The following is a 72,089-nucleotide window of genomic DNA, read 5'->3' as shown; positions in this document are numbered from 1 at the left end:
TTTTTTGTATAATACGTATAATTTTTATCTATAAATTTACGAATAAAATATCGATCTCTTTAATATAAAATAAAAAGATGATAAGAGCACCTCATTGCAAATTATACATTAGACATATTTTTTTAGTAAAAGAAAGAGAAATGTTATTATTAGAAGAGATTGATTGCTTATCTATTTTGGATAAATTGTGTATTAATACTAAAAAACTAAATCTTAATTATAACAAAGTTAAAGCAAGTTGACTTAGTTTATTTCTTTTTAAAATCTTAATAAAATGTTAGTCAAAAATTGTCAAAAGGAAGCATCAAATAAAAATGTAAAACACTAGACATAGCGACAAACAGCTTAATAATAAGTTTGAAACGCAAGATTTAATGACAGTAAAACTGAATATCTAAAGAACAAAAAAGCATAAAAAAAATATTTTTCTTAATGGATTAATAATATATGATAAAACGAAAATTTACTCAAATTAAAATAGAAGATACAAATAGTTTCCAAGTTTAGATACATATTTTAAATTGATCATTATCATACTAACTTTAAATTTACAAAAATTAATGTTTATTTGTAACAACAATTTTAGGTCTCTTTATAAAATAAGTAATTTTTCACAGACTTAAATTAAGAGTTTTGTTAATCAATTAGACAAAATTCTTGATACGCACTTTGTGCTAGCCTAAAAAGTGTAGTTAAGTGAAAGGTGATTTTTATATTCGTTTTTTGAATAGGTTTAAGTAAAATGATAAAACTTTACAGCAAGTTTTGCATACCGCAGCCAGAAAACGAATCTTTTGACGTATTTTTTACACATACTTACAAATATATATTAACACTATGAACAATGTATTTATAAAAGCATCATAATGACGTAAGAAAAAGCTAACGACATGAATTTCATAAAATTAAATACTTTCTAATAGGGAACAGATGTTGAGTGGCTGTAGAACTAAATGTTTACAATAAGCAATAAATAATTTAATTTATATAACTACATTTGACATTTATTTTAAACATAAAATTATAATAGTTTATTTTAAAGTTTAAACTTTTTACTTTTAATTTTTTTTCAGAGTTTTGTTGTTTGGTTTCGAATCCAGTTGGTTAAAAGTGAATTTAATAAATTAAACTATAGTTGTTTTTTGATTAGGTTTCATTATGAAAGGCTTAAACTTATTAGTTATTTTAAAACTTAATTTTTAAAATTTCAAGAAAATTTTCTGTAATTTGCAGAAACTGTTTGCTCATGGTCGTTAATACGACTTAAGATTTGAAGAAGTTTGATTTATGTCAATTTGAGAAACTCCTTTATTAATTTATTTTGTATTTAAAATCCATCGTTTGCTGTTAGATTTATATGACGTCATTACCGTTACATGATCAGGTATTCAACTTGTCCAATCTGAAATTTTAAACTACAAATAGATTGTACTTTTTCATTTATTTTGATTGAAATTATTTTTTCTATGTATTTAATAATACTTAACTGACTTCCTGCAGCTTTACAGTTTTCACTTCTTAATGTTTTAAATATATAATTTGTTTGATTATTAATGTATTTAAATTATTTTTTTTTGATTTAAAACTTTTAAGAATTAGTATCATATACTATATATCAAAATACTTGAAGTTTAATGAAACTTTTTAAAACTTTAAATAGTTATATTGGAATTATATAAACAAATTTTTTACCTTATCTTGTTTTTATAATAACCCATTTAATTGATATAACACCTAAAAACGTCATATTGTCAATAATGCTTACAACAACTAACAATTCATTAGTTAAACTGACATTCCTTTGTTAATATGATTTGTCTTAAACTTGCAACATTTGCTGTTGGATTTATATGAGGTTACTATCTTTAATCGTTCAGATTTTCAGTTTGATTAATCTGAAATAATAAATTACAGTTTAATTGTACGTTTTCATTAATCTAAATTAAAAAAAAAACGTCAATGTATTTCAAAAAATTGTATGATAGGTCTATATTGATTTGTTTTACAGTTTTACAGTCTACAATGCTTAAGGTTTTACTTATTCTTCTTTGCCGAGACATTTTAAAACTAAATAAAATTAATTTTTTATTTGTTTTAAACTTTTATTTCAGCATTTTTTGGTGTCATAATCATTCTTAGTAAAGTTTTTTTTATGTTTTATTTAATTGATATATAATTGTAGTTTGGTTTCTTAAGTCTGATTACTAATTTTTTAATATTAGAGTTTTTAAAAAGTTTTAAAAAATTGATTAAAATGCTATCACATGTTATAAAAATAACGGTTAATAGTAATTCGTTATAAATAAAGCAATGAGTAAAACTCAAAAGCAATAAGAATATAAAAATAAATTGTAATAATAAAGTATATACTTTTTTATTTATACACTATTAATTAAAAACAAAAGTTAGAGCGTAAAGTAGTTGAAATGACCTATAAAAAAAAACCGTAAATCTTAATATATATTACAAGCAAATGCATTATTAATTTTTATCAATAATGTTTGGCGTATGGCTCGATTTCTAAGCCATACAGATAACTATAGCAACAAAACTTTTAAAACAATTGAAGTATTTCAAAAAATAAATTAATAAATAAAAACAAATAAACTATGCACTAACTTATTTTTTAGTTTGAATTTAAATTTTATTGTTATCTGTATTGTAAATCCACATAGTATCTTATTTTACTAACAAGTTGTATTTTAGTTTTAAAGTGGTTTTCTTTAAGATAAACATAAGTATGTAGGTTAATCAAATAGCTTTTAAATAGTACTATAAATTTTCAATTGATATAATTTGAAAAGTTTGTACACTTATTTTTTTTGTTCATACTCTTTGTTTAAGATAATATTTTTTGTAACGACTTTTAAACATTTTTTAAAGCTAAATTAGATTAAGGAAAGAGTTAAAGATTTAAAAGGTAACTAGATTAAAAAAATTAGAAATTAATCAAGTAATTAATTAAATAAAAAAGCGTAAAAACTTGAACTTTAATTTTTTTAAATTTTTACCTTTTAGCATTAATGTTATAAAACCATAACAACACTTTTTAATAACGCGCAGTTGTGTTCGTCTAAAGCAGTAACTGGTGCTGATGAGCATTACGAAGAATTGAAGGCAACGTGTGAAAAATTTCAACGCTTGCTGTGTTACAGAAGATAAAGTTAAATTAAAAAAAAGCGTCAAATGAAAATTAGTGATATGTTTACTTAAAAAAGCAATTGTGATTTGTGTTAATTGTTAGCTCTATATTTATTAAGTATCACAGCTACTTTTTGCTTGGAAGTTTTATATATTTCTTTTAAGTTGTTTATTCATATATTGAGCAAGAATGCTGTATTATTTATTAGTGTTAAAAACTCTCATTATTTCATTATATTTTCATTATTTAACACAATCATATTTATTTCAGAATCTTAATTTAATCTCTTATAGTTAACAAAGTTTATGATATACTGAGGTATAACTAAATGTTTATTATTTAGCCAAGGAACATAAGTTTACAAAGTCTAAAGATATAGAGAGGTGAGTTGGTATTAAAAAACATATTTTAAATTAAGAGTATACAATAAACATAATTAGATTTTATATTTTTTTGAGTTTTTTAGACTTCTAAATTGCGTAACTAAACGAGAGTGCGTAACGTCACGAGTGCGTAAAGATGCAAGATGTTACTGTAATAAAAAATAGTTTTTATTTTAAAATAGATTTTTGTGGAAGTAAGTAGGAAAAAATTAACAAAGCTATTAATATTATGTAAAAATGTATATATATAAAACAGGTAAACAACGTTTTAAAATATATAGCAAAATAAAAATATAGTTTAGTCTGACTTAGCAAAACAACGAGTTTAAACTTTTATGTGGAGTTGTAATTAATTTTTTTGCAAATGTTATAATAATAAAAAAATAGTTTGAAATATTACTTTAACTAAAATTGAAGTAATAAATTGATACAAACAAATAGTTGCTGTACAATTAAGATTATAATTGTATTTGTTTGACCATACCAGTATATTTTCATGTAAAAAATTTGTAAGCAACCTTGAATTATGTGCTATTCAGTTTTTATTTGTCAATAAGTCAGAGTTTCAATAAAAAATAGTTTTGTTCCTATACTTTGACTAGATTAAACAAAATAGTCGAGTAAGACTTTTAGTACTTTTAGTAAATATAACAAATGTTTAGAAGCTACGAATTTTCTTAAAACTAAAACATAAAACATGTATTTTAATTTACTTATTAATCTATTACGATATGTTGTAATGCTACTGGCATTTTCGCAGTCGAAAGTGGCTTCTTTCCTTAATTTTCTATTTATCGACTTCTATATATGTAGTTTAGGCATTCTAAAAATTTTTCTACTTAAATAGGCTAAGTTTAAACAAAATGACAACCTGACTTAGCTAAGTTATTTAGCTAGGTCAATTGTAAACACTAGCTTAAGTAACCGTCATGATTATAGTTATAATGCGTTAAGTCAGTTAATTGCCAGGTCCGCTTATTAAAGTAAGTAATAAGACTCATTGACCAATGTTGTAATAGCATTAGATACTTGTTTAAAAAACATCTGTTTTTATTTTTTGTTAAACAAATACACAAGTGCTCATTTAGAGTTTTTGTTTTCTATTGTTGAGTAAGTTTATCATAATAGTTTAAAAATAATAAAGACACAAACTTTTGTTCGCAACTAAAACTTTTTTGATAGAATATGTTAATAACGTTCCAAAGAATTTTCAATCACTAAATTTCTACTGTAATTGAAATATAAACAATTCCTTTTTCATGTAATTGCCTTAAAATGTTGTTAAAATTTTTAGCAAAATTAATGGCTGTAAATAGTTTCATAAAATCAATAGTATAGCGGTTTACTTGAGTTTTACTTAAAGAAACTAAAAAAAAACTTTATTCATATATTGTTTTTTGGTTTCATTCATTAGTTTAGCTCTTTTAATATACTTAGACAAACTATAGTTTAATGATATAGTATTTTATGTTTAAAAACTATGTTTATAAGACTATATCTTAAATTATAAATAATAAATTTATTTCTTTTTTTCATTTAGTTGAAGCTTTCTTAAAATATAATTTGCACTTATTACATTACGTGTTTATCTATCATTAACCATACTTCTTGGTAATGGCAAGTAAAATAACTCAAAAAAACGCAAGTTAATGAAAAATTAAAAGTTTGAATAAAACTAAGAACATTTAAGTTTAACATTAGTACCATGTTATTAAAGTTATAGATTTACAACACAAGTTAGTTTATAGAAAACTAATGTATAATCAAAAATAAAGTAGTATTTGTTTTACATATCATTTGTATCATTAAAAATTTTACTAGTAAACAAAATTTTTTTCAAAGATTTTTTTCGTTTCTAATAACTATAACTATTTGTTACTATAAATAATTCGTTTCTCTAAAAGACATAAAACATTTTTAAATTTTTTTTTTGTTTTTAAAATACTTTTCAGTTAATTTTAGAATGTAGTTAATCCTCCATTATTTAAAAAAATTGTGAATTTAAGTAGAACTCTGTAGTTTTCAAATTGTTTGAACTCTATTGAATTAAGTGAATTTTATTATAAATGATAACAAAAAAAGTGAGTATACATGTCTTTTATTAAAATTTAGCCTAAAGATTAGAAAACAGTAGTAACACTTCTTTTCTGTTCATGTTTAGGGTGAATTAAAAAAAAAAATATTTCATAAATATGGTTTAAAACCTAGTAGTAATTAATTAACATATTATTGAGTATTAAAAACCGTACGTAAATTTTTTTTAATCTTATATACGTGGTATAACACAATTTATCCCGCATAAACACTATAGAGTGTATAAACATAATTGGTTTTAGATCGATTAAAAAAGTGTTAGTATAATCAAAAGTAAGGTTAAAATGTAAGAAATATGTTTAACTTAGTCTCACAAAAAATCGTAACGACTTGTTTAATTAAATATTAGTTGTAACATTTAATGACGTCTAGTAGGTTAATCTCCCGAATTTTAGTACCATATTAATATGCTAGTTCATTTACAGTTTGATATTTTAATTTAGATTCAAAGTCACTAAAATTTAACTTTATTAAAAAAATACTATAGAAAATAACTGTACTTCAATAACTTTATAAAGAATAATCAAAACTTAATTGTTTCGGAAAAGGTTAGTTACTTGTAACAGCTTCTATCAAAATCAAAACATTAAAGTAGTAAGCTTTTAAAATATTGTAATACCTTAAAAAACTATAAAAAATAAGTTGATATTTTTGAAATAATGAAACAATAAAAAGTTGTTTTAAAGTCTCAAAAAAACTACTAGTTCAGAAAAAAACTTGGTAAAAACGTATTGTATATAAAAGGGCAATATAAATTAAAGGTATTATTTTAACGTTACTTAACAATAAAATAATAGTAACTCTAAATTTACTTAATAGATAACAGCTGTTTTATATGGTTTATTGTTATAATTTTTTTTTGAATTATTTAAAGTTAAACCTTGTTACACAATTCGATTTAAGGATACAACGAATCCTACTTTAAGTTAACAAATTGAAAATTTTCCATTATCGTCATAAAATGTTGACACAAACGTTGTACAACAAAATGATTTTTTATGTTTTAGCACACCTACTTATTTCCATGAACCTACTAATGAAATTTTAAGACGTAAAGCGTCTACAAACAAAATTAAATTTTTATGAAACAAACAAATCGTTTTATAAGTTTTAAATTTATAAAAAGCTTTTGGGAAAAGATATTTATTTGTTTTATTAAATTAGTAGATTTGTTTAAACACCTTAACTACGACCATTGCTACGTTTTATTTAAGGTTCAGTTAGAAATTTTTTTTTTATGAATATTTCAAAAGGGAGTAAAAAACTTTAAAGTTTTACAATATCAGTTTTTCTTTAATTTTATTTTTTAAGCTAAGTGTGTTATTGCAAATTTAGAAATTATTTTAGTCTGTTTTATTTTGGTTCAACTCTTCTATTGCGCCACACCGTTGAAAATATTGTAACTTATTAGTTTAATCATAAAATAATGTTGACTTTCAGAAAAAAAAAAACTAAATAAAATAGTTCTTTTTTTTAGATTTATTTGCAAGCAAAGTTTTTTTAATTAGAAACTTTAGTTGAATTTAAAACACTAAATAACTAAACAAAAAAAATACTTTGATACATTTTAGTAAGACACATTTAAACATTAACACACACTTTTACTTGACAAAACTTTATTATTTACATCAATTCTAAAAGTAATAACATAAGCATAATTAAATAATAATTTTTAAATTTGAAGCTAAAAAATAATGTTTAAATAATAATTAATAAGACATTAGTCGCAAAATAATTACCATAATCTATAATTTAAACATAGAAAAAATAAACTTTTACTAAAGTTTCACGTCAAAAATTTTTTCGTTGACAAGTATTTAATGAAATCGATCATAGCCGTCGAAACGGCTTAAAATTAAGAATGAACCATCGAACATTGACAATATATTTCGTATTTATTTTTGACTTTCTACGTTAATAACAATTGTTGCCATAGTTTCATAACGTCACTTGAGAGTTTACACTATTTATTTGTTTAATTAGAAGAAGTAAGTATGTTTCAAGTTTAAAATTGTTTGTAACATAGTTAAGTTACTCATTTTTATATCATTGTTGAAATGCACTTCTACGGTTTACGTTTATCTAAATTAAGACATTTAATTTTATTAACTGTTCTTTCTTTAGTTTTACTGTTTGAAAACATAAAGTTTCAAAAAAAAATACTCAAAGAAAATTTAAAAATAAATAATCCTTAAATAGTTTAAAACCATAGCGACTTTTTTTTGTAAAACTACTTACATTGTTACCATTAAGCTAAGAAAAATTTTTTTTTGTGTTTGTAATGTATACTTTTTTGTAAATAAAATCGGTATAGTTTTTTTAAAGAAAAAATAAGTTGTAAAGCAGTATTTATCAATACGATGTAGTATATATATATATGAGTTTTATATATTTACTTAGTCTGATAACTTTTTCAGAAATGTTTAGTTGCAAACCCAGCTACAATATACATTGATAACAAAATTAAAATATTTATAGTTCTTAGAAATGTGAACATTTTATATTGAAAATGGTAACATGATAATTCAAACTCGGACAACTCAAATTTAAAAAAACTCAAGTTTAAAAAAGTAAATTAAAAGACTATATCTCAAAAAATTAATATAAATCTAAAGAAAAATAAAAAATACACATGTAGATTTTATAAGTATCTACAAGCCCCCTTTAATTTTTGCAAATTTTTGAATATTTTATAAGATATTTGAAAATTAATAAAAATAACTATGTTTTTACTTTATTGAAGCCATATCTCAAAAAAACTTATAAATGTTTTGCGAATAGAAAAAAAATGACTCGTAAATACTAAGAGGACCTACATATGTATTTTTTGTGTATGAAAAATACACATTACTTTTTTAGTTGTAGCCCTTTTAAAATTTTTTTACGAATTTGAACTATCGGAATTTAAATTGTCCGAGTTTGAGTTGTCGTGCACCCATTAAATATATTTTATAAAACATAACAATAATCTTTATTTTCATAAACCTACATTTAACTTTTAGAATGTTTTTTTTTTTAACTTATTAGAAAAACTTCAAAATGGACCAAACTAAAAAGTTTGGACAAAAGCTAAATACATTATGATAGTAATAATATACGCTACCTGGCATTTTTTTTCATAAGTTTTAAGTTGCAAAAGCAGCTGTAATTTTTTATTAATATTTAACTGCATTTAAAATACATAAAAGTGTGTTAATTTTTTATATTTAAAATAATTTTATAAAAAATTAAAAAAATCTTTATTTTTATAAACCTACATTTAGTTTTAAGTTAATAATCTTACATATTAAACGTTTTTGAACGTAATAATAAATTATTTAAACATGTTATGTATTTTTATTGAAACACAGCACAGCACAAAAAGCAGAAAGAAAAACAAAATAATTTTATGATAACACACAACCACCAATTAACTCATTAGGTTAAAACAACTTATGTTGGAAAATTTAAAAATGTAACAGTCAGATCGATTGTTCAAACAAATTAAATGATAGTTCAACAGGTTATAAACCTATTAACAGTAATAAAGAACTGGTAAAACTTCAAAGAGAAATTTCAACTTTACAATTAAAACAAGATGAGTTGATAAAAGAAGGTCTAGAAATTTAAAAAAAATGTTAAAAGTATTAAACTTAAGCTTCAAAACTAACAAACAAAATTTTAGAAAGGACAACGTAAACTAAGAATATTCTAGGGCTAAATTAGACATTGCAATTGGGTAGTTTTTTTTTGGGTTTTTTTTATTTTTTTATATACCACATATGTTTTGGTGTCAAAACTTTATTTCGACTAACGGCGTTTCACTGCTCTTGAATAATTTTAAGAACAGATCTACGGAGTCTCAAAAAAGCTCTAAGAATAATACTTGTTGTATATATTCCGATAATCTTAGCTTATCAGGATCTCAAGGATTTAACGCCTTTTTATTTTACATCTTATATTTTAATATATGCTTGATTTCTTCAACGTAATACTGCAAATTTATGTAGCTTTTTTGACTCAATTCTAAAATTGTTCACTTGAAAACCGTTTTGTTTTCATGCAAAATTAAGAATTTATTGCAATTACAACTTTTGCCTTGGCTAGTCTGAAGTAATAAAAAAGAAAAAGAGAATAAAAGAGAATGAGAGTACATTTCTCTTTTATGACGTATTACTAAAACTGAATGACCAAATGGTTTTATTTAATGTTTGTTCACAAGCTGATAAAGAGACAGTGTTGATACCCGCCAGAAGTTGCAGGGACTGTTTACAAGAAAGACACTTAAATATAATTGTAATTGTTAGAATTTAAGATTGTTATTAAAGTAAGTTTTGTAATTCTTTACTCTACATTTTTATAATTCTTTAAATTTTCAACAAGTACTTTATTCAAACCGTTTTTTAATGTGGTTTAATAAAGAGCGTTATTCACATGAGTCACATACTTTTATAGTTATGATCAAAATATGATCTATAAAAATACTAACACTTAAAAATATAAAATATTTTCAAATAAGAAATAATTAGTTTTATAAATTTAACCCAAGTATAAGCTTATTTCAAATTGTAGTAATGTTACACATGAATACATTATGATAGTTTTAAAGTTTGATATTATGTTCAGCAGACTTGTTTGTAGTATATAAATTTTATTTTGATGCTAGTTTTTGTTTTACATTTAAACGTCATTGGTATTGTTTTGTGTTAAGTACTTTTCAAACTATTTAAAAATAAAAAAGAAACGAAAATATTTTTATTTTTTATTAAATAGTTTTTAAATAGACTTGCCACTAATAAAATCAAATAAAAATTTCAAAGTTTGTTGATTACAAATGAAAAAGGTAGATTTTCTGAAAACGCTTAAGCTACTTAAGCTTGATTTAAAAACCAGTAAAGTTTAAATTTTTTGCATTTTCTATTAAAGTTTTAGACTGTTTAAATAACATTTTTAAAAAATAAGATAAACTCTCATATTTTAGAAGCATATAAAATGATTTTGGCACTGAGTCTTACACCTTGGTGTATTTTAAGACCATATAAATGGCTGTTTTATGGTATTTTTATTTATTCCTTAAACCCTGTTTCAAATTAAACATAGATATTTTAAATTTTAACTAGTTTTAAAAGTAACACTGGTGTTTTTAAAATAGACTGAAAACCCAATTAAACAAAATGTTACAGCTTGTATACATAAAAATATGAATAAAATAAAAAATAATAGTTAAAAGCATAGAAATAATCTGTTCAAAATTCTGAGTAATTATACTTTGAAACTTTTTTATTATATGGAAAGTTCATTATTAATTTCAATTGTCTATAAATTATGTAAAAACGACGGATTACTGAAAGAACTTCTTCAAAAAGTATTTTAAAAATCTAATGATAAAATATTGAATTTTATGAGTAAGAAAATACAGTAACCTGCCATCTAGGTACGCATTTTGTAGTCGAAAAAGCAGTGATCAAAATTTAATTTAAAAAAAAAATTATGCAAAAGGATGTTATTTATAAATAGGCTTAAAATCAATGATGCAGCAATTCATCAATGCAGCAATAATCAATGTTGCAACATCTGATCAAAACATAAAATTACAGTTTTATGTCGCAGTCAGTGTGTTGGTGTGGAGCTGATAGCAGGAGCTACTGAACTTAAGTTGCACTTATTTGTATTTATTTGTTCTAAGTATTGTTATACTAAGATTAATTATTTCAATTGCATGTTAATTGCTTTAAGTTATTTGAATTACATTTAAATGTTTTGTAGTTTATTAAGCTTTTAATACTTTATTGCCCACTAAATTATTATCTAATTTTTAGTTATTTGTTTTAAGTATTTCGAAATAAATTTAAATAACTGCTTGTTTTTAAATTATTTTACAGTTTATTGTACTAACCTTGATTTATTATCAAGTTTGCACTTTTGCCAAGTGATTTATAAAACTTCAAAAGTAATTTATGTTTTTGAAATATAGATTTTTTATTAGTTTTGCGTGGTTTTTTTTTCTTAATAGAAAAATTACTGAAGTTGCCTTATTTAATTTATTTAAAGTAATTTCAAATAGAATCTAGTATTTATTAGAGTAGGACTTAATTATGATGAGTAGTAGCAATAAAACAAGTGTTCGACAATTCACACCTTATAAATTATACTAAGAAACTATTTAATGGTTAAACTCTCTTATAAAACTATTTTCATGTGAATATGTACAAAACAATTACTGTAAGGTAGTTTTAAGTTAATGTAAGTTTAAAGTTTTTCTAAATGAAAATATGAACGATGCTTATATATAAACATATAAACTGTGATTAAAGTAAAAAACTATTTGTTATTTTGTCAATTTTTACAAATATAATCATGTTGTCTAAAATTTTAAGTTGTTTATACTAGTATCAAAATGGTTATCATAAGAATTACTAATTTTATGTTTTGCAAAAAAACTACTACCAGATTAATCTTATCGTTCGTAATAAAAAATTAACTTAATAAACAAAATAGTTCATATAAAAAACATTTTTTTTGTTACTTTTTACAGGATTACAAAATACTGCTTTTGTCGAAAACATCATTACGAAACATCAAGACTACGTTTTGTTTTAGTTTCATAAAAATATGAAAATTAATATCATATTTATTAGTCTTTAACTAAATTGTTAAAAAACATAAATATTAAATACACAACAATCTATGAATTAATTTAAGTAACAAGTTTCTTAAAAGTGTTTCAAATGGTTTGGAATATTAAGTCGAATAAGAATTTTATACAGGTTTATTAGAATACTGTTTTTTGGCTGTTAAAAACAATAGAAATTTTACTGCATAAGAACGTTCTTAAGACTTTTCAGTCGTTAAAATGCCACATATTTATTAATGTTAATCAACTAGTAATGGTATTTTTACGTACAGTCATAATTAAATAAGTTTTAAAATAATTTGCTCTGCACTAACTTGTATATATAGTTAAGTAATTAAAAAACTACAAATTAAAATGTATATGTTAACTTTAAAATTCAAAGTTTTTTTTACACAAGATGATAATGTTCGTGAGATTTTTGGTAACTTTCTAGTTTAAGATTTAGTTTATGAATAAACAAAAACGATTTTATGAGCCGTTGTAAAACATTTTAAACTAAAAAATAAAAGTAACATTTTGATAAGTTTATTAAATCTTTCTTAAACTAGACCAAAAAATATTTTTAAATAACACTTTAAAACCTTTTATGAAAATCAAACAAATGATCACATAAAAGAACAATAAAAACATTTTAAGTTGACGTAACATTAGACTTAAAGCATACATTTGTAAATTAAATAAAATTATTATTTGGAAGTCAAGCATTCACACATCTTTCAAAAAAACCTCGAATTTTAAGCCATGTAAATGGCTATAGGTAAATTGATTTCAAACTGGTAGTGACAATTTATTACTCTTTAAATGTTTCGGACCGCTTTAAAAACTTTTACTGCTTTTCTTGACTTTTTAAACAATACAATAAAAAAAGTTAATATATTTGAAAATAAAATTATTTACCTTAATAATATTCAATTGTTAAAAAACAATTTTAATGTTCAGTTTTGTTTTTAAATAAGTAAAAGTTGTTTAAGCAAATTTAACAAGTGTTGACTATTTACTTATTTTTTTAATATAAAATTTTGTAGATACAACAGTTTAAGTAAACTATAGCATTTTAATCACTTTCATGAAATTAATTAAAATTTATAGTCTTGCTAAGCAGTACTAAAACATCTTTATAGTTTATTTTATTTATTTTTGTTGGTCAGTCATCCGTCGATTACAATTTTAGCTTTACAGAAATACATTAACTGCGTTTCAAATTAATTTATTAACAGTACACTGCCAAATAGTAATAAAAAAAATGCTTTTTTCTCTTAATAAAAACATTAAAACATCCAGTACTCCGAAAATTAGTTTTGTATGGATAAGTAGCCAAAACCTTTGTGAATTAAAAACATTTAATATAATATAATAATGGTTGATTTACTACTTAATTTTTATCTGTTAAATAAACTCTACTAACTATACCTGCTCTAGATAAGAAAGTAAAATAATGATTCTATAAGCAATATAAAACGTTAAAATTCGTATTTTAAATTAGACTATAATTTATCGAAATGATCTAAATAGATTTACTATTTTCAGTAGTTAACATCATTATCAAAGTTAAGATGCCTTGTGCAACAATAATAATATAAAATATTGTAACATATTATATATATATATATATATATATATACGATGTTTATATATATTAGTAATGTAAAACATTAAGTATATAGTATATATAAATAAAACTACTATTAAGTTACAAGAGTTTTCAATAAACTACATATTCTACTAACGTTGATAAACACTCTTGTGATACGCAACAAAATATTTTACTGACATAGATTTAAAATTTACACAAAACGCTTTTAAGTTTTAATCTGAACGTTTTTTTTTTTGAATAATCTTTTTTTTAATACAAAAATTGTCTAAGCTTTATGTACTTGAAATGACTACAAGTAATATTAATGTTTTTTTTTCTATCTGCTACAAAATTAACAAGTAAACAAAATTTTATTCAAATTCTAACTTAAGTCGAAACGTATCAACTAGAAATGATGAATTGACAGTTTAAACTAATGCTAGAATAGCTTTAATTTTTTTTTTTTAATATTTAAAAAATAACTTAATAAACTCTATCACTAACTTTATTTACCTATTACTTTAAGTTTATTGTTTATTATTTTGCTTACGGTCATTAACATGGCTTGAAAACTTATTTAACATTTACCAAAAATTAATTAGAAATAAAAAATATTTTAAGAAAATTCGTGTTTAATGTGTTTGTTTTAAATTATTAACTTATTTTTGTGATTACGTTACTTGGTTTTTACTTTTTATTTAATGCATCTAACTTATGCACTACATAAATAATAACAATTATAATAAATCCAGAAAACTATTATTTACTATCCATTATATCTTAAATGTTTCTTAATTTTTAGATATTAATGCAGCTTTTGACAAACTTATTCGAAGAGAACGTTGAACTAGTTCTGAATATACAAAAAAATTGTTCTCAAATTTTGTCTTAATTTTAATTAGATTTTTGTTATTTTTAAATTTGTAAGTAGAACTATAACAACAAAAAAGCACTTAACTTATGAATTTGCTATTTAAATAGCTTGTAATAGATTTTTTAATGTCATTAAAAGTTGTAAACTGGTTTAAGACAAAGTAATTAATACAGTTTTTGAAATTAATTTAATTTATGTCCATGAAATTAATTAAAAAGTTTATTATTTAATTCATTTGTACAAATTTATGATATTGACTAGTTCTTTACAAGTGTTAATTTGGGCTACTAAATTGTAGACTGTAAGCAAACAAAAAATGTCTACATACAAATGAAATATAACGTATCAAAGTTACAGCATATAAAGTTAACAAAAATACTGTACGCTACTAATATATTATATTAAAAGATAAATTGAAGAAGTTTGCAGCTGCTTTTTCATAGATTTTTAGTCGTAAAATCGACATTTTAGTATAACAAAATACTATTTCCATAGTAAAACTTTGTAGTAAATGTTGAGAGTTGGAGTTAGTTGTTGTAATGCTTATGTTATTGTTGTATAGCTATAAATTAACAACATGTCATACAAAGCAATATGGTAATGTAATTTATTTATTTTTTTAAATTTTACACTTTCTCGCCATTTCTACTTGTTATGATATTTTTTTTCGTTCTATAACTGCTAAACGACTGTAAAATCATTCTTATCAGTTTTATTTTATTTTAGTTTAATTGTACAATTTAAGTTATTTTTAAACTTTTTACTATTTTCCATACAGCAGTTTATACCGCTAAAATTTACTTGAATACATAAAAGGAGACGTACAAAATAAACTAAAATACATTATGTTACAGGTTTACAACATTGAGTTTTAACTTTGTATGATAATACTATGAAAAATTTTAAGAATTGTTTTCTACAAAAAAATTTTCAAAATTTTTTATCTTTAAATCCAACTTGTACAGCTTAGTAATAGAAATTTAATGTTCGATTTAATTAATTATAATAAAAAACAAATTAGTTATTTCATCATGGTTAATTTTGAAATGATTTTATTTTGTTAAGTTACAAACGCGGATTATATATTAGAAATTTTACTAATGATTATATTAACACATAGCTACTGTAAGTCTATTCTTTAATTTTATTATTTAAAATTTAATTTTAAGATAAAATGGAGATGTGATCCGCAAAATTTAAACTTAATAAAACGCATTAAATTCTTTGGTATTATTTTAAATAAATAAACTACTTTAACAATAAAGAGTTATCATATCACGTTTATTTCAATTATATGATACAAAATATCACGTATATTTTGTTTAAATTCTATTAGAAAAATTTTAGGTTTTTATGTTTTACAGAGTATTTTGTTTTATTTAGAATTAAGTTAAAATGGTTTAGTTAAGAAATGATATTTCTTACTTTTGAATTTTCAAAAAGTTGTTTAGTATTGAAAGTTTTTCAGATTTTTGTTGTTTTAGTATTAAATACACTCGAAAACTAAATTTGATAATCTAAGATTATAACTGATAAAATACTACAATATATTAATTTTCTAATAGCTTAGTTTTATTTTTCTACCAAATCTATAAATTTTAAGATTTTGTTCACTAATTAATACTTTTATTTAGCCGCTGTTGCAAATTCATTAATAGCTTTTTTTTTTAGAAAATTTCTCAGAATGTTTTGTTTAAAAAACTTAACTTTTTTTTTGTATGGTAAACTATATGTATTAATTATGTTTTAGTTTTCAGTCCGATAACTTTTCTTACCTAACTTAAAAGCAAATTATTCGGTTAATTTTTTTTATTTTAGAGTATTACTTTTATACAATTAGTGTTTCTAGGTTTTTTAATAAGGTATTACATGAGTTTTTTTGCAGCAATTAATAAGGTTTTTGATGGACTTGTAATAATGAACTGAAATTGAAATAGATTGTTTTAAGTTTACAATTTTTGTTCATACACTGTTTATTGCCTTCTATAGTGTATTTTTAGCATTCTAAGAATTCTAATAGCAATAAAAGCTGATTGGTTTCATTAAAAGCTTAAATTTTTTATCTAATGCAACTTGAACGTGTTTGTTCTGACAAAATATATTAATTAGATCATTAGATTTTATTTAAAAATTATAATAAGATACAGAATAAAAAAAGGGCTTTAAAACTATTTTAAAGTGAGAAAGAATTATTTGAGATTATACTTAAAATTACACTGAATGAGATCTTTCGAAAAATTAAAAAACCAACATAAGCCGTTTAATGTTTTAACTTTGTTTGATGAAAAAACTAAATGATTTTAAAATATCAAATAAAAAGTGAGTTACAAAATATAAGCAATTAGTTAAACTGGTTTATAGCCATAAATATAACTTAAAATTTAAAAAAAAAGAATTGTGCAAATTATTATGTTAAGACAAAAATTTATGCCTTTAGTTGTAGTTAAACTGTTGTGAACTTTTTACGGGTATGTCTATGTTGGATTTGTAAAATTTATTTTTCAACAATTTTTTTAATGAGCTTTAACTAACTTAAGATTACTTTTAAGTGGTTGTTAGTATTTTAAATACAGAGTAGTTCTAAAAACTACTTCAAAAGTTTTTCAATCCAAATTTACGATTCTAAATTTAATTCTAAAAAGTGTTAGATATTCAAAACTATAATAAAATTTTAAAATTTTTTTTCTAAGAAATAGAAAACGTATAGCTTAACAAGTTTACAATTTAACTATTTCATTTTTTAATTTGTAGTTTTAAACAAATCTTACGAATTGAAATCAGTTTTATACTAATTTTTCTAAATATAAATTAAACACTTGGTAAAAAATTTTGGTATATAACTGATCTGTATCGCAAAAACGTATATAGTTTTACTTTTTACAGTTTTAAAAAGTTAACAAATTTAAAGAAAGCTTCTCAGCAGCTAAATTTTCAATAAATTTTTGCAATTTATTAACATGAAATTAAAGTACTTCTTCTAATTATAGTTACTTATTTGTTTAGTTGTTACTTATTGGTCTACCGAGTCCAAAATTTCGGATTTGGTCGAATCCGAATCCAAATCTTATTTTGAAGATAGGACTCGGCCGAGTCAGAATCCGAGTCTTATTTTGAAATTTAGTACTCGGCCGAATCCAAATCCGAGTCTTATTTTAAAACTAGAATTCGGCCGAATCCTAATTTCAAAAAGACCATATTCGTCCGAATCGGAGTCCGAATCTTGGATTCGGTAGATCACTAGTCATATCTACAAAACTATATATAAAAAAATTATATAAAGTCCGACAACACTTGTTTAATTTGTTTTAACAGCTTTTAATCACCTAACGAAAGAACTGAACCTTAAACTATTTTGAGGTAAAATAAATATTTTTTAATATTTTAGCTTGTTTTAAACTATTCTTAAAAATTTTAATAGAATTGATAAAAATTTTCGAAACAATTTAAAACCTTAAAAATTAATAATCCGTCACTACCAGTTTGAAATCAATGTTCCTATACCCATTTACATGTCATAAAGTTAGAGGTTCTTTTTCAAAAATGTGTAAACGTTATACTTTAAACTATCATTTTTATTTTACTCACAAATGTTTCCTTGTAGTTTAATATTAAGTCAATCTAAACTTTTTGAATTTTTTTTATACATATTAATTTGTTTGATTTTCATATAAGGTTTTAAAAAGGTGGTGTTATTTTTTTTTTTACCTTAACTGAAAACCAGATTTAAAACGTTAATAAATATTTTTAATTCAAATTGTTTCAGATGATAAAATACTCCAACAACTTATTTAGATTAAAACTATAAAATATCACAAATATACCAAATTAGTTATTATGCAATAAATGATAAATTTTATCAGGATTTTTTTAAATTGGTTTTATTTTATTAAGTTTAAAATACTGTTTTTATATTTGATATTATACTAACGATTATACTAACGCATGGGAACACTACATTTACTCTTGAGTGTTTATTATCAAAAGTGTAATTTTAAGACAATATAAAGATCTGATCCGAAAAGTTTAAATTTACAAAAACACAACTAAACTTTTTTTGATAGTTTTCTGAATTGATGAATTACGTGAACAAAAAAGATTTTCCCAAAAACATATTATCAAGTATTTTTTACCTATTACTATATGTTTTACAAAAGTATTGTAGGTAACGAATAAGAATTTTTGTCTTTTTTGAAGCAAACTAAGTTGGATGAATATTAAAATCAAAGTTACAATGGTATAATCTAGAATATATATATATATTTTACTTTAAAATTTTTAAAAAGTATTTTTCAGAGTTTTGTTGTTTTAGTACTGAATCGCAGATGGTTCAAAAAAAAATAAATAAATTTACAGCTTTTAAATTAGAGCTAGGTTTTATTAAAACTATAGGCTCAAACTTATTCATTTTCTTAAAACTACGTTTTTATAGTTTAACAACAGACTTTTTAATTTTAGAAAGAGTTCGCTTTTAGTCGTTGCTACGACTTAAAACTTCGCAGAAATGGCCATAATTAATTTGAGAAATTCTTTTGATAATTTATTTTATTTTAAGCTTGCATCGTTTGCTGTTAGATTTAGATAACATCATAACTTGTAAACGAACAGGTATTCAGTTTGATTAACCTGAAATAATGAAATAAAATTAAAACGTATTTTTTATGTAGCTAAATTAAGTAAAAAATAATATGTATTTAAAAATTTTTAATTGACTTGCTTGCAGCTTTACAGTTTAAACTGCTTAGCATTTTAGTTGTATAACTTTATGGTTGTTTATATACTCATATATAAATTTTCTTTTTTGATTTACTACTTTTAAGAATTATTATTTGTGCTATATTTTATAACACTTATTAAGTTAAATAAACTTTTCAAAAACTTAATAAGTTAAATTACATTATAAAACTAACTTGTTACGTTTACTTGTTTTTAAGATAACCTAATAAATTGATATAATACCTAAAAACTTATAATGTCATTACTACATGCTAACAACAAACAATTAGAACAATTTGTTTAAAAATAGAAGTTTCTTTGGTAATCTAGTTTGTTTTAAACTTGCAACACATTCAGTTAGTTTTCTATGAAGTCACTACCTTCAAATGTTTAGATTATCAGGTCGATTAATCTAAAACAATAAATTACAACCAGGTTGTACTTTTTCGTTTTTCTAATTTAGAAAAATCTGCTATGCATCTAAAAATTTTATAAGCTAAGTCTTAAATAACTTAGCTAACAGTTTAATACACTGCTAAGAGTTTTAGTTGTTTATCTTTACTTATAGATTTGAAAACCCTTTTAAAGTAATTTTGAAATTGAAAGAAAACTTTGACAATGTTAATGCTTGGTAAAAGTTTTTGACAATTTTAATGGACTGTATTTTATTTGTATTCTAAATTAATTGACCTATCATTTATTTAAAAAAAAATCTCTATGCTATACCTAAGATACTTGAAGTATCATAAAGTTTTTAAAACTTGATCAAAATTTGAACACAGTATATAAAAGTAACGGATAATAGTAATTAGTTAAAATAATAACACATCAATTTATTTCAACAATGTTATGTATTACTCGAACTATTAAATATAATTGTTTTGAGTTCGACTTTTAATCTAAAAAGATGATTGTAACAACAGGATTTAAAGACATTTGAGATATTTTAAATCAAAATAATATAATTTTAATTTAAGATATTTTAAAATTTTGTTATCTGAAACAAAATCTGAACACTATAAAAAAACAGTTAAACTTATGCATTAACTTTTTTGATTCATTTGCTGTTTTTAAATAATAAATAAGAAAAATTGATATAAACTTATTTAACTAAGGCTAATATTTTTAAGTATATACAAAGTAGCATAAGTAATAAAAAAAATTGAATAATAGTTACCAAGATAAAATGTACTCAAACTTTTTTGATTACTTTATTATTTAAAATAATATTTTAGAACCTGTAAATTAACAGTGTGTATTTAATAATTTTAAGATTAGTTGTAACTCTAAAGTTATTAAACAATATACTTACTTATTAGTAAAACAAGTTTTATTCAAAGTTTAAAAACTCATTTGTAGAAAAATGTTAATATATTAAATTCTGTTTTGTTTGTATACCTGTCATACAGTCCAAAATTAGTTTTAAAAAATGGTAAGTCATTAAAATATACATAAATATAAAAAAGAAGTAAACACCTCGATAAATATTTTAAACGAAATAAAGTTATTCAAAATAAGCAAGAAATATGTTAATTATTGTAAAAATTAGTAAGATATTTTGACAAATTGCTACATAGGAAGGAGTACTATAGTAAATGAAGCATAGATGAAATTAATTAGCAACAAACTTTTACTAAAAAGTAAAACTCATGATTGTTTTGCAATCGTTAGAAATAATATGAGATGTTAGTTTGTAGGCCAAGCCGATGCCTGTGGTTTATATAAAGCGCACTTGTTAGTTACTTGTAAAAGCAGTTTTATTAGGTCTTTATAGTTTTTAAATTTTTTCAGTTATGCAAGCGTTGTGTTTTAATTTCCAAACCAAGTTTAAAATATGAAAAAAATAAAAAATTAGCATTTGCAACTATTTTAACATTTTAAAGTTTTCTTTTATTGTATTCTACAATATAGTCTGAAATACATTTAACCTTAAGTGTTATAAAACTAAACAAAGTCGATTTCAAAATATTAATAGCAAAAAGTTGTGAATAAGTAAAACAAGTTATTGATACTTGATTAATCAGTTAATATATAAATATTGGAAAAAATTACCAATATACATATTTCAAGATATTTCCTGTTCATAATTACTAAACAAAAACTAAAATACAAAAATTACACTACTTACGTATAACTTCTGTAGTATAGTTTTGTATTAGTTATTTTTTTAAGCTACTTTAAATATACGATTAGTTCTTATAAAAAATTGTTGAGATAGTTTTGAACAACTAAAGCTAATTTATAATTTATTTAAACTAACCTTTTAGAGTAAACTAAATATTAAATGTCCTTTATGTTGACAAACTATCAGTTTTTTACAATACTTTAATTTACAAACAAAATTATTAAACAATTCGCGTTTAGAAAAATGTAATTTTGAATAAACATAAGTCCGTAAGCTAAAGTATTAGCTGTTAACTAATATAAAATAATTTATTAATTCAACTTATAAACATTGTAAACCTAGAAATTTTGCTTATAATTTTTTTTTTTTCTAATATAGTTTCAAACAATTTTATTTAAGTATTAGTAATAACTAAAATAATCCATTTTTAATGTATCTAAAAATTTAGATAATATACCGGAAGAACTTAAAATTTAACTTAAAAAATTTATAAGCAACTAAAATAAAAAATTTTAAAAGCAAATAAGTAAAAGAATAAATATTACAAACTTTTTTTTTTAATTTATACTTTTAAGAATCTAGTAAAAAAATAGTATTGAGTCATAATAAGCGTTTAACATTAACTTTTTCGAAAGTATAATATCTGCTACATTGAAAACATTATACATAAATTATGTTAACAATGACTAAAACTAAACATTTTTACTGAACTAAAACTTTTCAACAGTAAACATTTAAAATTGGCGCGAAATTTATACTGTGACGTAACAAAAGTAATCCTGGTGAAATTTGTTACAAAGCGTGAATATAAACTGACCGTTTATCTAGTATATTAATGTATCTCAAGTCTTCTTTATCATTAAACTTTTAAAGCTGTTGTAATTACAGCTGCTAAATACTATTTCAAAATTTTTTTTTGTGTTCACAAAACAGTACAACTAACACAATATACAAACCTACATAGGTAGGTGTCAAAGGTTACACGACAATTCAAGTTTTTCATAAAAAATTTAAAGGCCACATGTCAAAAAGTACTGTATTTATAAATATAATAAAAAATATCTATTTAGGTCCTATTATACCTACAAGCCATTTTTTTTTTTTTTTAAATTGAATATAGTTTTTATATGGCAAAAACAAGTTTTTTAATACAATAGTCTTCAGTAAATTTCTTTTATCTTTAAAATTGTTTAAAATTTTCCTTTATATAATAAAACCTCTTTAAAATATTAATAAAACTTAGAAGCATGTTTTTTTTTAATATATATAACTTTTTTAAAATGGTCTCTTAAACATCTTTTTAAGAACATGAATTGACGGAATTTGAATTGTCATGTAACCGGTGGAAAATGAGCACGTCCAGACACTTTTGCACATTCTAAAGTATTTGTTTAGTGCTTAAACAATTTTAATAGTTATAAAGGCTGATTTGTCTTTTTAAAAGCTTAATTTTTTAGTGATAATACAATTTTAAGAAGCTTTTACGGCTTTTAATTGTCTTATTACTTATTTTAATACATACATCTTACAAACAAATATGTAACTTCTACTATTTCAAAAAACTATAAACAACAACATTTTCTGAATAAATTAACTATTTTAACTTAATTCAACTTTTATTAATCATTTAAATCATTTTAATAAAATATAAAGTATTAACTATTGTATCAATATCTTCGACAAAAAGAAAATATTAATGTAATAACTTAACATAATTGTGTTACTAAATGTCATATTTAAGACTTTACATCATGTCATACGTTTTGTTTTAAATTTTGAAAAGAAAAAAACAATGATTATCCAGTATAAAAATTGTGACTTTAGTACTATTTAAAAACTCCTGATTAAATATGCAGTAAATTGATCATGTTTTTTTTTACTGTTTAAATATTTAAACAATTTAAATTTATACATTAATTAAATACCATGATGCCAACAGTGTTATCACTTTAATCTTCGATTATAACAATATCAATATAACATTGTTAAAAAAGGCGAAATTTAGTTAAACGATTAATTTCATTAATTTGTACTATAATATTATATAGCTAACACTTGTTTTATAGTATTTTATTTTCAAAGAAGGGATTGTACTACTAAAAATGTTAAGTATCACATACATAATATGGTGCACTTAAAAAAACTAAAACAGTTAAGTATTTCAAAAAATTAAACCCTTACCTTTTCGCTTTACATGTTTTTAAGTATTTATTTTAGAAAAATTATATATGATCAGTAATTTTGTTTGAAAGTATGGTTTCGTTTAAACTGTACTATAAACCTTTTAAATTTTCAACAAAACATTGATATTTCACCTCTATTTAATACAATGACGAAATTTGTTTATAGTTTTTTAAATTTTAATTTTTTCTATGTTAAGTATTTGTCATAAATAAATATATTTTCATAAATATATTCCAAATAAATTTTAAATAACATATTTTAAGACGTATAATTAATAAAACAGTGTAATGATAAAAAAACTAAATATTTTACATACTTTTCAGAATTTTTGTTAGAAAGTTTAGAGATCAAAAACTCTGTTAAAGTTAAACACATCTTATAAGTTTTTGTATAAGCTATAGTTAAAACTTATTAAACTTTACCTTAATCCTTTATAAGTCAAAACTAGGACTTATCTTGTATTACTAGTTTTTTAAATAGAAACTGCTTGGATCCAACAATTTAAACTATTTAAAATAGTTCAATTAATTAATTAAACTCCAATTAGATTTTTGTTATAAATAATTATGTTCTAGCTAGTTATTAAAAAATTAATATTCTGATGTGAAATTGTTAAGAAAGACTTGCTTAGTTTACGCTGTTCTTGCAATTTAAGCTAAACTGAATACCAATAAAATTAAAACGAGTACGGAAATTTAAGAAATGACTGTTGAATAAAAAAAAAAAACAATAGTATTATAATAATTATAATAGTTTATGAAAACATTTGTATAGCTGCAAACATACTATCAAAAAAAACTTGATAGGAATTTTATTTTCTTTATAAAAACGATCGATAAAATTTAAATAACTTTAACTTTAAGAAACATAACAACGTGTGACTGGTTGAATAGATTTAAAAGAGATATACATTCAATTTAAACAAACTTCATATTTGTAAATATTTGGTAATGTTTTTTTTTACAGCTAACTAACAAAAAATCGGGTCTTTTAATTGAAATAATCTATTTAATGTAAAGCTTTTGAATGTATTTTTTCTCACAAGAACATTAATTTTGTAAACAAGTTTAAACCTAACAAAATTTTTGTAAAGTAAAAATATGTTATTTTTTACAATTAACAGAGTGGATTTCATTGGTTTTAATGCTTTTTTTATTATTTTATTTTAGCAATTTTAACTCTATTGACTTTTATTTTAACGCAATTTTGTTTAAACTTTAAGTTAAGATGAATGTAAAAACTTCTTTAATAAAAGAATAATAAAAATATTTTCTTAAAAGTGAATAGTTTTAACAAAATAAATATTAGCATCATATCATTCATTAAAACGTAACCAAGTAACGATAAAACAAAAAATTGACAATCGAAGCTCGCGTTTACTGTAGATACATTGAACATTTTTAAGTCTAATTCAAAGGCTGTACAAGAGTAATTTTATTGTTTAGTTATATGTTGCTTTAATGTTTAAACAAAAACTTGGTATGTTGATTTAAAAATGAGCTTTTTTATATCTATTTGCAGCCATTAAATTATCTCAAAATTACATATGGAAAAAAAGTAATGTTGTAAAATTAACATTGTGTACTTTTAATTAATTTTTAAGATTATGTTTCTTTGTTAGAATCAATAAGAATATAGCCATTTACATGGCTTAAAATTTATGATCCCTACTTAAAAGTCTTTTTAATATAAACATGGTATACAAACTATTTTATTAAAGATATATTTGTTTAAAGTCGTCAATTACGTCAATATAAAGTTGAGAAAATCTATTTTAATTAAATTTTAAAACTGATTGGTTAAAAAATTACAGTTCTACTTGTTCTATAAATAATAATATTTTTTCGAATTTTTTTTAAATTTTACTTTATACATACTTTTAATCAACCAGTTATAATTTATAACTTAATTTTTACTCTGTAAAAAGACTTAATTTAATTAAATCACTTTAATGTCTGTAAACAACATCTGAGGAAAAACTCATTCTTTTACAAATAATACTTAAATTAGTAGAATTGAGAATTTAAAAAATAAGTAAAGACATTTGATTAAATTTCTGATAAAATAATTCTGATTAAAAATCTGATAAATAGAAAATAGCTGATTTTAAAACATTATTGTTAAAGTTCTACAAATGCTTTAAAAAAAAATTTTTCAGCTTTTACGCACAATATGGAATTTTAATTTAATTTTGATATGATAAATTATTACATGCATGTATTAGATTTCAACAAAATCTTATGTAAGCTGTTATAAAAGCAGAAGAAATTTGTTAGTGTATAGTTTGTTGGTAAATTGGATGCCTTAATAGAATTTTAGTTTAATCTAGCTGCTTTTAAAACTAGCTTCTAAAGTATGTAAAAATTAATTTAATCTAATTGCTTTAAGTTAATAAACAATATTTAAAAAAACTACCAGCAAACGTTTGTGAGTTTTACAAATCTATGTTACAACGATCTTTCCAATTTAGTATTTTTTACTAAAACTGTTTAATTTAATATAATAAGAATTTGCAGTTGTTTTTGTAACCATAATTTATTTGCTACTATGCTTAAAAGATTAATTATGTATTCATAAAACTCAAAAACACATAGAAAACTATTAGTTTTGTTTAATTTTATTTATTTAAAGTTAATTTAACTACTTTTTGGCTTAATTTGTTTTCTAAACATAATAATTCATGATTGTCATAAACTAAAAAAATTCCTGAACAGATTAATTTAAAGGTTTTTTTTTAAATACTTCAACAAATAAAAACTTAAATAGTTATTTCAAAAATACTTTGATACAACAGTTACTAGTTAGTATACAAAAACTTAAGTAATAAAGTTATAGAAGATTCTTGTTTAATAAAGTTATTTAATTTTATGCACTTACTTTTATATTTTTAATCCTATTAACAAAAAAAACCTATATAAATTCAAGTCAATTTTGTTGAACGATCGATTACTTCAAATTTAGAATTTAATGCAAAATACAAAATTAATTTTTGATCAAATCTACTAAACATTAACTTTTTTATTGGTATTTTATTTTAGAGTTTTAATATACTTTACCCTTAAGTTATATTTTCTTTATACTTTATCAATATAACTTCGTCTTAAAGTCTTTTAATAATTAGTATTATCAGTTTTTCAACGTACATTATATTAAATTTAAAACCTAGGGTTTTACTAGTAAAACCAATAGCTCAGCAACTAAAAACAATAATTTAATTTAAATTATGTCAATATTAAAAGAATATGTATTACTACTACACATTAATAAATGTTATATGAAAGTTTATTAGTTTCAAAAGTAACTTACATAAAAAAAACATTCATTCTAAAAAATTTTATAGCGTTTTTTTTTCTTAACAAAAAACTTAATGTAAACAATAAATTTAGTTCAGGGTAATAATATTTAAATGTTGATTGTACTTTAGTCTTAAAGTTATAAATTTCAACACGTTTGTCTGGTTCTAAGGATATTTACAACTTTTTGTTTACCTTTTATTACGATATTTTAATTTTTTCAACCTTAATTAAAATTAGACTTATTGTATCCTTATACCCAGTTGTATAACAGAGTCAAATTTTTAAACGACTTAATAATATATATTTTAATAAATATGTTAAGATGTAATATTTAAACATATAGGTTATCATAACTCAGATAAAGTTAATACTTTAAGATCATTTCGACGAAATACTGTTGTGTTGTTTAAATTTATCCTAAAAAAGTTAAATTTAAATTAGTGAAAAATATAATTTTTTATTGTTTTATTTTGTATTTACTTTTTTTTTAAAGTTTATTAATTAACCACTGTTTAAGGTTTTAAAAAGAAATTGTAAGCTCTTTCAGTGAATTGTCTAACAAAATTTTTAACTTAAGTAAAATTAATATTTGAACATAAAATTTATAAATTATACTAAATAGAATATTTTTTTAAAAGACTAGGATCTAAAATTTAGAGTTAAGAAATTTTGTAAGATGTTTTGACAAATGTTTTATAATACAAAATAACAGCTTTTAGCTCAACTATCGTATAATTTTTCTTCTAAAACAAAATTTACTATAAAACAAGGTGTATCAAATTTATTAGTAAATAAAACTACTGGGAAAATCTAATAGTACGTCAACATAACGGACATTTTAATTATAGTTTAACCTATAAGGTAAGTTTAATTAAAGTAAAAATTAGCTTTAGATGTGCAAAGTAATCTAAAATATACTTTTAAAAGAACTTATCGTATATTTAGCCTTAAGCATATTGTTAAAATATCGTTTAAATATAATTTTTTTTTGTTTCTTTATTTTAAGTCACGCTAACGTGGCTAATAAGAAGATAGTTGATTTTAAAAAACATTTAAATACAAAACTTAATCATTTACACTAGAAACAACCATTTTCAAATTTATTAGGAGCTTAATCTTTGTTGATCATTTCGTCAATTGACGAATCTTTATTTTTCTTGAAAAAAAGTGTTTGACACCAGATTATTTTAAATTTAAACAACTTATATACAATGACGTCATATAAGTTTATAAAAAACGTTTGTAAATAAAACTTAAGAAAATTTATAAATGTATTTTAAAACTTTTAGCTAAATTGTAAGTAAAGTTGTTACCTACGTTAAGAGGCTTTAAATAAAATCAATCTAGTTGTACAGTTTCAAAAAAAATATATCGAAAGTTTCTAGTTAATTTTTTTACTTTATTTATTACTTGTTTTAATTTTAGGTAACTACAATCTATTATAGTATGAAATATTACTATAAATAAAATTTATGTTTATTTGTTTAACTAAAACATTATTTTGATTTTTTTTATGCATTTAAATATATAGAGCTAAGTTAAAAATTATATTTTTTTTTGTAAGTTCTTGACGCATATTATTAATTAAATTCTAATTTGCTTAGTTTTGTACGTGCATGACGACTTAAGTAAACAAAGCCGTATAATTTTTAATCCCCTGATTTAGAGTTAAAAATAAGGTCCTCTTTTCAGCAGTACTATAACATTCTTGCTCAAATTATTTATTTTAATTGAACTCTGTTATTTAATAGTCTTAGTTTCAAATAAAAACTAAGTTATTGTTAATTGAAGTTGATTCATCTGCACACAACAGATGACTGAAACTTAAAATAGAAAACAAGTTCGAACAATAATCGTTTTAGCTTTTTGCTTGAAAAATAGTCGACAAAAATACAAAAAAAGAAAAAAAGACTTATTCTTATGCGAAAAAAGATTTACCAGATGCACCAATAACTTCAAGGATTTTTTATATGGTCAATTAAGGTATCCTTAAACTTAAAAAGAAACAATTAAAGATAAAACTATAACAAACTTGCCAAAAATTTATAATGTTTGATTACTGTTATCAATGTTTCAATACTTTATCATACTAAAATTGAAAACTATAAAATACAACAGTTAAATAAAGGTTCACTTATTCATTAACCACTTAAGTAATTAATATAAGTTAAAGATACTATTGATATAACAAACTTAAAAAAAAAAAAAAACAAACACAAAAATTAAACACAACACGTGTTATTGTTCACAACACGTGTTAAAAAGAAATAACTTAATTAATTGATGTACATATTATTAAAATTAATATGTTGTTTTATGAGTTTAACATCTAAGTGTTTAGCTGTATATACGGCTGTAAATGAAAATAGCGTAGGTCTATAAGGGAAACAAATTCATCGCTGATTTTATTTACTTTCTTTGTAAAGTAATAAGTATTAAAAAATTGGTTAAACAACTATTTAGTTTCTTAATAAAGGTTATAAGTTAAAGATTTTTGTGAACTTAATCAATTAAACTAACTCCAGTAAAAAATTTTACTGCATTGATTTGTTTTATAAATAAAAGTTTTAACTTACAAAGTCACATCATATATTGTTCACAACACGTGTTCATAACAAATAACTTAATAAATGGATGCACATTTTAAAAGTTGTATATGATGAGCTTTTTGTCGAAGTTTTTAGCTGTATAGACGGCTGTGAATAAAAATATTGTAAGTGTGTCATATAAATAATATTTATCACTAATTTCTGTGTCTTCCTTTGTTAAGTTATAAATATAAACATGTGCTAAAACAACGTATATGGTTAAGCTTTTCAAAATAACTATCATTTAACGTAAAGTTTAAAGATAAAAATACAAAACAAACAGCATTATTAGGTGATAACAAAATATTAGAAATAAATAGTTAAACATAACATTAAATAATTATAAAAATTTTAGACTTTTAAGAACATTATTATGAACAATGTATGTAAACTTAAGAGAGGTGAATGTTTGGTACCTAGGTTTAAAAATTTGCTTAAAAAAAATCTAGTATTTCAGTTATTTTTTTTATACGTATGAACTTTAGCAAAAGTGAACAGAAACAAACAGATTATACAACTGATTTAACCCTTATTGCGTATTTAGTAAACTTCAAGCAAATATCTCGTAAACTGTGGGCGAAAATAAAAGTTATTAAATTTGAGTCTTACTAGTAGCTGTAAAAGGTTATAATTTATGTTGACATGAATTTGAACACATATTTATAGATTATTAACAGTCTGTAGCAATTAAGTGGTATTAGCCGAAATCAGCTTTGTGCATTGCTCGTTTAACTAGATCAAAAAATTAAAGGCTAAAATTTTTGAAAAATTTGGTTTTTGCTTAATTTAACTGAAACTGTTTTGAAAAGTATACTGATTAGCATACTGAGGATTTAGTATCGTTTGATAATTTTTTATCGATCTTAAGCATGTTTACTGTATAGTAACTTTACATTCATTTTACCAAACTATTTACATCCATTTATATGGCTTAAAACTTGGTTCACAGAGAAAACTACCCTTTTTTAATTCCAACTCGTTAATATACTTTTAACTGCATTATAAATTTGCAGGGAGAAAAGTATTGCGCTTATATGTTATTTTGATTAGTATGCTTTTGCTTTTTTTTTTAAAAAGCTACTGTAACAATTTACTTATGTAGTTTTTGCAGCTGAAATAAGGATACCCATGAAAGGAAGACCATAAGAGTATTCATACGTTTGTTATTAGTGTTGTATATCTACTTTTAAAAATTAGTTTGAAGTGATATATATAAATTTTAATTTATATGTTACTAAACAAGATTTACAGTACATTATTAAACACAAAGTTCAGTTAATTTTCGTTAAGTTTTATTTTCTTTATTATTCAAGAATTATAAAAGTTGCTTCATGTGAAAGCATAATAAACCGTTTGTAGATTGACGGCTGCAAGTTTTTTGGTTTTGACTGACTGATGAGTCCTAATAAGGACGAAACCGGTCTCAGTCTACCGAAACTTGTGGTCTGCTGATCGAATTGGCATGATCAACCCTTTTGTTATTTTTTAAACAGTGATTCTCTAGGTCATTAGTAATCATTCCTACTCGTTTATTTACTTTTGTTTAAGGAATTAATAGTGTTTGTAAATAATATTTATGATAGTTTATAAATGTAAGATATGTTGAAATATTTTAGGTTTAAACGTGTAAGAATTTTCTGATGATTTGCAAAAAACAACTTTACAAGCTGAAGTAAAAACTTTAAGTATATATACAAAACAAGCTCATTATACAACAAGTCTTCGTGGCGCAATCAGTTAGCGCGTTCGACTGTTAATCGAAAGGTTGGTGGTTCGAGCCCATCCGAGGACGGTTTTTATCTTTAAAGATGTTAAGGTTGATAAAATGTTAAAATTTAATACTTATGTAAAAGTTTAAAAAAAACTTTTCTTACAATGCTTCGTATACTGCTTAAAAAACCTATTAATACCTGGTATTTAATATCTAAAATGAATTGATTGTAAGTAAAATAAAAGTACTAATTACTGTTTTTATTGGTACTGAATTACTGTTGATAAATTTCAACTCACTATATAGGTAATAAAAGTTTGTGGTAAATAACTGAAAAATTAATTTTTGTACCAAATGTTTTCAGAAAAAAAAGTTATTTAAAGTTCATTAGTTTTTTATGAATTAATAACTGATATTGTGATTTACTTAGTTTAGTAAACAATATAGAGGTCTTAACCTTAATAGTAATTAGAAGGTAACAAAGTTTTTACAAAAATACATATATTTGTAGCTTACTAATGACATTTAAGTATGAATTTTTGTACGCAATTAGCTCTTTTAGTTGTAAATATCAAATAAACATTTTTTAAGCTACTCACTCATTAAAAGTTCACAGCAAAGCATCTATATCTAAATTGTTATAGTTAAGATACAAATATAAAGAAAATGTACGTACCTAAACATGCTTAGAAAAACAAAATGCTCCCCGTCGGGGAATCGAACCCCGGTCGCCCGCGTGACAGGCGGGAATGCTCAGCACTATACTAATGAGGATGGGGATGTGGCCAGTACGGGGATCGAACCCGCGACTTTGGCGTTATTCACGACGCTCTAACCAACTGAGCTAACCGGCCACACGTTAAAGTCGGTAAAGTGCAGTTTTAATTAAAAATAAATATTAACAATCCTGTTTTTCTTTGAACTAAATTTGAACAACACCAGCTAATATTTTATTTTTTCTTTAACTTGTTATGCTTGTTTATTCTGCAGTTAAAACAAATATTTTACAAAAGGGCTGATGTTATAAATATAACTTATTGGTAGCTATCAAAACGTTTTTAATATGTAGTTGTATTTGTAAAATTTCTTAATATTTGTATAACTATGTGGAATTTTAATTTAACAAGTCATTTAAACATATTCTTAATCATCTATCAATCTTGTATGTTGTACAAACTACTATAGAAATACTTACATAAAAATAAGTGCCTTTTTACTATGTTAACTCAACAAAGCATTGTTTAAAAAAAGTACCTTAAGAGTGAGTGTATTACAAATAAGTTTTAATTTCAAGTTATTCATACTAGGCTTTGTGAAGTTTATAAGTTTTTATTCATATATAAAGTAGGCAAGTTATCATAGCATTACATACATTAGAAGTTAGAATGAACTTTTTCATAGAAACTATATATAGAAGCACATTTTGCAATTAATATTATCAAGGTTTATTATGTAAATCATCATAATTAACTTTGTATACTCTAAAAGTACAGAAACTGTGCAAAGTTACTTGTTTTACGTTTTAAAAGGTATGTGATTAAATATTCTGAATTTAGCATTCACTTGAAAGAAACTGAGAACAAAAATATTTATTAAAATAAGTGTAAAATTTTGTAAATTCTTGTGTAAAGTATGTCAAAAAGTAAAATCCGGTCGACGCACTTTTTGTATAAAACCAAAAGTGCGTCGACCGGATTTTACTTTTTGACATACTTTACACAAGAATTTACAAAATCTTAGCCTGCTTTAATTTCTAATTAGTTTAAACTTTTAGATATTTTCATACATTACTAGTTTTTTTAACTCTTAGTCGTTGACAATCAAAAAAATACTTGTATTTCAAAAAATACTTCACCATTAGTTTCCACTAACGCTAAATATTAGTTAGATGAAATTCTTCACAATAATTTTTAGGACTAACCTAAGTTTAACTTTGAATATTTTTTTTAGAATTTTTTAGTCTATTTTTAACTAGCAGAGTACTTTATAAACAATACAAATCTTAATGGTTGAATATTTTGTTACAAAAAAGAAAAAACCTCTACAAAAAAAAATCTTTCAATGTTAAAAGTTGGTTTGCATTGCATTAATAGGCTATTATAGAAATGCTTTTTATTTATTTTTAAATAGTTTCGTACTGTGAAATAGAACTAAGAACAAGCAAATTATAAACTTTTCAACTGTAATGTAGAAAATTTATGCTTCAGTAATACTTTTGTTATTTATTTAAAAAATATTAGTTAAAGTGTTAAATGCTAAAATTTAATTTAAATTGAATAAATGTTGATAAAAACATTACTACCGGTATAATTAAAAATATACGTGAATAGTTGTTCCATCATGATGAATTTATATTACAATAATATTAATTTAACTGAATGGTTTGTGTGATAAGAGTTAAATAACTTTATCTTAGTAGACTAACTTGATTTTTTTGTAGTAGTATTTGTGTATTTACTTACAAAAAAGTAAACAAAGTAAAATAAAGTTCAACTTTTAAGCTTTCAGTTTTGTATAAAACTAGTAGCTGGTTTGTTTAATGATTTTTATTGAGCAAATTTAATTACGTTCTTAGAAAAGTTTAATAAGTATTAAGTACAAGTAAAAAGTTGTAGCTTTAGTATAGTACTAATTTTAACTCAGATAGTATGTTTTTGAAAAAGTATTAAAAAAAAAGCTCCTAAGAGTAAAGAGCTATTTTATTTAAGTATGTCAACTCAATATCAAAAGATAATATTGGTTTTAATTTCATAAACTCAGTCTTTTAATCTTTAGATTATTAGAGTTTTACCAATAGTAGCTCATACTATAGTGGCATGCTGGGTATGAATATTCATTTAAGTTTATAAACGCAAATATCACTTATTTTACTGCAAGCGTCGATGGTGTAACGGTAGCATTGGCGCCTTCCAAGCACCAGTTCTGGGTTCGACTTCCGATTGACGCACATATTTTAATAAATATTTTTGTTCTCAGTTTATTTCAAGTTAATGCTAAATTCAGAATATTTGATCACTTACCTTTTAAAACGTAAAACAAGTAGCTTTGCACAGTTTTTGTGCTTTTAGAGTATACAAAGTTAATTGTGATGATTTACATAATAAACCTTGATAATATTGATTGCAAAATGTGTAACAAAAATTTTACGATGGATAGTCAACTTATAGTTTCTATGAAAAAGTTTATTCTAACTTCTAATGTATGTAATGCTATGATAACCTGCCTACTTTATATATCGATAAAAACATATAAACTTCACAAAGCATAGTATAAATAACTTGAAATTAAAACTTATTTGTAATACACTCACTCTTAAGATACTTTTTTTAAACAATGCTTTGTTGAGCTAACATAGTAAAAAGGCACTTATTTTTATGAAAGCATTTCTATAGTAGTTTGTACAACATACAAGATTGATAGATGATTAAGAATATGTTTAAATGACTTGTTAAATTTAAACTCTACATGGTGGTCTTTAATATTTTTAAAAGTTTTAGTTAGTTATACAAAGATTGAGAAATTTTACAAATACAACTACATATAAAAAACGTTTTGATAGCTACCAATAAGTTATATTTATAACATCAGCCCTTTTGTAAAATATTTGTTTTAACTGCAGAATAAACAATCATAACAAGTTAAGGAAAAAATAAAATATTAGCTGGTGTTGTTCAAATTTAGTTTAAAGAAAAACAGGATTGGTAATATTTATTTTTAAACAAAACTGCACTTTACCGACTTTAACGTGTGGCCGGTTAGCTCAGTTGGTTAGAGCGTCGTGCTAGTAATTCGAGTACGCGGGTTCGATCCCCGTACTGGCCACAATTCCATCTTCGTTAGTATAGTGGTGAGTATTCCCGCCTGTCACGCGGGCGACCGGGGTTCGATTCCCGACGGGACGCTTTTTGTTTTTCTAAGCATGTTGAGGTACGTACTTTTTCTTTATATTTGTATCTTAACTATAACAATTTAGATATAGATGCTTTGCTATGAACTTTTAATGAGTGAGTAGCTTAAAAAATGTTTATTTGATATTTACAACTAGAAGAGCTAATTGCTTACAAAAATTAATACTTAAATGTCATTAGTAAACTATGAATATATGTATTTTTGCAAAAACTTTGTTACCTTCTAATTACTATTAAGGTTAAGACCTCTATTTTATTTGCTAAATTAAGTAAATCACAATATCAGTTATTAATTCATAAAAAAATAATGAACTTTAAAATAACTTTTTTTTTTCTGAAAACATTTGGTACAAAAATTAAATATTCAATTACTTACCACAAACTTTTATTACCTATATAGTGAGTTGAAATTTATCAACAGTAATTCAGTATCTATAAACATAGTAGTTAGTACTTTTATTTTACTTACAATCAATTCAGTTTAGAAACTAAATTACCAGGTATTAATTGGTTTTTTAAGCAGTATACGAAGCATTGTAATAAAAGTTTTTTAAAAACTTTTACATAAGTATTAAATTTTAACATTTTATCAACCTTAACATCTTTAAAAATAAAAACCGTCCTCGGGTGGGCTCGAACCACCAACCTTTCGATTAACAGTCGAACGCGCTAACCGATTGCGCCACGAAGACTTGTTGAAAATTGAGCTTGTTTTGTATATATACTTAAAGTTTTTACTTCAGCTTGTAAAGTTGTCTTTTGCAAATCATCAAAAAATTCTTGCACGTTTAAACCTAAACTATTTCAACATATGTTACATTTACAAACTTTCATAAATATTATTGACAAATACTATTAATTCCTTAAACAAAAGTAGATGGACGAGTAGGAATGATTACTAATGACCTAGAGAATCACTGTTTAAAAAATAACAAAAGGGTTGATCATGCCAATTCGATCAGCAGACCACAAGTTTCGGTAGACTGAGACCGGTTTCGTCCTTATTAGGACTCATCATTCAGTCACAACCGAAAAACTCGCAGCCGTCAATCTACAAACGGTTTATTATGCTTTCACATGAAGCAACTTTAATAATTCTTGAAAAATAAAGAAAATAAAATTTAACGAAAATTAACTGAACTTTGTGTTTAATAATTTACTGTAAATCTTGTTTTGTAACATATAAACTAATATATATATATATATCACTTCAAATTAATTTTTAAAAGTAGATATACAACACTAATAACAAACGTGTGAATACTTGAATTATAAGTTACAACTTCTTTAAAGAAACTAAAATTCAATACGCTGAATATTTTTATGAAAATTTTTTTATAAGTACTTTGTGCTGTAATTTTTTTTTTTAATAATTTACCTTGAACAGTAAAAACAATTTTACGCTTGTGTTTTACTATTGTAAAAATTTGTTTAACATTTTTAAAGAAGTGATTTGTACAATAACTAAACTTAACTTTTAAAAATGTAAATATGAAGATAAGTACTGTAAAGTTTATGCTTTTAATAAGAAAAAAAAATTAAAAAACAATAATTATTTTAACAATAATGATTTTGACAACAACAAATTTCCTTCTATTTCAAAACATATTTTTTTTTTGAATGATTGGCCAAGTCTAAAATCGTAATAATAAAAAGCGAGCAACATTTGCAAACATAAACAAGAAAAATTTTTTATCTGACTTCCTCAAAAAAAAGAGATTTTTTAACTTAAGGTTGCTAAAAACAGTTATCTTAGATTACTACTTAAGTTTTACTTGTTGCTTAATTTAAAACATCTATAACTAATTTTTACATTTGCATGCTAGAAAAATAAGAAAAAAGTTTAAAAGCATAAAAAAAAATTTGTAAGTATTCTGAACTTAATTTAAAATAATCTTAAAGTATAACTAGATAGAAAATTCTAAAACCTAGACTAAGCCAATGTTACTGTAACCAAACAAATCAACTTTCAAATTTTTGCTATCTTTTCTTTTAAAATTAAATATTGTTTAAATAGTAAGTTTTTTATTTAAATCATAAATATGCAATAATATAAAAAAAAGTTCTACTAAATAGATCTCATTACAACTTCAATCACAATACCAATACCAACTCTACATCACAATAGTACAAGTCGCCCCTGATACAGACATTAAGATGTTTATTAAATTCTTTAAAAGAAATGATAGCAAAAACATATTAAAAAAAGTTCAAATATTAGATTTAAACAGCAATTGTTTGATAAGTTTACCTGACTAAAACCATTTAAATAGTTGACAAATATAATCTCAACCACATTACCTCGTTTTAATTTTCATGAAAGAAAAACTTTAGTATTTAAGATTTTGAACTTATAACGATAAAAAATCTCTAAGTATCAAATACTACAATTGTGGACAATTTTCTAAACAACAAATATTCAATAAAAATGTTATTAGAATTTCTATGAAATACTAATAATCTTAGTTACAATAAAATAAGCAAGGTTTTCTGACGTTAGAGACACATAAAAAGTATATTTAAGATTGTGTTTAAAGTTACAGTTTTAATTTAAAACGGTTTTAAAATTAAATTTTGCCAATAACTTTAGAAAACAGAGCAACTTTTTATTGATTCTATATACGAACGAAAAAGTTGTTTAAAAAATTATGTCATAATGACAGAACACTATACAGAGCCCGATGTGCAGCCTCGGCATAATTATTTGTTCTGTCTCCACCAGTCAAAATCCTTTCGTGTTGACTCCAAAGATGAGGAGGGAAGTTAAGCTGAATTCTGGCACCTAATGTCGTTTCAAGATTATTTTTGAAAAATATAAATATTGCTAAAAATTGAAGATAATTTATTCAAATAATTTTTAAAAAACCGGAAAACATATGTTTTTAAATTTGGTTTAGAATGTTACATACACTTTATGCAATCGTAATATTTTTCAAAAGTATGTACCTCAAATGAAAAATACTTAAGTATTATAAACATTATTTATTGAAAAAAGTATAGCTGTATTTTTTTGAAATTAATTAAAGGCTTTAAACCTCCTGCTTGGCTGACAATGTAGGTGTCTCTGAACCAGGTAACAATGGGCACCAGTTCATCGCAAACAGCAGCAAGTAAGGCTTGAAGACCATCTGCAACCTTTTGAAGGGGTAGAAAAGCCAGAGAAATTATCATTTTGGCATCTTTATTAAAATTAACATCTGACCGAAACCTAAATCGAAGCAATTTAAGACTTTTTGATAGTAGCCTTCTATATTAAAAAAAGAAAGTAAAAATTAACCTAGTCTGCAGTTAACATCTTTGTATTTTTCTAAGAATGTTCTGTCCTAAATGGAAGAGGCAACCTCTTATATTGCAACTCGGAAATTCATTCTAAAATCAATAAGGTCTTATGTAATTTATTATTATTATTTGTTATTATTTTGTTTATTGTGCAATGTTTGACTCAGGCACCAAAATCTGTGTCACTAAAATAGGACAAATAATGAGAAAAATAAAATAAAAAAACATTTATATTCAACAAAAAGTTAACATAGACAAAATATTAACAAAACTAAAATTATAAAAAAAATATTACTATGTTTAGACTTATTAGCTTTATATAGAACGCGACAACTTAGTACATCAAACACTTTTGTACAAAATTAATAAAAGAAAGTTAATATATTAATAATCTGTCACGGGCAGGCGTATGGAAATTAGTGTTAAAAATAGAAAAACTCCACACTATCTCAAATATTATCAAGTGTATAAAAACTAACGTTTACAGCGTTAATCAATGCCAACTCAACCATCTGCTATTGGCTGTGCTCTTTTTATCACCTCCAAAGTTAATTTAAAATCAATGTTTTTGCGCTTAAGGCCGCAAACATACTTCGAAAGCTCAGTTTCATTTTCGTATACACCACCTTTAAAAAAAAAATCCTTTAAAGGTGGTGTATACGAAAATGAAACTGAGCTTTCGAAGTGTGTTTGCGGCCTTAAGGGCAAAAACATTGATTTTAAATTAACTTGGGAGGTGATAAAAAGAGCACAGCCAATAGCAGATGGTAACAACCCTGTTTGTAGGCTGTGCTTAAAAGAATCAACAGCCGTTATGTATGCGTTAAAAAAGGAAGGTTGTTTAAATAAAAGGAGCGAATTTATATCGTCTTGTCGACATATAAAAAAGCTTCTCTTAAAACACAACAAATTTTGAAGCATTTTATAGTCAATTAACTGTTGTTTTCGTTAATTTTTAGTTGTTTGATTAGTTAGAAGGTAGATCGATTTTTGTACTGAATATTTGTAATGTACAATATTACGTCATACTGTTTTTAGTGTTTTTTTGCATAACTTTTGTATCTTTGTTTAGTACAGTGCTTTTTATTTTGAATTTAACTGGCTGATGATCAAACTTTATGAAAAATTAAAGCTTTGTGAAACATATGTTCCAGAATTTTTAAAATCGCTATTTAAATAAATTATTTAAAAGCCCTTAAAGTGGGCTCAGTTGAAAGTGTTTAAGTTTAAACATTAACCTTATTTTATATTCATGCTCCAAATTTTTGTCGAGCACAGTAAACAAAAACACGTTCATATAAAAAATGTCAGATTTTAAAAAGTTTGATATCAAGCACTCGACTAAGAATATTCCATGTGGTAAACAAGATGTGTATAAGGAAGCATTAATACAGAAGACTCAACACTTAGTAAGACGGATGCGGTGGAAAGCAAAGTTCTTCGAAGAAGAAGATCAAGTGGCTGCAGAAGAACACGAAACATACGGGTTTTAAACAACACGCACACCTAAGCCAATACAACATCTACAGGCATTTGAAGAAGACTCAATAAAAATAGTGCAAGACGTGGAGTTCAGAACAAGTAGAAGCCGTTTCCAAAATGAACTTTCAAAGATTGTGCAGGACATAAGTAAGTGCAAAAATTTGATTGTGCCTTCTGATAAAACTTCTAATTTTTACGAAATTTCAGCAAATGACTATAAAAAATTATTAAAAGACAATATTACTAAAGATTACGAAAAATGTACTGATAAAACTTTAAATGATATTAATGTAGAAGCTAAAAATTTAACTAAAAACTTAAAAATACATGATAGGATTAAAAAATTGCCTTTAAAAAACGCATACATAACGGTCAAAGACCATAAAGATAACTTTTTGACACATCCCAAATGTAGATTGATTAATACTTCTAAGTCCGATGTAGGTCGTATAGTTAAGGTTAAGATTGACTGTATTAATAAGGCTGTGCGTTTAAAATCTAAACTTATGCAGTGGACTGATACAGACCAAGTCTTAAATTGGTTCACTGGTTTGGAAAAACAAACGTACAGCTTTTTTAAGTTTGATATAGTCGATTTTTATCCTTCTATCAGCGAAGAATTGGTAATAAAATCACTAAAATTTGCTGGTATTTATACTAGCGTACCTACTGAAGATTTAAGTTTAATAAAAAACGCATGTAAATCAGTACTTTATGAACAAGGAAACCTGTGGCAAAAGAAGAGAGCAAATAACACCAGCTCTCTTTTTGATGTAGCGCAGGGATCGTTCATGGGTGCAGAGTTATGTGAATTAGTAGGTCTTTTTTTGTTAGATGGGTTGAAGAATATCTTTGGTTTAGAAAGAGTTGGGTTGTACAGGGACGATGGTCTAGCTGTACTGCCCAATTCTTCTGGCTTTATAGTTGAAAGGCTAAAAAAACAAACGCACGCCTTCTTCAAGTCTATGGGGTTAAGAGTCACTATTGAATCACCAATGTTGACGACTGACTACCTGGTTGTGAAGCTCAACTTGCATGATCTCTCCTATATGCCTTATAAAAAGCAAAAAGCAAAAATTATGTATATAAATAAATATTCTAGCCACCCAAAAAATATTATAAACCAAATACCGAAAATAATTAATAATCGTTTAAATAAAAGATCAAGCAACGAAGAAAAATTTTTAAAAACAAAACAAGATTACGAACTAATAATGAAAAAATACGGTTACAATGACAAACTTAATTTTGAATCAACGGAGCAAAAAAACAAAACGACCAATAACAGTAAAAGAAAACGAAACATAATTTGGTAAAATCCCCCATTCTGTACTTCAGTTAAAACAAACATCGGCAGAGAATTTATAAATCTAGTAAAAAAACATTTCAACAAAAATAACCCATTATCAAAGATATTTAACAAACATAATATGCGAATCAGTTATTCATGTATGGCAAATTTGGAGAGATTAATCAAGTCACATAATCAAAGGATTTTAAACAACAGTAATTCAATCAAAAATCAGTGTAATTGCGCCGGTGGCTGTAAATACAATTTGAAGGGGGAAACTGCCGGTCAGAGAACATTATTTACAAGGCAACAGTTAACTCTGACCTTGAAAAGAAGTTCTACATCGGCTTATGCTCCACTCAATTCAGATTTCGGTATGCCAACCATAAAAAATCCTTTAAAGGTGGTGTATACGAAAATTAAACTGAGCTTTCGAAGTATGTTTGCGGCCTTAAGCGCAAAAACATTGATTTTAAATTAACTTGGGAGGTGATAAAAAGAGCACAGCCAATAGCAGATGGTAACAACCCTGTTTGTAGGCTGTGCTTAAAAGAATCAACAGCCGTTATGTATGCGTTAAAAAAGGAAGGTTGTTTAAATAAAAGGAGCGAATTTATATCGTCTTGTCGACATATAAAAAAGCTTCTCTTAAAACACAACAAATTTTGAAGCATTTTATAGTCAATTAACTGTTGTTTTCGTTAATTTTTAGTTGTTTGATTAGTTAGAAGTTAGATCGATTTTTGTACTGAATATTTGTAATGTACAATATTACGTCATACTGTTTTTTGTGTTTTTTTGCATAACTTTTGTATCTTTGTTTAGTAAAGTGCTTTTTATTTTGAATTTAACTGGCTGATGATCAAACTTTATGAAAAATTAAAGCTTTGTGAAACATATGTTCCAGAATTTTTAAAATCGCCATTTAAATTATATATATATATATATATATATATATATATATATATATATAATAAAAAGGTTTATTTAAAGATGCAAAACTCAAAGGACACGAGTTTTGTGACTATATATGGGGAAACTGCCGGTCAGAGAACATTATTTACAAGGCAACAGTTAACTCTGACCTTGAAAAGAAGTTCTACATCGGCTTATGCTCCACTCAATTCAGATTTCGGTATGCCAACCATAAAAAATCCTTTAAAGGTGGTGTATACGAAAATTAAACTGAGCTTTCGAAGTATGTTTGCGGCCTTAAGCGCAAAAACATTGATTTTAAATTAACTTGGGAGGTGATAAAAAGAGCACAGCCAATAGCAGATGGTAACAACCCTGTTTGTAGGCTGTGCTTAAAAGAATCAACAGCCGTTATGTATGCGTTAAAAAAGGAAGGTTGTTTAAATAAAAGGAGCGAATTTATATCGTCTTGTCGACATATAAAAAAGCTTCTCTTAAAACACAACAAATTTTGAAGCATTTTATAGTCAATTAACTGTTGTTTTCGTTAATTTTTAGTTGTTTGATTAGTTAGAAGTTAGATCGATTTTTGTACTGAATATTTGTAATGTACAATATTACGTCATACTGTTTTTTGTGTTTTTTTGCATAACTTTTGTATCTTTGTTTAGTAAAGTGCTTTTTATTTTGAATTTAACTGGCTGATGATCAAACTTTATGAAAAATTAAAGCTTTGTGAAACATATGTTCCAGAATTTTTAAAATCGCCATTTAAATTATATATATATATATATATATATATATATATATAATAAAAAGGTTTATTTAAAGATGCAAAACTCAAAGGACACGAGTTTTGTGACTATATATGGGGAAACTGCCGGTCAGAGAACATTATTTACAAGGCAACAGTTAACTCTGACCTTGAAAAGAAGTTCTACATCGGCTTATGCTCCACTCAATTCAGATTTCGGTATGCCAACCATAAAAAATCCTTTAAAGGTGGTGTATACGAAAATTAAACTGAGCTTTCGAAGTATGTTTGCGGCCTTAAGCGCAAAAACATTGATTTTAAATTAACTTGGGAGGTGATAAAAAGAGCACAGCCAATAGCAGATGGTAACAACCCTGTTTGTAGGCTGTGCTTAAAAGAATCAACAGCCGTTATGTATGCGTTAAAAAAGGAAGGTTGTTTAAATAAAAGGAGCGAATTTATATCGTCTTGTCGACATATAAAAAAGCTTCTCTTAAAACACAACAAATTTTGAAGCATTTTATAGTCAATTAACTGTTGTTTTCGTTAATTTTTAGTTGTTTGATTAGTTAGAAGTTAGATCGATTTTTGTACTGAATATTTGTAATGTACAATATTACGTCATACTGTTTTTTGTGTTTTTTTGCATAACTTTTGTATCTTTGTTTAGTAAAGTGCTTTTTATTTTGAATTTAACTGGCTGATGATCAAACTTTATGAAAAAATAAAGCTTTGTGAAACATATGTTCCAGAATTTTTAAAATCGCCATTTAAATAAATTATATATATATATATATATATATAATAAAAAGGTTTATTTAAAGATGCAAAACTCAAAGGACACGAGTTTTGTGACTATACACCCATCAGCTTCAAAACACGTTTAAAATTAAGCACAAAACAAAATCACTAATAAAAGTTAAATAGTTTTTGCATAAATAGATTATGACGTAATTTTGAAACTATTAAAAATCATGCAAAATGGCTCGTGCAAAAATTAATTTGCCAATCGGCAATAAACTAGCAAAAATTCATATAACTTTAGTAAGTAACTATATACTACGACAGGTAATTGAAAGAGATAAAGATAAAATTAAGATGCATATTGAAATTTAGATTATTTTAAGATGAAATTAAAACTTGTTAAACTTTAAAAGCGACTTTTTATATGTCTACAAGACGATACAAACTCGCTTCTTTTGTTTAAGCAATTCTTGTCTTTCAGTGCATATACAACGGCTGATGCTTCTTTAAGACACAGCCTACATATTGGCCTATTGCCGTCGGCTATAGGCTGTGCTCTTTTTTTAACTCTCAGGGTATTTCGAAGTCAATGCCGCTGCGCTTTAAGCCACAAACATACTTCGTAAGTTCAGTGTCATTTTTATATATGCCGCCTTTAAAAGATTTTTTATGATTGGCATACCTAAATCTAAACTGAGTCGAGCACAAGCCGACATAGAACCTCGTCTCAACGCCAGAGTTAACTGTGGCCTTGTAGACGATGTTCTCTGAACGGCAATTATCCCCTTTCAAAATATATTTACAGCTACCAGCGCAGCCACATTGACTTTGAATTCCTGAGTTTTGATTTAAAATTTTTTGGTTGTGTGCTTTAATGATGTTCTCTAAATTTGCCGTACACGAATAACTTATTCGCATATTATGTTTGTTGAAAATTTTCGTTAGCGGATTTTGTTTATTGAAGTGTTTTTTGACTAGATTTGTAAATTTTCTTCCAATACTAGTTTTTACAGAACTGCTAAAAGGAGGGTTGTACCAGATTACATTTCTTTTTCTTTTGTGTTTTTGATTATTAGGTTGTTGCTCAGGTTTTTCAAATTTAAGTTTGTTATCGTATCCGCATTTTTTCATTATCATATCCGGTATTTTGAAGTAAATTTTTTACTTAATTTAAACGCTGTATTTTTTTTCAATTTTTATAAATGATTTTGTTGAACGACAATAAAAGACGCTAAAAATGTTTGGTCTTCAGACTTGGTGCAAGTCAAACGTTGTAATATGCACGATGAACTTTGTTTTTTGGTTCAATTTTTTTTTATTCTAAGATTTCGTTGGTGTGATTATTGTGAAGGTCGTATTGAAAACAATAACTTTACTACAGAAGCTAAAATTTAAAGAAAGTTAAGGCTAAACTATTTTTATATCAAATGATAAAAAAAATATCAACGAGCAATAATAGCCCTAAAAACTACAGTAGTCTTTATCTAATTACACACTTCTAACACCGCCTAAAAAAGCATACAAAATCTTGGGCCGCTTTTTATTTCCAAAACAGCTACTCTAAATGTTTTAAATGTTACTTATATTCTCAAACCACCTAAAATCTATTTTGACTAAAAATAAACTTTATTGTTGATATTCTATCTAATAACGCTATAAAAGCTATTAAGTCATTTACTTGTAAGTTTTAATTTAACTTACAAGTTTGTAATATATTTTGTTGATTATTAGTTTAACTTTAGTAGAAAACTATTTGTAAGATATTTTTATTTATTATCCGTTTTTGTGATATATTTTATATGTAGTTTTTAACGTTTTTAGATCAACTAGTTTAATTTATATTTTTATTATTTTTTCTAATAAACAGAAAAGTTTTACGACCAATTTAGTTAAAGTTTTGATACATTTTTATTTTAACAAAAGGAATTGTATGAATTTACTTTTAAGTAAAATATGTACTAGTAACTATTAAATTGTTTTAGTTAAAAAATTTGTTTTGAATGGTTTAGGAAATAATATTGCTAGCTTTCTGACATTAAATTAAAAAAAAAAATAGCAAAAACACTAAGGTTTGTTGTACTAAACGTCGCAAAGCTAACTTAAAGTTTTTATGGAAATATATTAAATCGCATATTTTTAATGAAAAATAATTAAATTTTAAATTTTAAAGACAATTATAAATGTTTGCAATGTTTTTAATAGTTTAATAAATAAAATTAGCATAAGTGTATAGATATGTTAGTATGACTTAAAATTCGAAATTATTGTTAAATTTTCTTTAATTATCAGAAAATTTAGCCGTTACTTAGGCTTAAAACTTACTTACTTACTAGAAACTATGAATTTCAAAGATATAAAATATATATACTACATAATTATACGTCTTTATGTCGTTTGTTATCAAAACGTAACTACTCTTGTTGAATCTTAAATATTTGTAGTTATATAACTGTTTATATTTTTAATTGTCACTGAACAAAAGTAAAAATATCCGAAAGAAGTTGTTAAATAATGTCAAAACACTACATTTATAATAAAAAAACTGAAAGCTTTGAGTAAAAAAAAATGTATATTCTTAGTTCTTATTTAACCTTAAATAACTAGTGTTGTTAGTTTTAAAAATTTCTAAAACACTTGATGAAACATAAATTTTTACTTAGACACAATTTACAAATAATACGTAAGTGATTTTATTGATTTAACTTGAAATTTCTTTATTAAGATGTTTACATTTTAATTACTTAACTATTAATCTTATTGGAAGAAGAAAAAGTTAATTTATATATAGTCTTTTTGTAATGATCCATAAAACTAAATTTTCATTTCCGATTTAGTTAATGTTTTGAGTAACTTTACAATTTGAGTAACTGTGTAAACCAGACATGTTAAAAAGCTCTGCTTTGTTTACTCAAGCGTGAAATTACTAACTTAAAACAAACCAAAAATAAAACACTTCATTGCTGAATTACCATAGTAACTTTTAGCATTTTAACATCTCTGGTGTAAACTTATTTGTAACTAAAACACTAATTAAACACTATTAGTAATTAACTAGTTTTGACAGAAGAAGTTTGTATTATAATTTGCTGTCGAGTATTTCTTAATTTTCGAACAAAAAGTTGTAAAGCTAATGAGAAATAAAAAAACTAGTAGTTTGTTCTAATATAATGTTATATTTTAATTTAATGAGAATTTAGCACTAGTATTTATAATCTAAATAAAACATTAACCTTTATTTATTTATTTTAAAAAATAAACATATAACGTGCTTTGATTTAAAAAAAGTAACAAATAACATTATTTTAAAAACTTATTTTGTTAAGTATATTTATGTACTTTTATTTATTTTTTATTTGTACTGGTATGTTATTTGTTGTAGTTTTATGTACTTGTTTTAGTAAAACTTGTATTAATAAGAAAGTTTGAAAACTTTATACAAAAATTATTTATTAACAGCAGGTGAGCAAATCGTATCTTTTTTTGTTCATCAAACGTTATGGGAATAAACGTTTAATGATTAAAACAGTTTATAATATTGTAAATAAGTATGTATAAAAACTGCAGCTAGAAAACGATAGTTTTACTGTTAATATAAATCCTGATTTTATCTAAAAACATATTATTTTAAAGCGTGATTTAAGCACATTTTTAATAAACTAAAATAATAATTAATAAAAAGTTAAAAACATGTTAAAAATAAATGCTTTTAACTAATGACCTGGTTTAAAAGTTTAATCCTTACACAAAAGAAATTAAAATCAAGTCAAACTTTTTTAAAGTTTAGAAAACATTTAGATTTCGTTGAATCATTACAATTAGAAATAACTATTTTATATTTAATCAAATAGTTTTAAAAACCTATGTTTTATTAATCAAAAAAGTTAATACTTTAGCTAAAATATTTTTGTGTTTTATATACTATGACAGTATTTTGTTCTATTATTACTAGATAATAAAAAATAACTTATACGCTTGAAATAAAATTAATCAATATCATACCATCAAAAAACTTAAATGACATTAACATTGCCGAAACTTTACCCTGATCAACATCTAGTTTGGTATTTGAAAATTTTACTTAAAAAAAATTTAGTTAGTTAAGCATATAACCAATAACCAAATCATTATTATAGTTTACTCGTATTCGAGTCTAAACGAAAATATGGCCAAGATTACAAACATTTTATTTAAACTTTTAAATTAAGCTAGCATTTATGATTATTCTTACTACTAATTAATTTGATGCAATTATGAAGCAAGCATTTGTCGGTGTTTAAGATTTTTAATAAATTCATTAAATATTTTAATGAACTTGCATTATTAAGTATTTTAAATTTTGTTAAAATTTATCAATATATTGGGTATTTTAATTTTTATTTGGTGTTATAAATAGTTTTAGCTAAAACTAGTGTTTGTGGGCGTTTTAGTTTTTTTAGGCTTACCAATACTTTTTGTCGAAGCTAGCATTTGTTGGTATATTAATTTTGTTCTAATTATATTTGTACTTTTTGTTGAATATAGCAATTGTAGGTATTCTAATTTCTGTTTAGCTTAATTAATACTTTTTAATTAAGATAGTATATGTAGGTTATTTAATTTTTAGCTAGTTTTGTTATTACTTTATAATAAATATTGCCGTTTAGAAAAATCTTGAGATTTTTTTCTTGGATTTTCTCAATTGTTCTGTCGTTCTATAATATAAACATATTTTAGTTTTTGCAATTTTAACAAAAATTTTAAGTAAAACTAAATTATATATACTTTTTAATCATATTTCAAGGTCTAATTTTTATACAAAATCATAATATTAAAAGTGCGTTTTTTTATTTACAAAATATTTATGATACTGTATTGATTGGAACAAAATAATATAAAAATATAGTTATGTTATTTTTTGTTTGAAAATTTTATCATATGTCGTTGAATTGTTTTTTACAGCCATTTGTTTAGCTTAAAACTCCACCAGACTTAGAATGCTAGTTCATTAGAGAAATCGAAACTAATATAATTCTTAAAAACTATATTCTAGTGGCAAAACGTAGCTAACGTCAAATAGGTACTTTTAGTTTACTTTTCTTATAACTTGAATAAAGAGTTAAGTCGTTTAATTTTTGAAGATATTAAATCTATATAACATAATAAAAAAAATTAAATTAGCAAACTTAATTGTGATACAAATGCTAAGTTTTTTGATTTTAATAATGAAATAGAAAAGAATAAAATTTAAATATAAAATGTTACCTTAAATCCGTACTTTTTATGCACAAATTTAGTTTGTAATAACCGAGTCCTGTAGATCTTTATATGTTTTTATTTTTTAAATGCATTAAGGCAATTATTTATAATCATTATTATGTCTTCAAGCTTGGCAGTGGAGACAAAACAAACATTTAATTAAAGTTAATGTTATTTTTAAAGTATTATTTCAAAGAAGTATACCATTTGTACCATAAAAGATTTATATATCGAGTGTAATACTCAAATCTGTCCAAGACGCAGTCAATGGTCGTTTGTAATTCAATAAATGAATCGAATAAAGTAGAATTAAAAACCTTATTTGAATTGAATGTTCAATAAAAACCCGTACTATTGAGGTTAAAACTAAACATTTTTTCACTATAATATATATATTAATTTTTAGATACACTACAAGACATTCTTCAAAATTTTAAGCTCTTACAAAGACAAAAATTTCATTACAGTATAGCTACTTAATTTAAATTAGTTTACAAAAACTATGACCTAGCAGTATTCAAAAACAAACTAAACTTAATTGAAAACCATTTTTAATAGTATTCTTTTATACTCATAGTTTATGACCTTTAACAATTACCAGTAAGCCATAAAAAAGGCACAAAACGAAACGCTAACAACATAATAACTTTATTGTATATACAAGTTGAAAACATATAGACCTAACAGAGTTTAATATTTTTTCTTATTTATAGAACAGTTAAAATTATAACAGTAGTTTTAAAATTCATTTTTTTCAACCAAAATTAAAAATATTGATACCAAACAAAAATTGTTGGTTACTTAAATAATTGTATTGTACAGTTATAAAATACTTCAAATCCCCTCTATAATCCATAAATAAAATATACACTTAAATATATGTTATTTGACGAAATGATATTCATAGATACTTTGAATACACAACAAATCATGAGTTTAAAATTTTCTCAAAATAACCATGTAAAAAGTATAGTATTTTGAAGTTTATGTTTAAAAATATTTGAATGGAATCGAAACCTTTACAAATGAAATGAGTCTTAATAAAAATAATATAAATTGTTTACAAAGGAATATGAATTAAGTACTTAACCTTAATAACTCGTCAGCAATATTTGAATAAAAAACTAAGCCATAGTAATAACTTAAAAATAAATTCAAGAAACGCACCCATTTGCATAAAATAACAAAAATATTTATATTACAGTGTGTATTTATGTTCTTTTATTTAATTTAAAAACGTCACTATTATGCATTCATTAAAACAAAACTTATTTATAATGAATTTACAAAGTTTTTTCAAACAAAGGTAAATTTACCCCAGTTTAAAAATCGCTAAACTAAAGTAACTGTATACATATATCATATAACACATATAACTAAAATATTTTAATATTGTTTAAGTGTTGTTATATTTTGATTTACATTACTTTTGATTTACATTAAAAAAATATTTTTTGCAATTTTCAAGAACTAATACTTTAGACTACATTTTAGAACACTTGAGATTCAATAAAATTTTGAAAACTTAATAAAGTTATTTTACAATATAAAAACTTACTGTTTACCTTTAGATTGAATTAATTATAATATAACCTAATAATATAATATGATATAACACCTAAAAACTTTATAATGTCATAACATGCTAGTTAAAATAGTATACTGTTACTTAAAAAAAAAAACTTATTGATGTCATTTATAATTAAATACAAATATGTTAACGCAAAAATAATATATTTAATCCAAGGTGTATGTAAATGTTTCAAATTAACTTTAATTCAACCCACACATGTATTATAGAATTTAATACTAATAACAATTTAAATACTTGTGAATACGTTCAAGTATCTTTTTGTGCACTAATAATATTACATTAAGGTCCACAAAAAGTTTGGTACTAGGACCTGGTGCACGAAAAACCTAGTTAAAAAAACTACCGAAAGTTATCGAGTCGCACACCACGGATACCTTTTAACGTCATGCCAAGGACGATAACATATTAAAAGTTTATTACACAAACTTCTAGGTTTAGTTTTATATTTTATTTCGTTTTATAGCTGATAGTACAGCTCTAAATTTGGATCAGAGTATGCTAACGAGCTACTTGATGTACTTACATTTTTATACTATATTTTTCTTTAAACAACAAGGTGTAGAATTGTGTTACGTCATTTGTAAAAAAAAACTTTTACTAAAACTTTTACAAACAATGTTTCAATTTTTTTTTTGTTTTTTAAAAGTATTTTTTATCTTAATTTTAATTTTTGTTTTAATCAGTTTACAGTTCAAACTAAAAAAATAGTAAAATATATAATTTCATCAAAAATCATTGATTAAAGAATTCTTGTAAAAAAAAAAATGTTCCTGACATAATCTTTATTAAACTTACTATACAAGTTAAAATGCCAAGACAAAAAAATTAAAAATAATTTTTATAGAAAGAAATCTATAAAGTTTTATAATGATGTCATAAAAAGTTGAAACTTCCAAAGTTTCATAGTAAAGTCATAACAAGTTTGAAAAATGTTGCAAAGTTTTAAACAAAGTCTAGTTGGTTAGTTTTGTACGTGTTCTATTACGTATTTAGATAAACTTTGAGCGTTCTAAAATGCTGAATAGAAAATATTTAAAACTATATAAAATGTTTTAGATATTACAATTAAACTAAATTCACACAAAACTGATAAACATTATTTTATGATTATTGAATAGATATAAAATATATAAAAGTATTTTTATATCTTTTTGACTATCAAAATTATGAATGTGTTTTAAAGAAATGCTAGGTAACAAAGAGATTTGCACTTTTATTGAAAATTAATTTTTGTAAATTGAAAATAAATACTTCACACTAGGGACGTAGCTAGCTCTAAAAGGTTACGAATCTGCTTACGAAAAAAAATCGATAATAATGTGTGATGACGTCATAACGGGAAAAGAGTAGTTTTAACTACCTTTAATTTTATATGAAAGTTTTGTTCAAAGTTTAAAATATAAATAGAATGTTATAGTATAATGAATAACTGAATACAAGGCAGGTTGTACTGCTCTTGACCCTCTATAATTCTTTTTTATGTGTTGAAACTTTTATGAACCTATAAAACCTTTCATTTAAAACAAAAATAATAATTAAGAAATTAACTTTATTAGTATTACTGATAGGCCTAAAATATATAATTTTGAAAACAGCTTCCTAACTTCAGAAAAACACTGCAAAATAATAATAATTGCCTTCTGAAGAAGATTTTGAAAGTACTTTAGGCAGTATAACGAATACTAATAAATTTGTAGATTTTTTCATTAAATAAAAAAAACTTTTTTATTTTAAATTTTATAAAAATAAAATCATTAATTTAAGAAGTTAAATAAAAAACAAAAAGTATAAAAAGTAAAATTACAATATTAAATAAAATTCAGATGTAAAATTACTTTATTTTGTAAAAAATAATTCATAAAGAAAGGAAGAGTACAAGTCTTTGTAAATGTTTTTACTAGCTTTAGTAGCAAAAAGATTTAAGCTGTAAAATAAAAATAAATCATTTTCATATTAAAAAAAATGTTAAATAAAAGCTTTAAAAAAGAATCTAACTTTTTTTTACATAACAAACTTGTTAAATAAAACAACTTAGTTAAATAACAATAAACCTTGAATATTAAACATTAATATTTTCAAATACAATGTGAAACATATAAATAAATTCAAACATAAAGATTTTTAAACATAAAATATATTATTTTTATTTTTTTAACTTGTTATGAATTTATAACACAAAAATTCACTTGTTAAAATAAATAGTACTAACTTATTCTATTTAATCATAGATTGAAAAAGTTATATAAAACTTATTTTAAAAGTTTTCATTATTTATCAAACATAGATTAAAGAATTAAACTGATATATTTTTTAAATTTGGTCAACCACTCTTAAAATTATAAACTTATTGTAAAGCAACAGATACAATCCATATATTTGATACATTTAAAGAAAATATAAAATACAAAAATCTCCATATTGTAAACAACAATGCTTCTAGAAAAAAATTTAAAGTATTATTTAAAAACAAGTTGAAAAAACTTTATATTTTATATAGTTGTCTGAAAACATAATTCAAAGAAACATTTTTATGAAGTACTTATCTGGAACTCATTGTAACAAACTGAACTTCAGATTGATTGACTTTCTTAATAGCTTTGAGTGTCAATGGTATCACGTTGATGGTTTTACTTTCAAATGATATTTGCACAGTTTTAATCTTAGAAAACTTAACTTTTATACTTAGTTTTAAAATCTGTGAAGCAACTAAATTTGTTAAAATCCACACATAGTGTGCCAAGTTTACAGTAGTAATACAAATAAAACTCAAAAACAGTTTTCAAAATGTAAAGCTAGCTCGAAAATACAAATGTACTAACTTAATTTTTTGTAAACTACTAAAAGTTTGTTAATATAAAAATGAAAAAAAAAAAACATAGATAATGAAAAACCATTGAAAATTGGGAATAAAACCAAAAACTCTGAAAAAATCTTCATATATTAAAAAAGTATTCATAGAAAACAAACTCATTGAAAACAAATAATACAACAATACAAGTAAAATAGGTATTAAACATGTAAATTAACAACAGCTCTACCCTGTGACCAACACCAATTCCAGGATTTTCTTTTTGAATTTTTCTTATTATTTTTTGAAATAAGACTAACTTTTCAAATTTCTCAATGTTTTCTTTACAAATATGGTTATTAAATAAAAATTTAAAAAACTAGGTAGCAAAATATCATTCAAATCTAGAAAAACATCTGTTATGACATTATTAACAAACCAAAAATCTCCTTAGTTTTTCATTAATAAAAAAAAACTATACTGAGTCAGCCTTGGTTCAAAAATAAAACTTTAAGTATCCTAGAGTTATCCAAAATACTTTGAGTGTGTGGCTACAAGGTACAATTTAAATCTTTTAACTTTGCTAAAAAATGCAATAAAAAATTTTACTAAGGCAAGCATTTATAAAATCTTTAAAACCAGTTTTAGTTAAAAAATAAACTAAATAAAGTTCTAAAATACAATAAAAAACTATAATTTGTTTTTTTAATCTTGAAAAGTAAAAACTTCAACTTACTAAGCTTTTATAAAATCTTTAAAAAAAGTTTTAGTATTAAAAAATAAAGTTCTAAAATTATAAAAATAAAAATGTTGTTTATGTTATTCTTATTGAAATTTAAAACTAAAATTAAACCATGAAGACTAAAACAAAAACCTATTAAAAAAAATTTTTTCAAACTGAATTAAAATCATTAAAAAAAATTAATCTATATTAAAGAAAACTTTAGCGACGGTCAAACAGAGCTTAAGCTTTGAATTTCGTATGTCGGAAGACTAATATAAATGTTTAACTATAGTATTTTTATCATAGAAATACAAGTTTTTGGTAGACTAAGAAAAACTTGTTGTCATTTATTTACAAACAGTCAGTATATTTAAGACCTTATAATTTTGTTATTTTATTGCTGTATAGTTTTGTTTTAACTTATTAGATTATAAAAATTAGATTATACCAATAATTACAAACGACCAATCAATAAAAATTTAACATTTTATGTAGTATCATTATGAAAAAGTCTTGTATTTAAAATGATTTTTTAAAATTTCATAAATAAAAAGAAAAATTACTTTTACTTATGAAATTTAAAGCGAACCTTATGTGTGTAAATTTTTTACAAAGTGCGATCTTTATGTTATATATGTAAATATAATAGTTCGATATAAAAACTAAATTAAAGTGTTAAAAAAACCATCACTAGGTTAATGTCAAAAGTGGTTACTAAACAGGCTGCGTAAACCTAATGATTGAAATTTAAAAGAGATAATAACGTATTTATAATGCTTATTTGGAACTGTTTAAAGCTTAAAATTTCAATGAATTAGTATGCATTGAAAAGTTCTAATTCTGTTGTACTTTTTACAGTTTTTATAAATATAAATTGTTTTTAAAAAGGCTGAATATATAACTGTGGCTAATAAATTATTTATTTTGTTAAATCTAATATAGTTTTAGTCTTAAATAGCTTTATAGTATTATTTAGCAGCTGAATTTACAACAGCTTTTAAAGTTGGGAGATTTAATTACTGATGAATGAGTAGATTTTTATTTTCTTATTATCACTTAGACTATATATACGCTTTGTAACAAATTTTACCGGGATTTTAATTGTTACGTCACAATAAAATTTTCGCGCACATGTTGAAGCGTGCGTGTTTATAATTTATATTTGCACAAGTTAGCTAGGTAAAAGATAAACATCTATACTTTTTTAGTAAGTATAAATTGAAAACATAATGATGTACGTTAATCTAAAAAAATATTTTAAAATATATTTAAGGTTTTCTATCAATAATTAATGTTGTTCTAGTTGTGTTTTATAGCTTTATTAAAACCTTTGTTGTGTTTTCAAAAAAATATTTTTTGCGTAAAATTTATACGGTATGAAAAATAGAGTTGTGTCTTTTATAGGTAAACAAAGTTAGTAATACAGTTTAATTAAGTTAAAATATTTTAAAACAGTTTTAAAGCTGTTATAGACTTTAGCTTAAATTTTTAAACCATAATTTTTAGTTGATGCTTTCGACTTAAGTTAGAATTTAGATAAAGTTATTCTTACTTGTAAATTATGTAGCAGATAAAAAACCTTTAACATTATTTTAAGGTATACAAAATTTATACTGTTTTTATAGTAACAATAGAAAAGTCAAAAACTAGTTTTTGGAATTAAATTAAATTTAATTTTCTGTTTTTTTATTCATTCTATGTCAATAAAATATGTTGTAGCATATAACAAAAGTCACAAGAGTGCTTTAAGTCAGTGTATATTTTTAACTTAATATTTTTGTAACCATAACTTAGTTTTATTTATGTTTGTAATGTGCATTAAGTATAAATTAATGTTTTGTGTTATTTGCATTCTAAATAATTACTTTTTTTGTTGCATTTTACAAGTATGTTTTAACTAAGTACAGTTTTTGTTTTGAAATCTTTTGAAACCTTGAATTAGTTTGTTTATATACAATACTCACACGTAAGTATGCACTAAATTTTTAATGAGTTTTAAAAAGTGTTTTAATATTTGTTAAATCATTAAACAAAAAAAAATCTGTTTAAAATTGAAAGTTTAAAAATTCGTTAATAAAAGTTTAAAACAAATCAAAATAAATAGATATTTTTAAACTAAGCACAAAACACAACATTCAAAAGTAATTTATCGAAATTGAGATTTAAAAACTTTAAAAGTTTAATTCAACTATTTGAAAGTTTCTAAGTTAAAAAAATATAATATGAATAAAAGTAGAAATGAATAGCACTTTTGACAAAATTATCATAGTTACATAAAATAAAGCTAACAACAAAAGTGGTCTTACTTGATCGATTCAAAAATATTTTAAGATTGTTATTATTATTAACACTAAATTAATATGATCGCCGTAATTTTTAGCCGTATAAACTGTTATAAGTGAACATAAATTTTCTTTTTCAAAAATTCTGTTTTGTGTTAAAAAAAAACTTTAAGAAGTTCTTTTAAAAAGAAAACATTATACTTAAGTTTTGTGTGATTAATAAATTTATGCAAAAAAAATGTTTTTTTTTAAGTTAAAAATGAGGTACAATCCTAAGAAAAATAGCATGAAAATAATATTGCATTTTATAATTAAAAGACTAAGCATACTATAAAGAGTATATAATACTAGAGAAAAGTAGTAAACTGTAACGAAAATTATTATGTTTATTTGTATTTAATTTTTTGTTTGTGATTTTATTTATTATATATACTTAATTTTTAAGTTGAATAGAAATTGTTGGAGCAAAAAGTATATTTAAAGCGCCAATAACAAAAAGAACTTAACTTAGTTATGAAAACAATTATATACTCATGTTAAAAATAGCAGGTACAGGTAGTTTCAAAGTTTAGATACATAATTTAAATGGATCATCACTTAACTAAATTTAAGTTTGCAAAAATTAAATTTATTTCTAACAACGATTTTAGGTCTCTTCATAATATAAGTTATTTTCACAGATTTAACTTTACAGTTTTATAAAACATTTAGACAGAATTCTTGGATACGCACTTTAAGTTGTGTTCAAAAAGCGTGAGAGATTCTTTAATTCGTGTTTTGAATAGGTTTAAGTAAAATGATAAAGTTTAAAGCAAGTTTGGCAAACTGCAACCATAAAAAAAATTTCTTTTGAAACTATTTTATATAAATATTAACATGAATATAATAGCACTATTGATAGTATGTTTTACAAAAGTATCATAATGACGTAAAAATTCTAACGACAAGAGTTTTATATAATTAGAAAATAAAACACTTTCTAATACACAATTGATATTAAGTGGCTGTGGAATTACAGTTTTCACAATAAGCGATAGATAATCTAATAATAATAACTTTAACGTAATATTTTTATGGTAATAAAAACAAATGAGTTGTTTATTTTCAATTTAATATATGTAAAAATGTTTTCATACATAAATATAAAATTTGTGTTATTTTATTAAAATAACACTTTTTTTTACAAATATAGTTTTAGTCAAGAATACATTAAAAAAAACATAAAATAACGTTTACTACTTTGGCAAAAGTAAACGATACTAAACTCAGTTAAACTTTTACATAACAAAGAATAAATATTTTATCTTTTTTAAAATTGTCAGAAAATCTGGTGTTGAAGCTTCCGCAGACCTAATTATTCAATCAACATTGTTATTTAGATCAAATGAAACAGTTTTTTTATGCAATAAAAGTAGTAATACAAAATCGATCAGACATTATAAAAAACAACCCATAAATTTATTATGTATGTTGTTATAGCTATGTTTTTGGCATAAAATTTTAAGTGGGCAAGAAAACTAATATAACTAACAATCAAATTAATTTGTAAGAGTATCATGTATGAAAGTATGTGAACTTTGTCTATTTTACAATGTTTTTACTACTTTTGCTTAATATTCGAAACTAAATTTTGATAAACAATGCAAAATGTAACTGTTTACACTAAAATTTTGTTACTTTATTAAAATATTCTGTAAATATTTATAGAGTTTAAACAGCTTTAATTTGTTGATTAATTTTTTCAGAACAAAAACTACGAGTTTTAATATCTTAATAAATTTGTTTAAAAACTACTTAAATAAACTTAGAATATTTTATTTATAGCCGTTTAAACGACTTAAAACTTTGAATTAGTAAAAATACCTGTGAAATAAGAATCTACGTTTATATATTTTATTTAATATTTAAAACATTTGTGGTGATACATTTATGATGTCACGAAAAGCTTTTGTCTTGTTTCTTTTTATACATGTTTCTATCTAAACTATAGTTTATCAGTAAGTACTAAAATGTTTTCTTTTAAAGTACTATATATATTCATTTATTAATTTTGATCGTTTCAATGTTATTGCCTATATCAATCAACAATACATACTTCAGTTAACTAAATGTTTTTTGCTTGGTATGGAACGTATTTAAAGCTATATGAATGGATGTACATGAGTTTTTAGTTACTTATCTAATACCATCACTTACGCAACTACCTACGAAAGTAGAGTAAAATTCCTGTTTATTTACAATCGTTAAATTAGCTTAAAGTATTATTATATACGTTAAAACTTAAATCTAAAAAATATATAAACAACAAATGTTTCACCATGATGCTTTTTTACTTTTAAAAAAATGTTTTTTGACACGACTCTTTACGCTATGAAATTAAGCTATAACTTGAATTACTATTATACCAATTTAATTTTAAAAGTTAAAAAATGTTTAAACAATTTTACATGATTAAGGTGATTAAAATTGTTAAAATTTTTTTAAAACTCAAACGCTGCTTAAACTTATTGTAGCCCAAACACTTTTTGTGTTTTCTTTAAATAAATTTTAGATAGTTACAACCTTTGATAAGCATGGAGACTAGATTTGTATTTGTATTCAAATTAAGACTAATATATACGAGAGAAAAATTAATAACAAAGTTAAAACCTGTTTAATCTATAGTTTACACTACAAATATAGGACTGATTAAGAAAATATTGTAGTTTAGTAAAGTGTTGTCTACTAGATATAAAGCCTTGAGTTTGAAAAAAAATTAAGAAAATTATTTTTAGGTATTATGACTTAAAACTCTCGAGTATGTGAAATGAAAACTATTTGAAACTTAAAAAGTTTTATTATTTATTGCGTAAAAAGCTTTTGTGATATTATTATTGCCTAGTAGTGTAAACTTAAGTAGTAATGTTTCTCAAAGTAATTAACGTTTCTAATTGATTTATTCTATATTTTCTATTTATAATCAATTTTATATTAATCGTCAAAAACTTAATTGTGCAAACTTTCACTTTCATTTAATGTCTGTTATTATTGTAACGATTTCTGTAGATGTTTACCCATTTAAAAATGATATGGTATTAAAAATTGACCAGTGTTACGTTTTCAACAAGTTCGTAAGTTTTCAAAAAAAAGAAAATATAAAGCAAGTTATAATGAAAATGACGTACGAATCAAAAAAATCGTAAACTTTAATACACTTTAATTTTATAAGTTTTATAAAATCTCTAATGGATCAATTTGTTGACGATGAGGAAATTTTAAGCCGACGAGATGGCTATATTAACAAAAAGTAAGTTTTATTTAGAGTGTTAAATCTTGCTAAAACACTTTGCAAGTAGCTTACAATAGTAGAGTAGCTTACTACTAATTTATGTTTCTAAGTTATAAATTGAACACACTTAAATCAGTGTAAAGTACTTTGTATTGATTTATTAACAGCAACAAACTTGAAAGCAAACTATTTAAGTCGCTAAAAAAACAGAAAATAAAATAAATATTAACAATCGTAAATACTTTACTTACTAACACCTTTGACAAACTATGCTCGCGATTTTATATTCTTGATGCTTGAAATTCTTAAATCAATTGTTGTTAACTTGGTTAGTTACTTCTTTTGAACTTCATATAATGATCTTAAACGCGAAAAGTGACTGGCGCGTACTTAAAAGACAAACGCCGATGTATAAGCATTGAAAAGAATAAATAATGTTATCGTGGTAAACAGGGGAAATTGTTACTCTTAGTGTTACGAACAATCCCATATTTATTCACACGCTTTAAAGTTATAAAATGAAATGTTGATTTCAATTCAAAAGTGAACCCTGAATTACATAAGAACACCGTTGGTATGGTTTATAATTATGTTGTCATAAATAACATAAAGCCTTTAATACACAAAAAACAAAGAAAAACACTTATTTTATAATTAAAATTCATATTGATAATCCAAGAAGATTAATACTGTATGTAATTCATGTATGAATACTACAGATACAAAACTTATTTTATTTTATTAAACAATCGAAATTAAACTAAGATTTAAAATATATAGTAATATAAGTATTTTAATAATGGTAATTGTTTATTTATTTATTTTATATTAAAAAAGGACTCAGAAGTCAAAATCTGTTTTATTAAACTGAGAAAAACATAACAAATAGACGAAAATTAAATAAATAACTTAAAAATTTTCTATTGTTTAAAACCAAGAAAAATAAAATGATTCAGTATATAACTTTTAGAACAATATAAAAAAAAAATTTAAAAGCACAAAAGTTGTACGTGTTTAATTATTTACGCTTTAATGTAGAAGACTTTTCTTAATTTTGTTCAAAAAGACAAAAAGTTCTCCTAGCAATCAACTTCATCATCAACATTTTCATCGATAAGTTCTGTTCACTACTTAGAATAAAACAGAAAATAAGGTAGTACTTTTGACATCAACAAACTTTCCGCGAAATCTCATTGAATTATCACATGTTGATACTGTATCATACTACAATCTAGAGCTACCATTTTTTTTATTTTATTAATAAAAAAATTTAAAAGACATTATGAGAAAAAAAAAGTTTATTAAGTATTCTGCTTAATTTTATATTAGGCAGAGCTGTTATAAATGAAATTAAATTAAGATTTTGTAGTTTAAAATCATCTAGTTTTTTAACATAATTATATCTGTTCTATAAGCTTAAGGATATAAGTAAATAAATTTATAGATTACAGAACCGCTAAACGTATTTAATTTTCGAACTGTTTTTTCTGGTAGCCCTGCTATACAATTCTTAAACTTAATTTTTGTTCCTAAGTAATTTTTTTATCGTTGTTAAACTGCTACGCAACTACAAAAACTTGTTATTTTAATAAAGATTTTGCATGAAGCTTAGGTAACATGAACACATTCTTTAAAAGAACAAGCTACAGAAAATTAATAAAAAACTTATTCAAAATAACAAATAGTGTATTGTTAATACACTGATGTCTACAAAGAAAATAGCTTAAAAGTGGCATAATAAAATGTCCACAGCAAACGTTAATAAAATGCATTAAAGTATAATAGATCTCCAATGATCGATTGTGCAATGGGGCTGTTAAGAAAAATTTTAAGCTGTTATAAAAGCTATAATGTTAATTAACATTTATTTGAATGCAGAAAAATAAACTTAAACTAAGATACAATACAAAAGTTTTAATGTTTATCGATAAATAATTTCATTTAATTAGTGACTAGTTTTATTAGGTATCATATTCAATTTAAAAGAACTGTTTTTGAGCTTTACAAGAAACACTTTTTAAAACTACTGCTAAGAAATACTTTATATTCTGCTAAAGTAAAACGACTATAGCTATTTTTTACATTTGCATGCTAAAAAAAAAAAGTTTTCAAGTATTCTGAACTTAATTCAAAATAGTAGTTTTAAAGAATAGTCTTTAAGTATAATCATATAGAAAATGCTAAAACTTAGACTGAACCATTATTACAGACAATGGTTATTTTAGTTACAGCCGTTTGTAAAGCTCACAAAACCGAAAGTTAAACTACTAACTAATCAAATATCATTAGCTTAATAACTATAAGTTTTATTGGAAGGTAATGTCAGTTTTGACTTTCTTTAATAATATTTTTATAACTAAAAGATAAATAGCTTACCAAAATATTACAGTTACGTCAAAAAACGTAAGAAACAAGTATTGCTAACTTTAAGCAAGTATAAATTATTTTTGGATTTTAATCCGTTTACGATCAGAACAATTTTAAGATTTTATAGCATTATTAAAATTCCCAGTTAAAATAAAAACTTTAATTTAATCTTTATACAGGCTACGAAAGTTTCGGACACTTTTTTCAGATTAGCAAATAAAACAAAGTTCAAGTTTTTATTGGTATAATCAGCTGGATTCTTAAAATAACACAAAATATGATGATCTCCACAACAGTTAATTACAATTAATTACTAAAAACTCATTAAAACTAAACATAACCTATTTTAAAGAAAGTTGAAATAAAGTTAAATTAAGGTATATGTTACTTTACCAAGTGGGAATCCTAAAATTAACTAATAAAATATATGTAATTAAAAGGGTTATTGAAAACTAAAAGTTATAAAGTTTTACAAAAACATGACATCGACGGTATACTGACAATTCCAACCTGCAATCATTTCCCATTTGATCAAATTTCATCCGCGCAAATTTTACACTTAAAACGTTTTCCCTTTTTCTTTTTTATTCTTTGGTTTTATTTCTTTTTTGTTTTGTTAATGCTTATTAATAACTTAACAACTACAATATCTACCATTTGAAGATAAAAAATGTTTAATTGAACAAAAGTAACAGAATATAAAAATTAGCAATATTTAGTTTACTTTTTTAATTTGCACAGCTCGATCTTTTAGTATTAAACATAAATAAAGTTTACATTTATTTATTTTTTTCAAAATCATACTAATTTAAACTATTTTTCATTCTTTCAGATAATCGAAAGCAAAATAAAATTGCAATATATTTACATTGACTGATTGTTAGTTTTTGTTTTTCTAAATTGAAAAACTTAAAACTTTATGATTCACAAAAGAACATTTAATTAAGTGAGTTCTATATCAAGTCTAAACTTGTATAGTTTTAGTTATAAATCGCTGTAAAACTATAATACAATTTTTATTTATCTCATCATTTTTAGTATTAGATAAAGCATCAATAACTATTTAATCCAATAAAATTGATCCAAATGTTATTTTTTAATTGATACTAAAGGTTGCCAAAACTAAAAAAAATGGGATAAGAAATAGTATATTGTAGAAAATATATTTACTTAAAATGATAAAGTAATTTGAAAATGTTTTGAAAACCACGATAACGTGAATTATATTTTTAGATATAACTAATAGTTTGCGATTAATAGAATTTGTTTTTTATTCCTTACACTTTATATGTTAAATAGTTTAATTCTTTCCGGTTTTCAGATACTAACACTACAAGTCTTATTTTTAAGTACGCATTTTAAACACAGCAAAAAAAGTAAATGATAATTATAGCGAAAAAGTAAAAATAAAAACTTTTAAGTAAGTGTATGGTAGGTCGATTACCAAACAAACGTTAAACACATGAGATTTATTTAGTTTTTTTGTTTTTGTGTTAAAAAAATTATCTAGTTTTTTTTAATTGAAAAATTTTGGTAATTATTGTTTACAAGCATATACAGCCGTTAAGGTTTAAAACTTTACAGTTCTAAGTATATCATAGATTACATAAACTTGCAACTTATAATCTAAAATTTTCACTTTAATGTTTGTTGTAAGCTTATCACATGACAAAGTCATTTGACAAGTTGTTCTCTGTTAATTCTTTAGGCAAGTTGTAACCATAAAAAATTATAAGTAATTAGGCCATGTTACTTGAAAACTATAAAAAAGTCTACTTATTTTATTAGCAACTATTTAAGATACTTTCACAGATATTTATGTAGCATTGTTATTTCATTTAACAAAATCGCTATGTAACTTTATAAACAATAAACACTTTACCAATATTTTAAAATACTCTTTATGATACAAAAAAAAGTTTTCAATTTTAATCCACTTTAAAACACTTAAAAGAACTAAAAACTTAAAACAAACTTCAAAACATAATTATAAAAAGTGGTCACTTTTTAAAAATTAGAAAATGGAATGTATATATAATAACAACAATTTTAGACATTGCTCTTTTTTTATTAATCTAAAAATGTTTCTATGTGTTAACAATTTATTAATAATAAGTTAACACACTTCAACGGAGCTGTGAAAATGAGGAAGTTCGTTTGAGATGAAATAATTTGTTTATAGCCGTTTATACGACTTTAAACTTTTAAAAAATATACCACTTTAAATAATTTGAAGTATCTATAATTATATATTATTTTAAGTTTACGAGGTTTGTGTTATTTTAAAATGACGTCAATTGACATTTAAACTTTTAACTAAATAAAAGAAACGGTCAGTTTAGAAAAAATAATTTCTTTTAAGTTTAAAACAGTATTAATGACGCTAGAAAAATTACTTTACAATATTAAATTTAATTAAATTCGTTTCAGTTTACTCAACTAGTAAAGAATGAGTCCTATATTCTTTTGTAAAACTGACGCTATAGTATTTTTATATTATAACATAAAAAATTAAAGCCAAAATTAAACAAACTAAATTTTTAAAAACAATCTACATGAAGATTTAAATGAGAAAAAATATATTTCAAGAAGTTTCAGTTTTTTAAATTAGAAGTTTGTATATCTTATACATAATAAATATAATAACAAAGAACAAAATTACCTAGTTTGACCTATTTAAATTAGACTATTATATTTGAAGTCATATAAATTGCACAATAAAGACATTAAGTTTTTTAGTTTAAAATACTTAAATTGAGTATTTTTTTGAATACTACATTTAAAGAAAAACAAGTAAACAAAGTATATCTCTTAAATATTCGCAATGACTTTAAGCTTAAGTAATAATTGATTAGTTAAAAGACACTAGACTTTTAAAGCTACATACTCAAATTAAAACTAGAAAGTAGTGGTTATCTATTAAATTTAAATTTCAATAATTTATTACTAAATAAATTTACAGTAGAGTTCATTTCAATAATAAAAAGTACAGTTTTAATTATTAGTTAAAAAAAAGTAAACAATTAAATTATTAAACATATTGTTGAACTTTAACTTTTTTTATAATTAGATAAAATTTTATTAAGATTCCTTTAAATAGTGAGTTTTGTTAATTCATAACCATATTAATTTTTATATTTTTATATAATCCATGTTTAAACCACTTAAATAACTATAGAACAGCATTAGTAAAATTTTCCCAATTTATACTGGCTATGTAAAATTTTCATTAAGCTTATATTATTTATTAATTACCTTTGAATGCTACATTTTGATGCTTAAAGTTTGATATTTTCTGACATAACTAAAATTATTAAGATAATAAAAGACTTACACCACCAAAAAATCTAACTTGACAAACATTTGTATTAGTTATTGTTTATAAATGTATCAAAGTTCAAAATAATTGATGTCATGAAATTGCATCGTATTATTTAAAACTTTCACTTTAATGTTTGTTGAAGCTTATTACATCACAAAGTCATTTGACAAAAAGTTCTCTTTCAATTCTTCAGGTAAGTTGTATCCATAAAAAACGATAAGTAATCATTGCATGTTACTTGAAACCAATAAAAGAGTCTACTTATTCATTGGTAATTATTTAAGATACTTTCACAGATATTTATGTAGAATTGTTACTTTAAATAACAACGGCATGTATATTTATACACAACAAAGACTCTGCCTATTTCACTGGATATTTTTAAAGATGCTTTTTTAGATATAAGAAAAAAAAAATGTTACTACACTTATTATATTGAATCTTTTAATTATTTTAAGTAAATATTTTATTTACCAACCGCTTTAGTGAAACGAAATTTCATTTATAGTTTGTACAATTTATTTTATAATTTTTATTCTTATCAAGTAGTAAAAAATTAACAAAAAATAAGTTAGTTCGCATTTTTAAAACCATATAAAAGTAAAAAAAACAACTTTTATAACAAACAGTAAAAAATTATAAACTGCTTTGTAGTTTAAAATCGAACAAAATATTAAGTTTTAAATTAAACCACGATTAAAAAAATTATAAATGTTGAATAAAAAAATTTTAAATAAGTGAGTTAAGCTCGCACAAATACTTTATAAAAATAATAGTATTTAAACTATCTTTAAAGTGATTCTATCTTGCTTAATTGTATATCAGTTTTAAGTCATTGCTATGACTATAGACCAGGGTTTCCCAAAGTGGGCCAAGTGGCCCCCTAGGGGGCCATGAGCAGTAAAGGAGCCTCAGGGGGGTCTTACGGTATTTTATGGCAGTCTAGAAACTTACACTAGATATTCTCGAGTTTAAAAAAAGGTCTTACTTATCATATTGTAGTTTATGAGTAATCTATATGTTGAAGGGGGCCATTTCTTTTTCAAACTCTTTAAAGGGGGCCATTAGCAAAAAAGTTTGGGAAACCCTGCTATAAACTAATAAATTATCTGTATTAGTTTTTAATTTAAAAAGTTTTTAATAAGTCTCATGTAAAATAACTATTAATAATAAAACACAAACAGTTATAATTACTTATTACATTAGACTTTTCTATTAGTTTTTGCTTTTAAACATGCATTTTAATATGTGACTCTCTACAGACTTGAAATACAACAAAGGTAATTAGTAGTTGTTTATTAACAAAAAGCTAGAAAATTTAAAACACGTAAATTACACTTTAAAAACTAACTAATTAAAAGTAATCTGTTGATAATTTTAAAAATCTTAAAAAACTAAGCAATTAAAAATAATCTGTTATTAAAAAGCAAATATTGACGGGGCAATAAAAATTTTGATGAATTAGTTCAATACCATTTACTTAAATACATATTGATAAAAGCTAGTCAAATGTCTCCGAAATATATATGTAATACGTGATTCAGCGGCTTATCTTGAAAAGGAGAAAATAAAAATTGAATTTATAGTAGTTTAGTTAAACTTTATAACTTCTTAAAGAAAAAAAAAACAGTAAAGTTTCATGGTCGAAGCAGTTTTTAAATTTATTAATATATTATAAAAAAGGTAACATAAACATTGACAATAGTAACCTAAACATTGTTCTCTGTAATTAATATACATTTTTAAATATATCAAGTAGTTATTATGGTTTGTTAAATGGAAAACTTTGAATGGTTACCGAAAACGTATGTGGCATTTTAATTAATACTTCAACAATTAAAAAAAAATTTAATACTTTTCAAAATTATATTAAGCAAAGGAATGATTTTACTTAAACAAGAAAAAAAATTTCTTTTTAAGTTTTTGTTCATAATATATGATTTGACAAAAGTAATATTAGAAAAGATGTAATTGTTACTTAAAGTAGCTTTAAGTTTTTATCAGATCTATTATATTTAAGTTTTGTATTGTTTCTTTATTAATCTAGAAATAAACAAGTACTAACAAAAAGAATGAAAAGAAGTTAGTTAAAATATACGACAAAATAGTTAATTTTTATATACCTTAATTGGTAATGACCTTTTTTAATGCAACCTAATACGTAATGTAAGTAGTTAACTAAAATTTCATACAATAGAAAGTACATATTCATTTAAAATTTTTATTATAAGGGGCCTTATAAATTGGTAGTTTTTAAACCATACCTATGGTTGTAAATAAATTCGTCTAAAAAACTTCATTGTAAAACAGCAGATACGAGCTGCTTAATTAAAATAAAATTAGTTTACCTTCAACTTTTTAGTTTTAATATAGCTGTACTATTTCTTCTAGAAATGATAGTTCTATTATTTTTTATTAGCCTATGTTATTTGTTTGATAGCATAAATTCTGTTTATAGAATACTTACTTATAAACTGATAAAAAAATTCAGTGAAGTTTAAAATAATTTATATACTTTTCTTATATTAGTATAGTATGTTTGTAACCTTAATCTAGTTTTGAGCTGAAAAAAACTTAAAAGTATTTTATTAAAAAATATTTAAAAAGAAACAAACGCAAGTATTACGTCAATCTTGAAAACTCACTAAACAAATAATATTATTTAGACATATTTTTAAAAAATACAAACTTAAAACATGTTTAAGTAATTCAACGTTATACTTTAACATCATAAAAAACTTAAATATTTCGTTATTTTAGTTATGGTTAAAGATATGTTTAAAAATTACTTAGAAAATTAAAAAAAATAGTTAAAAGCAACAACATACATAGTAAAACAGAAAAGCTCTACTCAAAACAAAAAAACACAAATACATAATACTTATGAATATCTCTAATTATTTTATCTGAGCTTTGGTATGATACAATAATTAACAAGTTTTAAACCTGTTGTATATTTTCTTATGTTTAATTTTATAATGTTTTCTTCTTTAAGAAATTTAATTGGTTTACACCGCTTAAAATTACTCCAACTAGGTAGCAGCAAAATAAGTTTTAAATTTATCAAAGTTTAAACTTTAACTTGTGTGTATTATTTATTAGAAGCTTTTTATGATGTCATCATTTCATTTTAAAAAGATTTTATATAACTTTTGTAAACACTTTCAGCAGTACTTTTTTCACTTATTTAGTATTACAGCTTAACAGCTATTAGCGTTAAAAAGAATCTATTTAAATATTGAGTCTACGAGAAGAGCCTAGTACCGACAAAGATTACCTCTTATTTTCGTTCATAATTCTTTAGAGCCAATAGCGACGAGTTGTATTTTTTATAGAAATAGCTAAAATTTACTAGCATTTACTAAACCTTAAGGTTCTAAAAAACAATATTCTCAAATTTATTAAAAGTTTATATAGCATATATTATATAGTTTATATAGAATACCTGCTTGAAATCATATATGAAGATTGCTTTAGAATTGCACTTATAGATTTTGTAGTTGATGACATTTAGAAAAAAAATTAGTTTTTAAAGCTTAAAATAGTCTATCTTTGGTCCGTATAAATACGTTTTTTATATAAATGTTAATAAAATTTTTATATTTAAATTTTCATGTGAAATTTGTTACCAATATGTAAAAATAAAAATGCAAAAAAGTTGCTTAAAACACGGTCTATAATCAAAATAAATCTTTTAAGAATATAATTTAATATAACATGCGTAAAAGAGTAAATTAATACTTTTAAAAATACATTTATTAAGTGTTTCTAACAAAATACTAACTTCTTTTTTATTTACTTAACAAAATTGTTAAAACAGATTTAAAAACCTTTTTTATACATTTATTAAAATCTTCATCACAGTATTACATTAACTGATACTAACTCTTTAAAACTATAAACATGTGTTTAACTGAACTGATAATTTTAAAAATACTCACTAAATAATTGTATGTGTTTTAATTACAATGAGAACCATTTGCATACATTGAAGTACTTTACTTATAAATACTTCGATTTCTTTTAGTAAAACTTAAGTAAAAACTCGGACTAAAAGTCGAACTTTTAGTAAAAATTTTATTAAAAGAGAAGATTAGCAAATACTATTATTTAGTATTATTTAGTATTTTGAAAGCGTAGTACTAAATAAATAAGAAGCACAAAAAATATAACAGTAATATTTTAAAAGAGATGAAATTAACAAAATAGATTAATATTAAATTAAGTAAAAAATTTATCAAACAAGAATACTAAAATTAAATTAAAACATATAGTTGTACTTTATATAAAAAAGTTAATTTTGTTTGACAAGTTTTTTCGAGAAATATTTAAAAAAGAAAAGCTACTAAGTTAGAATATTTTAGGAAATAAAATACTATAAGTATTGAAACATTAAATTTTCTTAAATTTTCCAAACTGATCATAGTTTTTTTAATTTTCAAAAACTAAATTGAATACCTAAATGTTTATTTATTGTAATAATGTAGTTATCAACAATTGTTGAGCTAAACTCCAAAAACTTATTAATCTTGTGACATAATGTTTAAAAAGATTCGCTTTGAAATCATCTAATTTAAAAAATTTCTTAGTTATAAGTTGTTACAAATTAAGACATTTTTTATTAAACGTTATTTGAATATTAATAATCATATAGAAATAAATATTTCTCCTTGGTTGTTTGAAATATTTATATATTCCATAACTGATTTTTGACAAATTTTTTGCACATTTTTCTTGCAAGACGTCACCAATTTGTCAATACTTGATCGTATTTAGTTGTATTCATGTAGTTTTTTTTAAGCAAATCTAGTTTATTTGGTATTTAAAATTTTTAGTTTTAAAACAAGTGTTTTATATTGTTCACTGAAATTTATTGTTAAAATAATTTTATAAATCATTCTTGACTTATCAGCTAAGCAAATCATTAACATTCGGGCAACCCTGGTGCAAAGTATATATAATTCAATACTTCTTAAAGTTAAATTAATATTGATTTATATTTTTACCGAAATACCTAGTTGCCTGACATTTTTAAATAACCCTACCTGAGATGAATATGGATTTCTATAAATAAAAAACTAAAATTTGGTTGAATAATATTTTTATATCAAGATTTTTTTTAACACCAAATCTTTTTAACCTAGATGATTTAATTTATGTTTACACTTTTTCCTCGCAATCACTTGAAATACGAAGATAAAAATAAGCTGTTTGAAATATTTTATAATAGAATGGTCGTAAAGAAAAAATTTTAAGCTATACCGATGGCTGTTAATAAATATTATTCAGCTTTTGTTAACACTTGCTTTTTTTTAAAGCTTTTATGCAAATAAACTCAGTTAAGCTTTCGTAGTTATATATTAACAATTTTAACAGCTGATAAAAACTTTTGCAATTTTTTTAGTTTACATAAATATTTTAGAAAAGATTGTTTTTCTGTTTTAAGTTAAACAGTGTAATGATTACAAGTATTAGTTATACTAAGTAATTCTTATAAAATTATATGCATTTTGATCTTGCTTTGTTTAAAAGTAGTTTATGTTCACTATTGTTATAAATTTATATAAAAGAAATGCAAAAAAATCAGTTAGGTATTTTTTTTTTCAACTAACTTTATTTACAACTTATATCCAATGAATATAAAAAACAGCTTAATTAAAAACAACCGAGTAAATGTTTTAAAAATTTTCACAGTCTTGATTACGGTCATTAACACGGCTTAAAAATTAAACTAACGATTACCAACAAGTAATTATAATAAAACAACAAGTTTAAACGCAACAATACTAACTACATTAAATGGGAAATTTTACACAACACCGGGCATATAAGGAAACCGCAGAAAATCTGCAGAACCTGATTGAAGAACCTATAAAAAGATGGAAATTGCGAACGCTGACGGAGGAACTTCTTAAAAAAAGGAACGAATTAGTATGTTCATGTGTACATTTTAAAAAGCTTTATTTCAAAACGTAAGAGAATTTTGATGAGGAGATAACTATTTTAGTTATTACAAACAATTATTTAAACCAATTTATAATTACGTCACAAAACAACAGTCAGATTTTTTTTTAACAAGTAAGTTTAAAATAATGTTTTAGTTATCTTTTTTATTTATGTACAAATTTCGCAAGGCTGCTAAAAGTTAGTATAATTATTTTTTTTTAATTGTCCAAGTTTTAAGATTATATATTTATTAAGTAACATATATTTTTCTAAATCTAACCTCTTAACATTATGATTTTCAAATATTAGTAACTTTAAGTTAAAAGTTCTACTTAGATTTTATTCAGTTTTTTGTTCATTTTTTTGTTTGTTTTATTTAAGGTTTTGACTAAAGTATTCTTACATATTATTATATAATTTTTTACAGATTTTAAACAACTGAAGATCTCGTTTGACTAGTTTTAAACGAGTGAAACATTGTATTGTTAATGATTTTTTTTAATTTATCATTGATCATTCTCCTTTTATTTAAGTTGAGAACTTTGATTGCCGTACTAAAAGCATTAAGTACACAAATTAGTACATTAATAATATATAATACAAACGTTAGAAAGTAATGAATTTTATTTTAATTTTTATGTTTTTAACATATCTATACAATTTTTCTTGGGTAATAATAAAAAAAAACTTCATTAAATAGTATTATCAATTTATAGTTCAAAACATAATAAGAACAGTACCATCAAAACAACAATGAACTCTAAACTTTGAATATCATTTTGATAGTAATCAGTTGATATACAAATATTGGAAATATTTACCGATAAAAATATTTCAACATATTTGTTATAAACACAAAATAAATTTAAATCACTTTAAATATTTTTGGAAATT

General features: G+C 23.3%; 2 non-coding genes across 2 annotated transcripts; one reads left to right on the top strand and one right to left on the bottom strand.

The window, feature by feature from the left end:
* Window positions 1-35,045: 35,045 nt before the first annotated feature.
* On the top strand, window positions 35,046-35,118 carry Trnat-agu (transfer RNA threonine (anticodon AGU)). Its single transcript has one exon. It is a non-coding gene; the product is annotated as a tRNA-Thr (tRNA).
* A 704-nt stretch (window positions 35,119-35,822) lies between these two features.
* On the bottom strand, window positions 35,823-35,896 carry Trnan-guu (transfer RNA asparagine (anticodon GUU)). Its single transcript has one exon. It is a non-coding gene; the product is annotated as a tRNA-Asn (tRNA).
* Window positions 35,897-72,089: the final 36,193 nt, after the last annotated feature.

The sequence above is a fragment of the Thalia democratica genome, chromosome 3 (genome assembly GCF_965202585.1).
Source record: "Thalia democratica chromosome 3, ktThaDemo2.hap1.1, whole genome shotgun sequence".
In the NCBI taxonomy this organism is placed as follows: Eukaryota; Metazoa; Chordata; class Thaliacea; order Salpida; family Salpidae; genus Thalia; species Thalia democratica.
This window is presented reverse-complemented; position numbering and strand designations above follow the sequence as displayed.